This window comes from Toxorhynchites rutilus, chromosome 3 (genome assembly GCF_029784135.1).
Source record: "Toxorhynchites rutilus septentrionalis strain SRP chromosome 3, ASM2978413v1, whole genome shotgun sequence".
NCBI lineage: Eukaryota > Metazoa > Arthropoda > Insecta > Diptera > Culicidae > Toxorhynchites > Toxorhynchites rutilus.
This window is the reverse complement of record NC_073746.1, coordinates 123,389,605-123,461,693: the sequence shown is the minus strand read 5'-3', so window position 1 is coordinate 123,461,693 and position 72,089 is coordinate 123,389,605. Positions and strand designations below refer to the sequence as shown.

Sequence of the window (72,089 nt, the reverse complement as noted above, 5' to 3'; positions counted from 1 at the left end):
GTGTCCTACGCACATAGCAGTAATAAATTTTCTCTTTCTGTTGAATGTGTTGAGGTGAACACTATTAAAATGCTCAATAAAAGGCAATATTCTGAAGAAAGCTTAAATTATGAATGGATCAATATGATCAATATAATAACAGTAAACTCAAACAATAATAAATGCAACATTTACTTGGAAATTCGGATATTTTCATTCAAAAATAGTGATTTCTAAATCCGGACAAACCATGATCATAATTTCTCTTTGAGGAAAATCGTTAAAAAACATAAAAATTTGAATAATTTTAACGCCTTATGGTATTATTAGCAACGTGAGACTTAGAGCTTTTCAGCAAACCTCGTATCGATTATATGTGATTTTCATGGAGAAAAATCGATTTGCATTTACTAGTTGCGTAAAAACACCCTAAATTGGACAAACCAAGATCATTTACCCTACATCACTTTTTGCCATATGACACGGAAAGAAACGACGATTTGAAGTGCTCACAATGCAAGAAGATAAACGGAGTAACTCCATCCCAAATCAGCCAATTTTGTTCGAGACCATCTACGATTTCTTTCAATTATTGTAAATAAAGCCAAAATCACAATTTTCTGTATCAGATGACTAATTTTTTTTAATTTTTGCAAAAAACATGAATATCAATGAACTAGGAATCGTTAGAAAATCTTACTAAAAAAATGAATTTAATATTAAAAACGTTTAGAACTCAATACATGTCCCCTTCGATATTTTTAAAAATATTTGTATTGAAAACTCTTTCAATTTAACAAAGTTTGACGTATAGTGGAGCCATGTCGCATTCACAAAAAAGAGATATGAACTTTTTAAAATTTATGAAATTTAAATACTTTGCAAAATGCCAACCGTTTAAGAATTGAAATAGAAATTGCAAATGATTGCAAATTTGTTCGAAGGAGACAGTCGGCTGTGATGTCGTCAAACCTTTTCCATCGTACGACGAAGTGTTTGGTATTGCTAGTTATGGATGTTGTGTTAGACAACGATTTTGATTGCACTGAAGAAATGTACGATACGATTAGACGCGATATCTCTTCGGGAATATTTGCTGTAGAATATTGTTCTTTCTCTTGAACGGCACTGGAATTTTCCCTCTATACTCGTAAATAGAGCTCAACTTTCGAATGTGGATATTCTTGATAAATTTAGATCATCCAAGATAGAGGTTTTTATAGTAACTTCAGAAGAAACTGTGGAAAATACGATTTGGTTTTGATAGAAAAAACTTCATTTAACAAAAACTGAAGCTTCAGAAATTGCAGGAATACAAAAATACTATCTGTTCGAGCGACAATGCAAAAGCTGTATAGATACTATTATTCAGAGGCAATAGCAAACTTTTTTTTTATTATTCGTTTTTTTACAGGCTCAGTTACATAGCTTTTATGGAGTCAAACTCTTAAATATATGTTTATACCAATGCATATATAAACATTTTTCCTTAATTCTATGGTTCGTGAATTAGGAAACCGATTGCTCGCGGTCGGGTCGAGTTTAGAAGGGTGACATATTTTCTTTAGATAAATCGCAAACTTGAAAGCGAAATAAATTTTTGATTGTATCAAGGTTATGATTGCTCTTTCGAGTTATTCATTCCATCATTCCCTCGCACTTGATGTTCTACCTGGTAACTAATTCATATTCTGTGGGTGTGGTAAGAGTGCTCCACTCCCAAGCTGTTCCAGATTCTAGAAGCCCTCACCGCAAATAGTTTTTTTTTCGCGCAACGTGTTCATCTATCCCACCTCCAGAAACGCTTCTAAGTCATCGCAGATCGCTTTCGATTCGTTTCATACGCGTACGAAGAGCGAACAAAAATCCAGAATGGGCTCACGTTGGACATAAATTTCCTCCCTCCTTCCGGGACGGGGCTGTTCACTCGTCTCGTCGGATCACGCCGGCCGAGTTACAATAAGCGGACAGATGACAAAATCTCGTTGTCATTCTCCTCTGCTCCGCAAACTAAGGGCGTCTCAGCAACAGTCCAAGAGATCCAAGAGCAAAAAAAAAAAGCTGGAACAGCGGATGCAAAACAACATTTCTATAATCACCGGCTCTTCGCTCGAGAGCTTTGTGGCAAGATAATGGCGATGATGATTATGACACTTCTGATGATGGCTGTATGGGGACTGGTTCTTTTGATCAATTAACGAACAAACGCTAGCGTTTTCCACTTCTCCGTCTATCTCTCTCGCATCCAGAAGGCGCTCGATAGGTTGATTCCGCAGACCACTCGAACGTTGCCATTGGCTGGACGGGGGTTCAATCAAAAGTGCTCATATGCCGACCAGGCTGGCTGGCTGGCTAGTTCGCATACAGGAGGCGGATTTAAAATGGTCGATTTTGCTAGTTCGCTATTTCGATAGACGTACGCTTCGTGATTGTAAGATTAGATTGTTTTAAGTGACACAAAGCTAACCAGTTGTGTGTTGTACCAGCGCTTATCGTATTATCGTTGATATCCGATGAAAGTATCATTTTGTCCGGGTGAGCATGACACCCATGAGATCCGAAGTATGTATATAAACATATCAGGCCGGAGCCATTTTTGATTTCTTAAATTGAGTCGGATGTTGGGAGTGTAACCATGTATCGCATTCACAATGACGGATGTGTTATCTTGTTGTAATACACACTTAATTTGGGTTTGACGAATGATTACAGGCAAGACCAAACTAAAATGGACAAAATTAACGGTACGATTATAAAAAAGGTCGACCCTAGTGTGGCAAAAAGGTATTTGCCGCAAGGTTTGAATCCTTTGAATGGCGAATTAACCATTTTGTCTTTGAAGCCAGCAAAAGAGGGAGGAATGTTTCTAGATCACATTTTCCTGGTCAGATAATCAATAGAACAAGATGTTGATTGAATAGAAGATATCCGTATAAAACCCAGAGGTTCGTTTTTCATTCTTGATGAGAGACAGGCCAAGCAAGTCGGAAAATTATTAAATCTGTATACGTCTCTCGTTACCACTGAGATTTATGTGGAATTCCTTAGAACATTGAACAACTTTTCTCATTTTTTCCCACCGGAGCAACAACCGAATGATTCGCTTACCGTTGACCTATGCTATCATTAACAGTCACATTATCTACGTTCTCAAAGTAAGCCAGAAATAAGCTCCTAAAAATATTCTTGTCGACTTACAACCACGCACTGTTGATGATCGTTGTCCTACTACCATAAACGCATATAGTCTGTGTAGCGGAAAAGTAGGAGAAGCTTCGTTCGCTATTTTCATAGACTCGGCGATATGTAACTTCCAGAACCGAGGAAAACCCAGTTTACCACTTCGAATATTATTTTAAAATGCATCTAAATTATTGTAATAGATTATGTTCTTCGTTACAAATAATTTTGATGAACGTACTTTTACGTTTGATATGATGCCTTGGACTACCAAAATATGTGAACGGAAGAATTGTAAAAGGATCATTGTATTTTACATTTTTCTCTGAAATTATTGCACATCTCATGTTTACGTAGTTCTCGAACCGCGAAAGTTCATTCACCTCTAGTATCAGAAATGACAATTTTCCTAGGCTTCTCAGTTCAAAAGTACGTTTCAGGGAAACATATTCCGGTCTGCACAATGACAAGCGAGTACAAAAGTACTCAACACCAAAAGATACCCTCAACTTGCATGTATTTGCAAAGCGGATTCCCCCAGGCACATTAATTTTGAAGTCCGTGTTAGGGAAACACAGCTCAATGGAAAAAAATACCCCCGATTTGCATGTTTTGACAAAGCGGATTCCCCCAGGCACATTGATTTTGAAGTCCGTGTTAGGGAAAGACAGCTCGGTGAGAACAAAAATACCCCTGACTTGCATGTATATTTGCAAAGCGGATTTCCACAGGTACATCGATTTTGAAGTCTGTTTTGGGGAAACCGTAGATCGTGCCAATCAAAACTTGGCAGTTAGGGCGTTTGGATAACCGTTGACATTTTACTGTTATTCAATTGTTCATCTCATGAAAAATAAGAATTTATTAATTGTGATAGACGCGTAGAAATATTTCCTATCAATTGATGCAAACATCTTTCTGATCTGTTAAGAAACGTTCCAGTTATAAGCATTAGAAATACGGGTAGGGTTAGCACACAAATCGGCAGAACAAATGTATGGAAAAAAGGAAGTTCTTCCAGTTTTCATGAATTTAAACCATTTAGAGACTAGCGAATTGTAATGTACAGCATATCAAACAAATCTTAGAGAATTTGCGATTCGATTGGTATGCAAATCATGAGAATTCGTTCACAGTGAAAATAGTTATTAACGTTAACTTTATTTCATAAAAACGTGACCTGTTTTCTGATTTGGCACCCTTCCTGAAAGACGTAGTTCTACGTCAAAAGCAATCAAGAACAGTTTTCGATCTGGGCCGAGTTTCGCGAGTTGGCCTGCAGTGTCTCTCATAGAAGTCTTGATTCTTATTGGCGAAAAACTATAGTGATCGATTTTCACAATCTTCTATTGATCTCAATTTCTTATCAGTCATGAAGTTTTGCAACACGAGAAAAAGGTGGTAATCACTTGGTGCCAGGTCCGCTACCTTTACCGTTGAAATGACAACAGAATATACGACAAAACGGTGCATATTTGACCCAAATCGGACAATCCTAAATATCTCAAATAAAGTTTAGAATTTTATGCAAAGATAGTGGATTACTTTTTCCCCAACCTAATATATTTTACTAAAATATTAGTCATTCTTAGAACAAGTTGATTCACGTGATACAACTTTGACAGTATATCGGAAGTTTCAAATGATAACTTGTGTTACTTAATAGAGATCGATATCGACCACTTTGAGAAACCTTGCTCTAGCCAAAATCTGCCTTCAACAAAGTTGTTACATATGATAGAGCGCTTATTTTTATGTTATCGGAAAAGGGTGATCAAAATTGTCAATGAAATAAAAAATCTTTCTTATCTTTATAGATAGAGGTAGACATAATTCGACAATGTTGTAGCCAGTGTTGCCAAACGTACAGATTTGTCTGGAAAGGTACAGATTTTTTCGTTATTTTTGGTACAGATTCTGTACGGTACAAAGTACAGATTTTCGTCAAAAAGTACAGAGTGGTACAGATTTTTTCCGCGTGTGAAAGTTCTTACATTTTGAGCAAAGCAACATTAACCCTTTCACTACGGCAGTGTGCTCGGTCAGAGTGCTACCGCTGAACGGAGCACTGCGCCGAAAAGTATGCATATCGCGCTGGTGTGATCGATGTGCAGTATCTCCCTGATGTCTCGTACACACAGGTCGTCGCGCGAATGTCGCCTATAGACAACGCTCGTTGCCGAAGGGTTAAGGTAAATGACGAATTTTATGCCGCAGTATCGCTTGGTGCTGCTGATCATAAAAGCATCTACAATGTAATAATTGATCAGTTTCATACGGACGAAATTTGTTGTTTTAGATGCGTTTCTAGGGTTCTACGATGTGAATATACGTACCCTAAATAAAATTACTCCGTAAGGGGGTTGTATCCGAGACACGACCGCTTAGGACATAGGACTACGCAATCTTTAATTTTTTTTTATTTGTCGGTTTTTCATTTCGGACATTACTTGCGAATACGTCGAACACGTCGTCATAAAAAACACGTTAGTAAAAAGTTCCGGGAACCCTGCAAAAGGTTTAATGGCTTGCGTGGGTTTGTAGAATCATTTCGAGAAGCAACGATTCTTTCTTGCCTTTGCGAGAACAATACACTAATTGGTCATTTGTTGCAGTTTGTTTCTTTATATCAATGCACGCATTGCATTTAGTATTTAACGAGAGGTATCTTCTGTGCATCGCCATTTAGCAAGCATCAAACACGCGTCTTCTAACAGATGCACACAGTTGCAGCCAGCCGGGTGCTATGATTGAGACTAACATCTCTCAAGCAGAACTGTCAGTGCGGAACCCAATTCAGGGAGAAAACAAAGGGAAATGTCAGTGGGGGAACTAGACATGTTGGCTTCTGTCAGTTCAATAGGGGTTCAATTTGGACGTCACGTACGGTGTTGCAGCGATAAAAATGAATCATCGCGAGAATAACCGTTTATGAAAAATCGTTTCTCTGTCAAAACCGTCAACAAAGCTAGGAGCTTGTTGCATCAGAAAAGAGAGCAAATACGAATGGCAACTAAAAGTGTCGAAAGTATGCTATTCATATGTACAGGAAATGAACAAGATCTGAGTTTCGCGCAACGAAAACAAGCAACACACACAAAGCCAAACACTGATGGCTAAAAGCGACCTATAATCATTTGCACTTTTTTTCTTTTTTTTGCCTGCTTTGCCATGGCTCGGATCGTTGTTTTAATTGCAATGCCAGATGCACTTCAGATGAAATATTCGTTAGTTCACAGCTCGAGTGGAAACATAAAACACAAAACGAGCAGAATAAGCGACCTTTGTTGTTTCGGGCACAGAAATATTCTGAGAATTTTCCTCAGAGGAGATGCAATACTTATACGCTAGCGACAGCTTACTTACTATGCAAGGGTTTACTTCGCAAATATTCTGTTTTCGCTATCCCTCTTCGTTGTTTCTATTCTAGCGGCTGCATAAGTTGCCTTTTATTCACAGCTCTGTTCGGGAAGGCGCACAAATGGACAGAACAAATGTATGGGGAATTGGGAATGCGTACAATTTTCATCAATTTAAACCATATACAGACTATGAGATTGTAATGTATAGCATATAAAACAAATCTTAAATAAAATCAGATTCTATTGGTATGCAAATCGTTAAAATCCGTTTGCAGCAAATATAGTTATTAACGTTAGCTTTATTTCATAAAAACGTGACCTGTTTTCTGATTTGTAATGTAATGACGTAGTCCTACGTCAAAAGAATTGACGGTTCGCTCGCATTTTTGCCACTTCGATGCCTTGTTTGTAACTTTCTGCAATTTTTTTCTGATGATAATCAGAACAAAAATAAGCTTCAAAATCGGATCAGCAACGATACGATTAACGCTATTTTGAGATCAAAAGATTTGATCAAACATAGTAACTAAGCATCATCAAACACACTAATGACTTGCTAATGTAAATGTAGTATGGTACAGAAAAATTTTAGATGGTACAGATTTTTGGGAGAAAAAGTACAGATGAGAAATATTTTTAACCTCTATGGTATAGATTAATATGTGGCAACACTGCTTGAATCATTCCCAGATCTCTTCAAGTTTTCTTCTCTTCTTTACAATATTTTCTAAAAGTTTCCTTCTAAACTGAGAGTTGGCGCAGAATTGTTGTTAGGTTGTCGAATCTTCAATAATCGAATTTTCGTTTTTATTTTCATTAACAATTGTAGTTTTTGGGTGACCGGTGCAATTGTGATGAGCGATTTCGACAGTAGAGTGTCTCACTCACTCTCACTCTTCTTCGACTTTCCTCGAAATATCGATGAATGGTTTGTTTCGTTTTCTTTCATGAAATCAAATGTTATTATTTTTGTTCCATCCTTAGTAAGGTAAACAATACACGCATTCGGAAGTGCTCCTTTTCTTAATGATTTAAGCTTCAGATCAATCGACAAACAAAGACTAAACGGTGAAAATTAGAGAAACATTCATTTTCTTCCTGATCTGCCATACGAAAATAACAACATAACGGATGAGTCGGTTAAGGTAATCCTAGTAAAACCTCTCTGATTTCCTCAAAACACAACAACGCTACCACGGCTGGTAACTTCCCTTCGATTACTCGAAGTAATTCAATTTGCGCTAGTGTCATCACTAATTATTTCCTTCGTCTGCTACTTCTTGTCAATCGCGCTATCCGCTGAATCGCGCCGAAGGAAGAGAACAACTCCAATTCCCAGGGTGCGCGTGCAATCAACGCCTCACTGCAACTTCACAACCAAGGCAGCGCCGAAGCGCACCAATTTTAACACCTTCCAACTAGACTAGACCGCGCGTTTCTTTCTACTCGGGAGAACCACTTCTCCATTCCCAGTTTGCAGTTCCAACGGTGGACACCGACAGAACAGCATGACAAGTGCGAAAGTGCGCTGCTTCAAGTGCATTTCCATTCTTGCCCCACAAAGCGCAATTATTGTCCAATGGGAGTTCCGCGCGGCTCTCTTCTTCCCTTTCCGCCCACCCTGTTCTAGCTGTGAAAAATTCTAATTACCGGTGAATTTCCTATAATTTGACAACATAATTTGCAAATTTCTCTCTTTCGTTCTGCTCGCGCGGCGTCATCCTTTCTATTTTCTATAGTTCCGACCGCGGCAAGTTGATCATCTGCATCTGCGCCTACGAAATCCTACCCGCAAACGGTGCGGCGAAGGAACGAGCGAAACGGAAAGGCAGCATCTTTAAGATCGGCGCGTTGGTCGTTCCTCTGTGTTGTGATTGCTGGTCTCTATTTGACTCAATTACAATTCTCCTCCAGCGGTTCTCACTTTTCGCCCAACGGTCGGACACCAAAGAGTCGCTGTGAGGCCGCAGCCCGCAATCCGCAAAGGCGCAATTGTTTCATTAAATTAAAATATATACATATTTATAAACAAACGTAAACACTGCGCTACAAGATGTTGAAACACAGGAATTGAATAATTTAATGCCTAATAAAATAGCAAACAAATTGAATGAATTGTATTCGGTCCGGGGCAGTTGGAGCTGGCGTCCGCAGTCCGCTCGTCCAGGTTAGGGTCCAGAGGCGTTTAGCGTGCGAAGAGTCGACCGTGGCTTCTAAATTGCAATTCCCGACCGAACCCCGACTCGGTGTGGTGCAGCCCAGCGTGAGGAGCCCCTGCGGGAGAGAAAATTACCATTTCTAGGGCTAGTTGAAAATCTGTCCGGATCTCCCGTCCCACCGTCTCTTCCTCCACCCTTTCGGCTCGATCAGAACGGAAGAAATTGCACACGATCGCACTGTTGAATTGTTGCTGCTGCTGCTGCTGCCGCTCCTGCTGCTTCGAAGAAACCAAAGGGACCCACGAATGGCCCGGGTCGTGGGTGCGCAGGTTGCGGCAGGGAGCGCATTGCTGTTTGCCTTTGGTCGTGATTTAGCAGTCGATTTATTGGTGCTGGAACTATGCATCTTTTGTCGGTCGTTGTTTAAGGAATTGATCGGAACCATGTCGTGAGGGTGCTTGCATGCAGAACGGACATAATTGTGCAGCGAGCTGGCGAATCGGCGCGCCGCAGTCGACCAGGGCGAACGGAGTTATTCGAGGAATGACTCGAACGGCATGTGGTGGATATTTTGAAACTTGATTTGAATAATTTTGGCATGCTGCAGGTGAATGATTTCTGTCGAATTCAGTTTCACTGCAACACTTTGAACGGGTAGCGATGATGATCAATCAACAGCATGAAAACATGGCGCGACTACCGTCTGCTGTTCATATTGTTAGAAATTTGAATGCAGATCATATATTTAATGCGTACTGGGTCATTTGAATAATAGTCATAATTTTTTGCTTTATTTGCCTTTATGAATAAACTGTTTCAGATCAAATTTGATAATTATTTGTTTGTAAACTATCTACGAAATGTCTAAAGCAGAATTATTCTATCTATATATATATATATATATATATATATATATATATATATATATATATATATATATATATATATATATATATATATATATATATATGGATTTCTGTCTGTCTGTCTATCTGTCTGATTCTTATGGACTCGAAAACTACTGAACCGATCAACTTGAAAATTGGTATATAGGGGTTTTACGGGCCGGGGAAGGTTTTCGTGATAGTTTGGGACTCCTCCCCCTCTCTAAGGGCTGCCATACAAATGAAACACAAATTTCTACATTAATCGGGAATTAATTAAGCAAATGAAACAAAATTCGGCATATGGAGGTTTTAGGTTGCAATAAATGTTTCTTTGGTGGTTAGACTCTCCACCTTTCTCTCTAAGGGGGGGCTGTCATACAAATGAAACACAAATTTATACATTACTCGAGAATTAATCAAGCAAATGAAACCAAATTAGGCACATGGAGGTTTTAGGATGCAATACATGTTTCTATGATGGTTAGACTCTTCATCCCCCTCTCTAAGGGGGGAGAGGACTGCCATACAAATGAAACACAAATTTCTGCATTACTCGAGAATTAATCAAGCAAATGAAACCAAATTTGGCTCGTGAAGGTTTTAGGGTGCAATAAATGTTTCTATGGTGGTTAGACTCTCCACCCCCTCTCTAAGGATGGGCTGCCATATAAATGAAGCAAAATTTCTGCATTACTTAAAAATTAATCAAGCAAGTGAAACCGAATTAGACATATGGAGGTTTAAGGGTGCAATAAATGTTTCTATGGTGGTTAGACTCCCCACCCCCCTCTCTAAGGGGGGCTGCCATACAAATGAAACTCAAATTTTTGAATTACTCGAGAATTAATCAAGCAAATAGAACCAAATTTTGCATGTAATAAATGAATTCTACGGTGGTTAGATACTCTCCCTCTCTTAGGTGGGACTGCCATACAAATGAAACACAAACTTCTGCATAACTCGAGAATTAATCAAGAAAATGAAACCAAATTTGGCATGTGAAGGTTTTAGGGTGCAATGAATGTTTTTACGGTGGTTAAACACTCCACCTCCTTCTCTACGGGGGAGCTGCCATACAAATGAAACTCAAATTTCTGCATTACTCGAGAATTAATCAAGCAAACGGAACCAAATTTCGCATGTGGAGATTTTAGGGTGCAATAAATGATTCTATGGTGGTTAGATAATCCTCCCCCTCTCTTAGGTGGGGCTGCCACACAAGTGAAATACAAATTTCTGTATAACTCGAGAGCTAATCAAGAAAATGAAACCAAATTCGGCATGTGAAGGTTTTAGGGTGCAATAAATGTTTTGACGTAGGATTACGTCTTTCGGGAACATATTGTGGTACAAATTGAAAATCGAAAATCAAGCACATCGTAAAAATCGTCCAATTTCAAACGCTCATTGCTCAGTCATTTCATGATGGATTGTTGAGATTTTTTGTCAATCTATTTCGGCACTCCATAACAATTTTTTACATTGAATAAAATTATATATGTCATGAAACTAACCATCGAAAAATTGGAAAAACACAACCCATATCCTAACGGAAATATCCACTTCTGATTGGTCGAAATTGACGACACATGCGGCGGCTCATGTACTTACAATTATTTATGAAACATCTGCATCAATCGATCTGAGCACTCCATAACAATTCATCACAATTGATAATATATTAATATCATATGAAACTAACTAGCAAACAATCAAAGAATCTCCAAACGGATATACCTCGTTCTGATTGGTCGAAATTGAAAATACGGAGAAACATCAAAGTAGAGGGAACTTTTGTTCCCATCGAAGTGTATTCCTTAACAGAGACATCAAAACCAAGCTGCCTGGGGGAAATCGGCATTGCAATTACATGAAAGTAGGGGGAGCTTTTGTTTCTACCGACATGTATTCCCTAACAGAGGTTTCAACTCCAAGGTGTCTGGGGGAAATCAGCATGTAGATACCCTCGTGGTCGATAGTTTAACTAACGACGCGCACAAATGGATAGTGGTAATTATAACTAGCGTGGATATTGCTGATTGCATACGTGCTGGCGAATAAGTAGGGAGCGATGGATGAGTGTTTTTTTTTATTTTCGTTCCAATAAGAATCTTTCGATGGATTAATTGAAGAATGATATTTCAATGAACTGAATAGAACTTATGTTTGATAGAATATAAATAAAATTTAAATTTGGAACTTTTATGTTGGTTGTTTCGTGAAATTTCATATCAAAGTCCAATTGAATCGCATTGAGGCATGTAGCATCGTATTCCGTTGGGTTTGAAGCGAAAATGGAAATGGGTTGAGTAAACACTCAGAAAGTAAGTATTATGAATGAAATTACCTTTCCCATTTTTAATATATTTTCTCTATAAAAAAATAAAACTTTTTTTTCTGGTGAGAAAACTTGATAATCGTGTTCGATAATGATAATTATCTTATATTACATTGATGAGGTTTTTTTCATCCATACATAACACAGGAGCCACCTCGTCCAGGGCCACAGAGGGCGGCTTTCATCTCATTTCACTTAAGCATCTTCTATCGTGATACGCACTACCAAATTACTAATCAGCATCTTTTTATCATTATCACTCGGTTATGGACATTAGTGGAGTGAACAAACAATACCTAACAACCAGACAAAACGGCCCTTTTCAGGGCCACCAAATCTCGATAGTGAGAGTTTAACAATGTTATTTTTCAATCATAACCAAAATCAGCATGTAACAGATAGCCTAACGGAATCCTACGTCAACTATGCGGTCGTGTCTCGAACACAACCCTCCTGTGACTTTTTACGGTGGTTAAACACTCCACCTCCCTCTCTAAGGGAGAGCTGCTATACAAAAATTCAACGGGGTCGATTAGAAGATCAATCAATGAACAGTTCTGCGATTGGACCCATGAACTTGGTCGTAGTAAGAAAACGTGAATGTTTGAAGGTATTACGAGGGTCACTATTTATATTTCGGGAATAGGAACAAAAACACATAGTTAAGCTGCGAATATATTTTTATTGTTTTTCAAAGTACTCGCCACGATGATCGATACACTTTTGCATGCACTTAAACCAATTTTCAAAGCATTTATTCCAATCGACACGAGCCTTTTTTTTGAGCGATTGTCAAATTATGTGGGATCCAACGTGAACATAATTTTCGCACAACTTAGTGTTCATGTAAAATCGCATATATGCTGGTGGAACTAATGCTTAGGGATGCCTCAATCTCACAATAGGTTACATGACGATCTTGCTTAATCATTTCGTGCACAGCATCGATGTTTTCTGGCACTACAGTCGATTTTGGATGACCTTCACGAAACTCGTCGGACAGCGAACTACGACCACGATTGAATTCACTATACCAGCGATACACAGTGGTTTTTGATGGAGCTTCATCGCCAAAAGTCAAATTAAGTTGATTGACGCACTCTTGTTGTGATAATCCACGTCGAAAGTCGTAAAAAATCATCGCACGAAAATGTTCACGATTCAGTTCCATTTTTTTGCCGAGACCAAACTTTCAACTAAATATAAAATAAACAAATAGCGTCCGTATGACAAAATGTTCTGAGTACGTATATCGTCAAAAATGTCAAACTTTACGATGGAACCGTCAGATGGACTCACATGACATCAGTGTTGCCAATTCCCGAAATATAAATAGTGACCTTCGTAATAACTAAAAACATTTTTTTGGCGGGACGAAGTTTGCCGGGTCAGCTAGTCATTCTATGAATATTCAACTTCAATTCTGAATAAACCGGATCATGGAAAACGTACTTAGTTAAACATCTAAGCTGAACTTTACAGCATATTGTTGAGTCTCTTCCAAGCCTTAAAAAATCTGCAAAAAAACTCTGAATGTATTATAGAAACAAATACACTCTGTCCAACACCTATAAGACCAACTGAGCAATTCCACGCAAGATCAATCGACCGCTGTCTCAGCCATCTTCGATGTCTGGTAAGCTTTGTATATGAAACGGATTTTACCTAAAAATTATAATTTTGATTATCATATGGCTGTGGCAAAAGAGACCAAACAACCAAACAATTGAGAATCGGAAAACTCTGAAGGAGAAAGGGAAAATTCGGAAAATTAGATTCTCATCTGTTCTACAATTACATAGTGGCAAGTGCTGTTAGTCCATTTGATGTTTGCACTAGCGAAATTGATTTTTGTTCGAAATTGGAAATGGATTTTAATGTGATGAAACGCACTCCTATATCTTCTTCTATCTATGCAAAAAAAGATCGCCGGATGTGTTGATGAGAGCAGAACTTGATGAAGGAATTGTCCGATTTAGGGCTTTCTTTATTCTATCATATTTTCTGTATAAAACATTTATTCCATGTAACGGAGAAACATGGTTGAAAAATCTTTAACGAGAATTGTGGCTGAAAATAATCTGAATAATCTGAAGATCAATCAATGAACAGTTCTGCGATTGGACCTATGAACTTGCTCATAGTAAGAAAATGTGAATGATTGAAGGTATTGATAACGAAAAACAATTTTGGGTGGTACGAGAATTAATCAAGCAAATAAAACCAAATTTGGCTCGTGAAGGTTTTAGGGTGCAATAAATGTTTCTATGGTGGTTAGACTCCCCACCCCCCCCCCCTCTCTAAGGGGGGCTGCCATACAAATGAAACTCAAATTTTTGAATTACTCGAGAATTAATCAAGCAAATAGAACCAAATTTTGCATGTAATAAATGAATTCTACGGTGGTTAGATACTCTCCCTCTCTTAGGTGGGACTGCCATACAAATGAAACACAAACTTCTGCATAACTCGAGAATTAATCAAGAAAATGAAACCAAATTCGGCATGTGAAGGTTTTAGGGTGCAATAAATGTTTTGACGTAGGATTACGTCTTTCGGGAACATATTGTGGTACAAATTGAAAATCGAAAATCAAGCACATCGTAAAAATCGTCCAATTTCAAACGCTCATTGCTCAGTCATTTCATGATGGATTGTTGAGATTTTTTGTCAATCTATTTCGGCACTCCATAACAATTTTTTACATTGAATAAAATTATATATGTCATGAAACTAACCATCGAAAAATTGGAAAAACACAACCCATATCCTAACGGAAATATCCACTTCTGATTGGTCGAAATTGACGACACATGCGACGGCTCATGTACTTACAATTATTGGTCAGTTATTTCCTGATGGATTTATGAAACATCTGCATCAATCGATCTGAGCACTCCATAACAATTCATCACAATTGATAATATATTAATATCATATGAAACTAACTAGCAAACAATCAAAGAATCTCCAAACGGATATACCTCGTTCTGATTGGTCGAAATTGAAAATACGGAAAAATTGGCACATCAAAGTAGAGGGAACTTTTGTTCCCATCGAAGTGTATTCCCTAACAGAGACATCAAAACCAAGCTGCCTGGGGGAAATCGGCATTGCAATTACATGAAAGTAGGGGGAGCTTTTGTTTCTACCGACATGTATTCCCTAACAGAGGTTTCAACTCCAAGGTGTCTGGGGGAAATCAGCATGTAGATACCCTCGTGGTCGATAGTTTAACTAACGACGCGCACAAATGGATAGTGGTAATTATAACTAGTGTGGATATTGCTGATTGCATACGTGCTGGCGAATAAGTAGGGAGCGATGGATGAGTGTTTTTTTTTATTTTCGTTCCAATAAGAATCTTTCGATGGATTAATTGAAGAATGATATTTCAATGAACTGAATAGAACTTATGTTTGATAGAATATAAATAAAATTTAAATTTGGAACTTTTATGTTGGTTGTTTCGTGAAATTTCAAATCAAAGTCCAATTGAATCGCATTGAGGCATGTAGCATCGTATTCCGTTGGGTTTAAAGCGAAAATGGAAATGGGTTGAGTAAACACTCAGAAAGTAAGTATTATGAATGAAATTACCTTTCCCATTTTTAATACATTTTCTCTATAAAAAAATAAAACTTTTTTTTCTGGTGAGAAAACTTGATAATCGTGTTCGATAATGATAATTATCTTATATTACATTGATGAGGTTTTTTTCATCCATACATAACACAGGAGCCACCTCGTCCAGGGCCACAGAGGGCGGCTTTCATCTCATTTCACTTAAGCATCTTCTATCGTGATACGCACTACCAAATTACTAATCAGCATCTTTTTATCATTATCACTCGGTTATGGACATTAGTGGAGTGAACAAACAATACCTAACAACCAGACAAAACGGCCCTTTTCAGGGCCACCAAATCTCGATAGTGAGAGTTTAACAATGTTATTTTTCAATCATAACCAAAATCAGCATGTAACAGATAGCCTAACGGAATCCTACGTCAACTATGCGGTCGTGTCTCGAACACAACCCTCCTGTGACTTTTTACGGTGGTTGAACACTCCACCTCCCTCTCTAAGGGAGAGCTGCTATACAAAAATTCAACGGGGTCGATTAGAAGATCAATCAATGAACAGTTCTGCGATTGGACCCATGAACTTGGTCGTAGTAAGAAAACGTGAATGTTTGAAGGTATTACGAGGGTCACTATTTATATTTCGGGAATAGGAACAAAAACACATAGTTAAGCTGCGAATATATTTTTATTGTTTTTCAAAGTACTCGCCACGATGATCGATACACTTTTGCATGCACTTAAACCAATTTTCAAAGCATTTATTCCAATCGACACGAGCCTTTTTTTTGAGCGATTGTCAAATTATGTGGGATCCAACGTGAACATAATTTTCGCACAACTTAGTGTTCATGTAAAATCGCATATATGCTGGTGGAACTAATGCTTAGGGATGCCTCAATCTCACAATAGGTTACATGACGATCTTGCTTAATCATTTCGTGCACAGCATCGATGTTTTCTGGCACTACAGTCGATTTTGGATGACCTTCACGAAACTCGTCGGACAGCGAACTACGACCACGATTGAATTCACTATACCAGCGATACACAGTGGTTTTTGATGGAGCTTCATCGCCAAAAGTCAAATTAAGTTGATTGATGCACTCTTGTTGTGATAATCCACGTCGAAAGTCGTAAAAAATCATCGCACGAAAATGTTCAGGATTCAGTTCCATTTTTTTGCCGAGACCAAACTTTCAACTAAATATAAAATAAACAAATAGCGTCCTTATGACAAAATGTTCTGAGTACGTATATCGTCAAAAATGTCAAACTTTACGATGGAACCGTCAGATGGACTCACATGACATCAGTGTTGCCAATTCCCGAAATATAAATAGTGACCTTCGTAATAACTAAAAACATTTTTTTGGCGGGACGAAGTTTGCCGGGTCAGCTAGTCATTCTATGAATATTCAACTTCAATTCTGAATAAACCGGATCATGGAAAACGTACTTAGTTAAACATCTAAGCTGAACTTTACAGCATATTGTTGAGTCTCTTCCAAGCCTTAAAAAATCTGCAAAAAACTCTGAATGTATTATAGAAACAAATACACTCTGTCCAACACCTATAAGACCAACTGAGCAATTCCACGCAAGATCAATCGACCGCTGTCTCAGCCATCTTCGATGTCTGGTAAGCTTTGTATATGAAACGGATTTTACCTAAAAATTATAATTTTGATTATCATATGGCTGTGGCAAAAGAGACCAAACAACCAAACAATTGAGAATCGGAAAACTCTGAAGGAGAAAGGGAAAATTCGGAAAATTAGATTCTCATCTGTTCTACAATTACATAGTGGCAAGTGCTGTTAGTCCATTTGATGTTTGCACTAGCGAAATTGATTTTTGTTCGAAATTGGAAATGGATTTTAATGTGATGAAACGCACTCCTATATCTTCTTCTATCTATACAAAAAAAGATCGCCGGATGTGTTGATGAGAGCAGAACTTGATGAAGGAATTGTCCGATTTAGGGCTTTCTTTATTCTATCATATTTTCTGTATAAAACATTTATTCCATGTAACGGAGAAACATGGTTGAAAAATCTTTAACGAGAATTGTGTCTGAAAATAATCTGAATAATCTGAAGATCAATCAATGAACAGTTCTGCGATTGGACCTATGAACTTGCTCATAGTAAGAAAATGTGAATGATTGAAGGTATTGATAACGAAAAACAATTTTGGGTGGTACGAAGTTTGCCGGGTCAGCTAGTAAAATATAAAATCGAATCGTTAAAATTTTTAGTCAACAATATAAATTCTGACGTATTTGCTCTTTGTGAAACATGGCACCCCTGATGAGGATTTGAATTTTCATGATTTTAACATTACCCGTTTTGACCGAAGAGACTTACACGGTGGCGTTCTTTTGGGGATCAAAAAAAACCATTCCTTCTATAAAATCCCATTACCATTGCTTTTAGGAATCGAGGTAGCCGCTTGTCAAACAACAATAAGGGGAAAAGACCTATGCATTGCTTCTGTGTATATTTCTCCCAGAGTTGGAATTGCACGCAATCAACTCGATGGAATTATCGAGATTTTACCTGAACCCAAGTTAATCTTGGGTGATTTCAATTCACATGGTGTGTCCTGGGGGGCACTCTGATGATAACCGTTCCTCAATCATCTACGATCTGTGCGATAATGTCAATTTGTCAATTTTGCTTCCAAAAATTTACGCAAAAATGGCTCAATGGAGAAATTTTCTAAGTATGAACTTTTGGAGATCAAATTCAAAAATCTTATTGGAGCGAAAAAACGCAGTTACTGGCGACGATATGTCAATGGTTTGTCAAGGGAAACATCTATGAGTACCCTATGGAACACAGCCAGGTGATTGCGAAACAAAAACCATACAAACGAAAACAAAGAGTATTCCGACCGATTCTTGATTTTGCCAAAAAAGTATGTCCAGATTTTGTACCTGCAGAAGACATATCTCGTAATACATCGTCTTCCAATAGTAATAACGAGACATTGTTTTCTATGACTGAATTCTCACTTGCACTTCTTTCGTGCAGTAATTCAGCTCCTGGTTCCGATGGAATCAAATTTAATCTTTTGAAGAACCTTCCAAACGTCGCTAAGAAACGCTTATAAAGGCTATTCAATAAGTTTATTGAGCAAAATATTGCCCCTATCGTGTGGAGACAAGTGAGAGTAATAGCCATTCAAAAACCGAATAAGCCAGCTTCCCACCATAACTCATACGGACCAATAGCCATGTTATCTTGCATCCGTAAGTTATTGGAAAAAATGATACTCCGACGTTTAGACGAATGGGTCGAAACGAATAACTTTTTATCAGATACGCAGTTCGGTTTCTGCAAGGGCAAAGGGACAAATGATTGTCTCGGGTTATTTGCTTCCGAAATTCAAATGATATAGATGATCATCTTGCAGATGGATGTATTTGAGGCAACTCGCAGATGATAGTGTTGTATCCATATCAGGTACTAAAACTATTGATTTGCAAAGACCGCTGCAAATTTTCTTAAATAATTTATCTATATGGGCTGTGAAGCTAGGTATTGAATTCTCAACTGAGAAAATAGAAATGGTTGTACTTTCTAGAAAGCACCAACCTCCCGAACTTCAGCTTCAATTGTTCAACAAAACCATCGTTCAATTCACAAACTTCAAATATCTTGGAGTTTGGTTTGATTCTAAATGTACATGGGGAAACCATATTGCGTATCTGAGAACAAATTTTGACGTAGGACAACGTCTTCCATTTCTATACTGGGGTGTAAGTTCAAAGTTTCGAAAACGAAAGCGTTACGCCACACACCGAGATTTTGAGCGTTAATAGCTCCTAAAAAACTGAACGAAATGGTATGATAAACACTTCATTCGAAAGATAAAATGTCTACGCGTTATATACTTGTTAATTTTTGATCCAAAAACTTGTTTCAATAGTCTTAAAATTGCTTTCAAAACAGGCTATTGAAATCACAAATCGGTATAAAAGCGAGTGTCGCTCGGAAATCCACTCAGTTATGATTGCGCAACGATCGAGATACCATCGCTGGAATGATTGGATGTTTCCCTAACACGGACTTCAAAACCATGGAGCCTGGGGAAATTGGCATTGCAAATGAGATGCAATCAACGAGTACTTTTTTATTCGTTTCCGCTTTTACAAATCGGAATGTTTCCCTAACACAGAGCTCAAAACCATGGAGCCTGGGGAAATTGATCTTGCAAAATAGATACAATCAGCGGATACTTTTGTACTCGCTTGCATTTCTGCAAATCGGAATTTTTCCCTACACAGACTTCAAAACCATGGGGTCTGGGGAAACTGACATTGTAAATGAGATGCAATCAACGGGTAATTTTGAACTCGTTTGCGCTTCTTTAAATCGGAATGTATCCCTAACACGGATTTCAAAACCATGAAGCGTAGGGAAATTGGCATTGCAAATTAGATGTAAGCTGCGAGTACTTTTGTACTCTACTATACTTTGTTTGCAAACCGGAATGTGTTTTCCCAACACAGATTCCGAAACCAATAAGTTGGGAAAATCGGCATTGCAGATCTCGGCAGTACTTTTATACTCCCATGCATTTTTACACTTCGGAAATAGTTTTGCTAACGCAGTCTACAAAAGCGGGTACAAATGCAACGGTTATTCAAGCTGCATATCCCTTCATGTCACTGGCTCACTGAACTTTTGAACATATAGTTTGATGATTAGGCAAAATGTTGATAACTATTTGCTGCGATAACCACTACCATTATGCATGAATTGACCTAAATTGGAATTTGTTTGCAATCGAATTAGTATATTGTTTCATTCATTCACTAGTTTAATCAATAATTTAATCAATACATACGAAAGATAGCTCTGCGCAGCGGCGATATCGTACCCAATGAGGTACATCCGAGGTGCGATTATTGCTAATTGAAAAAACACAAATGATTACTAAGCCAACGACAGTCCTACGTCAAAGTTATATCATAGGTATAACCCATCCATAGTTTTTTCCCGGACAGTTACTGGAACATGGTGGGGTGCTCATCCAGAAGATCTAATACGGCTGTACTAAACTACAATACTGTCAGTCATGGAGTATGGTTCATTTTGTTCCCGTTCTGCTGCTAAAACCCACATCATTAAACTGGAGAGACTACAGTATCGTTGCTTGCGTTTAGTCTTAGGGTGCATGCAATCAACACACAACATGAGCCTTGAAGTCCTGACAGGTGTTTTACCATTGTAGGTTCGGTTTTGAGAACTGTCCTATCGCTTCTTAATTCGAAGCGAAATCATGAACCCATTAGTAATTGAGAATTGTAAGAAGCTTCTCGAATTGAACCAACGGTCCATGGATCTGTACTCTCATTACATTTCTCAAGAAATAAAACCTTCAGCAGACATCTTCAATAATGTTAGCTTTCCGAACTTTTGCAGATCTTCCGGTGATTTCGATCTTTCTATGAAGGACGAAACTCGAGACATTTCAGATCATCTTCGATCATCGTTAATTCCTAATATTTTCGCTTCAAAATATAACCAAATTAATTCTTCAAGAATATTTTTCACTGATGGTTTAAGAATCAACGGATCTACTGGTTTTGGTATCTTTAATGAACATTACACTAGCTTCCATAAACTTGAAGACCCTTGTTCAGTGTATGTTGCCGAACTGGCTGCGATATATCATGCAATTAAGACCATTGAGTCCTTAACACCTGACCACTGTTTTATTGTCTCTGATAGTCTTAGCAGTATACAAGCCATTCAATTCTTGAAACAACAGACGAAAGCATCATATTTTTTTTAGCAAAATTAGGGGATGCATTGAATTTTATTGTTGATAAAAGTATTCGAATCACTTTCATTTGGATTCCTTCCCATTGCTCTATTCCTGGTAATGAGAAAGCGGATACACTCGCACAGATGGGTAGTATGCAGGGCACAGTTTTTGAAAGACAAATAGCGTATCGGGAATTCTTCTCCATTTCCCGACAGCAGTCACTCACCAGTTGGCAAAACCAATGGAACAGAGATGAGCTTGGGAGATGGCTATACTCTATTATCCCCAAAGTTTCAACGAAGGCCTAGTTTAAAGAGTTAGATCTTGACAGAAATCTCATTAGAACTATGTCCAGATTGATGTCCAATCATTCCGCGCTAAACACGCATCTCTTCCGCATAGGTCTTGCTACTAACAATTTATGCAATTGTGGTGAAGGGTATCATGACATCGAGCACGTTGTTTGGTCATGTAATTAATTTTGCAATGAAAAAATCAAACTGGTTGCCGAGGGTCAAGGAGTACCACTAACGCATGCCAGTTCTCGATATCTTAGCTACTCGCGACCCTAATTTTATGTTCCCCATATATGTCTTCCTTAGTAGCACTAATATCATTATTTAGGTCGCATCTCCTACTTCCACTTGTCCATTCTCCCTTCCTTTCCTATTACATAACTGCCGTTTTACGCTTGTTACTTTTTGACGACTTTTACTATTCTTCATAAAACGTTGTTTTTGTGCATAATCTTACGGAAAAAACACAAAAAACATATAGTTTGTTCCTAGCTTTTAGAAAAACAACATCAAGCTCAATTGTCCCATGTTGATATTCTATTCATAACTGTCCCACCAAGTATTTTTTGTAGATCCATATCGAATAAATCGGTTCACGTGCAAGAATTTCATGTCACACTTTCAGCAGGGCTAATGCACTCATTTCCGGTTTGGAAGAACGAACTATTTCTCAAACAAATAAGAAAAACTTTAACATAACACGTGTACACATTATTCGCGAATGCCTAATAACAATGAGATTTATATTCTGCGGAGGTGTTGCAGATCACTCATTTCTTCATAAAACGATGTTTCTATGCATAATCTTTCGGAAAAACACAAAAAAATATTGTTTGTTCCCAGTATATCTAAAAACAAAATCAAGTTCAATTGTCCCATGTTGATATTCTAGGCATAACAGTCCCACCATGAATTTTTAAACCCGTAATCAAGCTTGATTGATTCTGTGAGGAGATCTCATCACATTTCATTAAACAATAGTATAGTGCTTCTTAAGGTGAAGGTGGAAGCTAGCCATTGTAGTAGTATAGGTAAACCCTCGTGTAAAAATGGGGTAATAGTGTTTGTGAGAGAAGAGCAAAGCACACGTAAATAGATCAATTCACTTATCAGACTGTGTGGCGCTTCATTGACACGAGTCTTTGAATACATTTGAAAAAAAAGCAAATAACAATTCAATACTAAAGTAAAATGTATGAACGATATGTTCCGATGAACAATTGCAAATATAAATATATATAGAAGGTGCATTTGCATATGATTCTGATTAAACGCGAGCGTAACATGAGCAAATTTATAACACATACGAATTGGGGCACTTTTGGTATTAACAAGTTCTTCCGCATAGTAACTCGATGTTGATAATTCCTTAATATTTTCCTTCGTTGATCGTATTGTTTTCACATATTCACGTTGGAAAGCCTTAACCCTTCTCTTCGTTGGCCGAGGCATTTAGATTGAATTTAATACTTTTCCGTTTACTGTTTTTGAAAGCATAGGCAGCCGTGGCAGTGTTCCGAGCTCTGTAATACAATTTTCTTACCCAATGTTAAAGTTGCTAAAACTTACATTATAGACCCATTAAACGTAAAAATAATAATTGTATTGATATCAACACAATTTATGACTCCGGAATAACATTTTATTGAGTGGTTTTTATAGCTGTTTCGATGATGTTGTTTGGCATCAGTGTCGAAAAAATAACGATGCTTCCACCAATATTTACAAACAAAACCATTGCAGAAGATTGAAAAACTAAATTTTAACTTTCAGAGCACTTGCTCGAGTTTTCCGACGTTCTTCACTATACTTTGCGAAAGCAGATGAACATTTAATATCTTGTGAGTAATCGATTAGAGTTTGTTTGATATTACTTGATGGGAAGTGTGCGAAAACGATCATTTTCTTCACACTGTTTCGCAAAATTATTGATTTTCGGGCGAGAGGTGAGGGAGGGAGATGAAAGAAATGATCGCCATTGTGGCAGCCATTTGTGGCTAGCTTCCACCTTCACATTAAAAACCCGGTGTATTGCTAAATTGGAATGCTTAAAGCTTTTGGTACACAAATATGCGAGAAAACTTTGATTGCGTTTTTCTCAGTTGCTGATTTTGGAACATGGGACAACTATGCGTAGAACAGCAGATAAGCAGAACTTATTTTTTTATCCCTTTTTGTTTATTTAAGGCTCATTAGTATTTTAGCTGTAACAGAGCCGAATTTTAATCGTGTACATGTCACATGTTTATCATATCTATAATTAGCACATTACACAGTTGCCATTTTTCGGCGTTAGAGTATTCCCTTCTATACCATTTGCCTATGGTACATATTTACACAGTAGCCATTTAGGCGTAAGAGTTTTCCTTGTTGAGTTATTTATAGAACAGCAGCCCGATGTGTCTTGCAGAGCAGAGCAGGTGTATGGATGAATCGATCTTATTTCGACCGTGGATCGATCGCCATCGCTGATGATTGTTGCGTGGACGTAGTTATTCTGTAACAACACAAAAATGGTCAATGAGGGCCTTGAGTTTTGAACTCACGATCGACCGCTTAATAAGAGAACGCGCAGAACTTAGTACCCGTTGAGATAAGATCATTACAGGAGCTATAAAAATAGCAAGGAGGCAGTCACTATCAAAGGATACCGTTGCTACATCAACTGGCGATGTAGTTGTTACGACCCACCACAGGCACTGTTCCAGACAAGGATAATACCAACGAGGCAACGAAGGAATAAATTATATTTTTTTATATTGTTATGTAGTTTTAGCTAATTAGACTTAAGTTAATGATTATGTAGTTATAATATATTGAAATAGTTTAAAAATGTACTGCTTGCCATCACCACTTGAGCCTAATTAAATAAATAAAGGGAAAAAAACCCTGTCATCGCAACGATCCTATGCCAAATAGAACAATCTTATTATATTCCAAGAAGGGATTGTTAACCGGTTTTACCGTTACCGGTTCTACCGGTAATACCGGGTCATTTCTCATTATCGAATTACCGGTAATTTTACAATCAATAACCGGTAATTTCGGTAATTTTCATTTTTACACCATAAATAATATTTGCCTTTATGCCGCTTTGAAATATTACTAGTGAATCAATATAGGATCGAAAAACCACAACTGGCAGTGTTGTTCCGATTCTACGACCTCCGAACTTCAGTTCAAAAATCGCTGCTCGATCTGAAAACAAAACACAAGATAAGCTTCAGCGATGAAGAACTGACAGCGATAAAATAATTGGTTGATGCCATCGAACCAGTTCTGGTAGCTGTTGAACTGCTACAGCGGAAGAAATGTACCCTAGAGCATTTAAGTGTGACAAGCGCGATTCAAATTCTATAATTTTCTTTCAATTATCGAATGGAATGCTTGAAAATTCCAATTCACTTTTCATCGATTTTAGTGTTAACGTATGCATTAAAAAATGGACTAATTTCGGATGGCAATGAAAAAAAAACTACAAAAGATAATTTAATGGAACAAATTTTCCTTAAATCTAACGTATATTAAGCCTACAACAAAAATGTTGATTCGCAGCAGCAGCAGCACTGTCAAGCAATTTGATGATTTTTTTCATACTGCCAGCTCCACCTCACAGCGAAGGAGTTGGACATCCTGAGGCACTTTGTATCCTCTCCCTGTCGCTCCTTAAGCCGGGAGATCGAAGCAACCGGCCAAATGGTGAAGGAGAATCTGGCCAAAATGGACATATTTATGCGAAAGCGTCAGACGAGACGCGCAGCAGGCAATCACCTAGAAGGAGTAGATTAAAGTACTGGGAATAACTTTTTTTTACCAATTCATTTATTTGTAAGGCTCAATCGCATAATCTTTGCGGAGCCGCTAATTCAAGGTTTGTTTATACAAAGTTTAAACTAATTGCTATGTTTAGTAGGATTCGACCGAATACTCGCTGTTTACTTGGTGAAGAACTTCTTTCCGGTGAAAGAAGTGACAAACTTCTTTTTCACTTCTTTTCGTACTTATAATGAAAGACAAGACGTACTTGATGCTTGAATTCAACGAATGGCAGGGGACCGGACCTTTACGTTCCCCAGGTAAGCATTGGCGACGAATATATCACCCACATCAAGGTCTCGAAGAAGGTCATTCTCTGACAAACGAGAAGAGAATCTCCAAGCCGCTCTTCTTTCGAGTCATATGGTGAACTGGGAGATATACAGTACGAAGTGCTTATCGGAAGTTGCGAAGGTGATGTGGTCTTCATACTGGGATCTGCCCATAATGCCAAAAGATCACTGGAGGATGGAGCGGCTGGAGATAAACATTGTCGCGAAGACCGCTAACCTTCCCATCATCCCTCAGCTGCGACCGATAGAAATCTTTTGGGCGAATGGCCAAAATGGAGAGACAGCCGACCACCAAAGGCACGAAAAGGTAAAAGAACACGCCAATATACATCTTTTCATCGGCCATGGCCAACTTCCGTAAGGCCGCCAAGCGCTTCATTTACGATACTTCATCAAACAACCCTGCCTCTTCCTGTCCCGTATACACTAGTTCTTCCGTTCTTCGTCTGACTCACATTGTTCCCTGCGGATCAATAAGGGACTTTTACAAAAATCATTTTCTAATTTTGTTGCTGTTGTTTCCATTTGACACTCTCTAAACAAAAAATCCACTGTCGGTGCGATGAAGCTCAAGCTCAACGTATCAATCTTTGGATTGGAAGCTCTCTTGAACAGTTTTTTTTTGAGGTTCATGCATTTAATAAAATCAACATGATCAAATTGTAATATTGAAATATATTGATATCGCGGGACATTTTTGTTTCTTTTGCCAAATGCGGGACGTTTCGCGGGACGTAATCTTACGCGGGATATTTTTTGTTGAAATGCGGAAATGTCCCGCGTAACGCGTAACGGACGTCTGGTCAGTTTACCTTAAGTATTACCTTTACCAACAAACTAATAAGCAAAAACTTGTAAAATGGTTTTTTGTTAACTAATCTTTATCAATGAAAGCCGTTTCTTCAAGAAAATACTTTATTTCTTTAAAGTATTTTTTACCAGTAATTTACCAGTTTTACCGGTAATGAAATGTTCATTACCGAATAACCGGTTATTGAAATTTTGTCACGGTAATCTTCTTCAATGGCACTAACGTTCCTAGAGGAACTTCGCCGTCTCAACGTAGTATTACTTGCGTCATTTTTATTTGTACTTAGTTGAGATTTCTATGCCAAATAACACGCCTTGAATGCATTCTGAGTGGCAAGCTGTAGAATACGCGTGATCACAGTGCAAGTCGGAGGAAATTTCTTTGACGAAAAATTCCCCCGACCAGAACGGGAATCGAACCCGAACACCCGGCATGTTAGTTATGACGCTAACCACTCGGCCAAGGGAGCACTGTCACGGTAATGCAATCCCTAATTTCAAGACACAAGTTCGAATATATTCGTTCGTCAGGGCTAGCCACTCGACCACAGACGCCACCTGGAGACGAAATATGATTTGTAAAACTAACGACACTAATCATCCCCGCGCTACCGGACAGGAAGCGCGCGGAGGCGGCATCGATCGATGGGAATCAGTCCGACTGAGCATGGTGCTCAATCGCGTTAATCAGATAAAAACCGATTTGTCAATTGCCCTGCACGATCTGTGCTCCTGACGTACGTCCCAATCGGATCACCCCACCGCCGTCATCCGCCTCCTCTTTCACTCTGTCTCTGACAGCCACCAGTGGATGCACGAGTATTTTCATCCTCGACATCCAATAGCTCAATTCGTCTCGCCTTTCACATTCCGTCGGAGAATCCTCGCAAAACACGTTCATCATGATTCATGTGTCCGATTTAAATAAAATCATTCTCTCGTTTGCTCAATCACATTCTCCATATGCCATACCGACGTCGTTTTGTGTTCCGTCTCCTGGACCCCCGGTTCGTGGGCAGCGGAGAAGGGAAAACGCATAACAAGTGTCCACCGCGTTTACTTGCTCCCGACCCGATCCGACCCGACCCGCGCTTGGGATCGAGCGGGAGAATGGGTGGGGCTATGTGCGCGGCAGGATGTAATTCAGGCAGGCCAGAATGCACAATTCGGTTCATGTTTCTCTCCCACAGTGCTACCCCTTTCCAGGTCTGGAATTGCTGGATGGTTGCTGATCTGAGGCGCGCGATTGGTATGCACAAGACGGTAGCAGCGAAGCAACAAGACGGAGAAGGAAACCGGAGGAAATCGCGCTCGGCGAAAACGCTTATAAGATTAAGAATAAAGATATTCAAATAAATTCTTGTATACAAAATCAATCTCGAATGATATATTAAGCGATGGTGATGGTGTTACATTAGCATTCTATTTGTCTCTTTTGTTTCACTTGTAACATTTAAATTAAAAATCTTTTCCGACATAATAATTTGTCAACGAGGAAGCAAGCCTCCAGGAAGGAACTCGGAGCGGGAGTGCAACACAGGCCTTACCCCGTCGGACTCTTGTAAATCGCTATCGATGTCAGGAGGTCCGGCTCCTTTTGTCAGCTCACTTTTTCTCCCTTATTGGAGAGTTTCGTGTTACGAAAATGGAGGACTTGAACCGGACTTGATCGGGGCTCGCGCGAGGGTTTTAAATGCGAAGGAGTTGTCCGATCCGAGGGGCTCACTTTCTCCCATTGCTGATGATGGTTCGGACCGGAGGAAGTTGGATGTTGGATTTATTTTTTTTCCTCTCCCGCCCGTATTCCTCGAGTCGAGTCTTTTGTCACTTGTCGCGGGTTTTGTTTTTTTCCGCTGGATTGTTTCTGTCGCCGGAGCCAATTGAAATGGAAGAGGTGAAATCAAGCCTTCGTGATGTAATTTAAGACAAACACGCGAGCGCGCGACAAAACCGACCGACCACTGTCACAGTAGTGAGCAAATTGAAGATTGATGGGGTTGATTTCGGCGCTGGTTGGATTTGGACCTGTCGTGTGGCGCTGGCGGTGCAGGGCCGAACGATGCACCGGTCGTGAGCTGCGCGGACAAGGTGATTAAAGTCGTGACTACGCGATGGTTGGTGTGTTAAGCGACAGCTGTCCTGGAGGGTCCAGCTTGTCACATGCAGTTGGAGGGGGTTGAGCGACAAATTGGTACTCAATGGAGTTGTTTAATTGACACTAATTATTGTGTGGTAGTAGTTTGAACTATCCTAGATGACGATATAATGTACATTTCAAACATAATTGTTAGATTGTTAATTTATTTCCATCACATGGATTGATTTCAATCACACTTCTCTTCAAATCTATTCACCAGCATCAATTTTGATGTGGATACCACATCTATGCCCCGATTCTCTCACTTTATTTTATAGGGGCTATATGATTAACCCATCGGTTCTCCGTTACTTCTTACTTTCATGGAGTAAGATGTCAATCGTCAAACTATACAAACTCGTTTTCGATGAGATGATGTGGCTATTCTGACATTGACACTGTAAAGATTTTCATTTACACGAGATACACGTGACTATGAAAAAATCTCTACTGTAATAAGAATGTTACTGTCCGTTCAATCTATGAAAACTATTCGCTGTCTATTCCTTCCAGAACCATTTCTCGTGGACTAACTTAACATGAGCAAGAGCAGTCTGTTCATTAGTTAAATAAATCAAATGAAGCACTTGGCATTTCCTCGGAAACACAACCAAGTCAATTCTGGAGACGTAGTTTACAGGTCAACGAGTTATAATTTGAGCTATCAACAAAAAAGTTGGAACAGGAGAGTTGTGTCCGAAACACGACCGCATAGTTGACGTACGACGTAGGATCTGTTGCATGCTGATTTTGGATATGTTTGAAGAATTATATCGTCAAACTCCTTGATAATGATTTGGTGACCCTGAAAAGGGCCGTTTTGTGTGGTTGTTGTGTTGCCACACGTACAGATTTATCTGGAAAGGTACAGATTTTTTCGTTATTTTTGGTACTGATTCTGTACGGTACAAAGTAAAGATTTTCGTCAAAAAGTTCAGATTGGTACAGATTTTTCCCGCGTGTGAAATTTCTTACAATTAATTGAACAATACAAGACAACTTTTTCGCCGCAGTATCGCAATCTAGCAATCTAGCTTCCGAAAAACTATTTATAAGCATCAACAACAACACGAATGACTTGCAAATGTAAATATAGTGTTTGTAGAAAATAAATGAGTATTTTTTCATGCTAATAAAATAGTTTTTTCTCTATAACTAATATCTTCGATGGTACAGATTTTTGGAAAAAAAGTCACAGGAGGGTTGTGTCCGAGCCACGACCGCATAGTTGACGTAGGATTCCGTTAGGCTATCTGTTGATTTTGGATATGTTTGAAGAATTATATCGTTCAACTCTTTGATAATGATTTGGTTTCAATGTCTCTGTTAGGGAACACATTTCAGTAGGAACAAAAGTCCCCACTACTTTCATGTATTTGCAATGTCGAATTCCCCCAGGCAGTTTGGTTTTGATGTCTCTGTTAGGGACCCGCCGCATGTGTCGTCAATTTCGACCAATCAGAAGTGGGTATTTCCGTTAGGATAGATATATTCGGTTCGAGAGTTCTCGATTGTTTGATTTTGTTGAGATCTTTCAATTGTTCGGTAGTTGGTTTCATGACATGTATTATTTTAATCAATGTCAAACATTGTTATAGAGTGCCGAAATCGATTGACGCAAAAATTTTATCTATCCATCATGAAATGACTGAATAATAAGCGTTTGGAATTGGACAATTAGCGTTATGCTTCTACTTCTACTTCTACTTCTACTTCTACTTCTACTTCTACTTCTACTTCTACTTCTACTTCTACTTCTACTTCTACTTCTACTTCTACTTCTACTTCTACTTCTACTTCTACTTCTACTTCTACTTCTACTTCTACTTCTACTTCTACTTCTACTTCTACTTCTACTTCTACTTCTACTTCTACTTCTACTTCTACTTCTACTTCTACTTCTACTTCTACTTCTACTTCTACTTCTACTTCTACTTCTACTTCTACTTCTACTTCTACTTCTACTTCTACTTCTACTTCTACTTCTACTTCTACTTCTACTTCTACTTCTACTTCTACTTCTACTTCTACTTCTACTTCTACTTCTACTTCTACTTCTACTTCTACTTCTACTTCTACTTCTACTTCTACTTCTACTTCTACTTCTACTTCTACTTCTACTTCTACTTCTACTTCTACTTCTACTTCTACTTCTACTTCTACTTCTACTTCTACTTCTACTTCTACTTCTACTTCTACTTCTACTTCTACTTCTACTTCTACTTCTACTTCTACTTCTACTTCTACTTCTACTTCTACTTCTACTTCTACTTCTACTTCTACTTCTACTTCTACTTCTACTTCTACTTCTACTTCTACTTCTACTTCTACTTCTACTTCTACTTCTACTTCTACTTCTACTTCTACTTCTACTTCTACTTCTACTTCTACTTCTACTTCTACTTCTACTTCTACTTCTACTTCTACTTCTACTTCTACTTCTACTTCTACTTCTACTTCTACTTCTACTTCTACTTCTACTTCTACTTCTACTTCTACTTCTACTTCTACTTCTACTTCTACTTCTACTTCTACTTCTACTTCTACTTCTACTTCTACTTCTACTTCTACTTCTACTTCTACTTCTACTTCTACTTCTACTTCTACTTCTACTTCTACTTCTACTTCTACTTCTACTTCTACTTCTACTTCTACTTCTACTTCTACTTCTACTTCTACTTCTACTTCTACTTCTACTTCTACTTCTACTTCTACTTCTACTTCTACTTCTACTTCTACTTCTACTTCTACTTCTACTTCTACTTCTACTTCTACTTCTACTTCTACTTCTACTTCTACTTCTACTTCTACTTCTACTTCTACTTCTACTTCTACTTCTACTTCTACTTCTACTTCTACTTCTACTTCTACTTCTACTTCTACTTCTACTTCTACTTCTACTTCTACTTCTACTTCTACTTCTACTTCTACTTCTACTTCTACTTCTACTTCTACTTCTACTTCTACTTCTACTTCTACTTCTACTTCTACTTCTACTTCTACTTCTACTTCTACTTCTACTTCTACTTCTACTTCTACTTCTACTTCTACTTCTACTTCTACTTCTACTTCTACTTCTACTTCTACTTCTACTTCTACTTCTACTTCTACTTCTACTTCTACTTCTACTTCTACTTCTACTTCTACTTCTACTTCTACTTCTACTTCTACTTCTACTTCTACTTCTACTTCTACTTCTACTTCTACTTCTACTTCTACTTCTACTTCTACTTCTACTTCTACTTCTACTTCTACTTCTACTTCTACTTCTACTTCTACTTCTACTTCTACTTCTACTTCTACTTCTACTTCTACTTCTACTTCTACTTCTACTTCTACTTCTACTTCTACTTCTACTTCTACTTCTACTTCTACTTCTACTTCTACTTCTACTTCTACTTCTACTTCTACTTCTACTTCTACTTCTACTTCTACTTCTACTTCTACTTCTACTTCTACTTCTACTTCTACTTCTACTTCTACTTCTACTTCTACTTCTACTTCTACTTCTACTTCTACTTCTACTTCTACTTCTACTTCTACTTCTACTTCTACTTCTACTTCTACTTCTACTTCTACTTCTACTTCTACTTCTACTTCTACTTCTACTTCTACTTCTACTTCTACTTCTACTTCTACTTCTACTTCTACTTCTACTTCTACTTCTACTTCTACTTCTACTTCTACTTCTACTTCTACTTCTACTTCTACTTCTACTTCTACTTCTACTTCTACTTCTACTTCTACTTCTACTTCTACTTCTACTTCTACTTCTACTTCTACTTCTACTTCTACTTCTACTTCTACTTCTACTTCTACTTCTACTTCTACTTCTACTTCTACTTCTACTTCTACTTCTACTTCTACTTCTACTTCTACTTCTACTTCTACTTCTACTTCTACTTCTACTTCTACTTCTACTTCTACTTCTACTTCTACTTCTACTTCTACTTCTACTTCTACTTCTACTTCTACTTCTACTTCTACTTCTACTTCTACTTCTACTTCTACTTCTACTTCTACTTCTACTTCTACTTCTACTTCTACTTCTACTTCTACTTCTACTTCTACTTCTACTTCTACTTCTACTTCTACTTCTACTTCTACTTCTACTTCTACTTCTACTTCTACTTCTACTTCTACTTCTACTTCTACTTCTACTTCTACTTCTACTTCTACTTCTACTTCTACTTCTACTTCTACTTCTACTTCTACTTCTACTTCTACTTCTACTTCTACTTCTACTTCTACTTCTACTTCTACTTCTACTTCTACTTCTACTTCTACTTCTACTTCTACTTCCTAATTTTGTTTCAAGTGAAGATAGCGATATAGTGTATTCGACAAAATTTTAAATCTTATTAGAACATGAACTTTTGTTGAAGAAGTCAGCTTTCTATCTTTTATAGTTTCTGGACTATAAGGTATTTTTGTATGAAGACTTCTGAAAAAAATATGTTTTACTCGTAACATTTTTGTGTGTAATTACTCGCGTTTGACATGTTATGGACATGTTTCTAAATAGAAAATAAGCTAGTAGAGTATGTAAACCGCGAAATTGTATTAATAAAAATGTTACAAATTAAACATTAATGGTAATTTTTAAAAGAAAACATGAATTAGTTGTTGTTCGAAAAACTTTTTCCCTGTTAAATTGCCCATCATCCGATGTACGGGTTACTTGTTGAAAATTTTTAGGCTATTCATGTCTATTTTTTTCAGAATTTCAGAAAAGCATGTTTTTGAGAAAAATGAATTTTAGTTTTTTTAAATTTTTATTCAGAAATTTGTTTGATATGTTTTAATGAAAACAGAAATATTTACCTACATTTCATTCTTTGACTAAAATTTTGTAGATCTGCTAGATTTTGTATGTGAAATTGCTTGAAATTTTGAGTTTTTTTTCAATTTTTTTTTCGAAAAATCCTATTTTAAAACTATAAGATCTACAAAATGTTGGTTAAAGATTGAAATTTAGGAAATTATTTTGGTTTGCTTTAAAAAATGTCAAACAAATTTTCGAAAAAAAAATCACTAAGAACAATTTTTTTTTGAGTTCATTTTTAAACATGTTTTTTTTAATTCTGAAGGAATGGTTATGAATAGTCCATACACTTTATAGCAAGGCTCTCCCATACATCGAATGATGGGCATTTTTACAGGGGAAAATTTTTCGAACAACAACCTTTTAATGTTTTTCTTTGAAAAAATACCATTAATGTTTAATTTGTAACATTTTTATGAATACACTTTCGCGGTTTACATACTCAACTAACTTTTCTTCTATTTAGAAACTTGTGTATAACATGTCAAACGCCAGAATTTACAAACAAAAATGTTACGAGTAAAGCTTTATTTCTTCAGAAGTCTTCATACAAAATGCCTTATATTCCAGAAACTATAAAAGATTGAAGTTGACGTCTTCAACAAAAGTTCATGTTTTAATAAGATCTTAAACTTTGTGGAATACACTATATATGTACTTTAAACAACATTAGGATTAGTTGTAAGTCTTTCAAAAAAAAAAAAAAAATAAATAACAGGGAAAAGTTCTTATTAGAAAAACTTTTTCTCTGTAAAAGTGCATCATTCGATGTACGGACAACTTGTTAGAAATTGTAAGGGCTATTCATATATTTTTATCGAGAATTTCAGAAAAATATGTTTTTGAAGAAAAATGAATTTTATTTTTTTTTGAAAAGAATTTTGGATTTTTTTTTATAAAAAATTCTTACATTTCATTCTTTGACAAGAATTTTGTAGGTTTTATAGTTCTTAAGTTATAACATAATATAAAAAATCAAGAACAATTTTTTGGTCCTTTTCGAAAAGTAGTCTAATTCTTGTTTGGAATATTTCAAGTATGCAAAGTTGCTTAAAGTGCGATTCACATACAACATCCACGTCACGTTCACGTTCCGTCCCGTCACGTTGCGTCAATTATTCTTCCAAGCAGTTCTTATGCAAACATTCACATACACCGGCAACGGGAACTTCGACTTGCCGGTGTATGTTAATAAGACGTTGACATGAAAATCGTCTATAGTATCCGTTATCACTATTTTGACGAACCAAATGACTGAATTTCTCGTCTGTTTTGACATGGAAGGGTAACCCGAACGAGTTCTTGGAAATGTCTGAATTGCACAGTTATTTTCATTAAAAATTATATTGTGCATTGGTTTTTTACGAGGTTGAATCAGATCTAGCATGTATCAAATCTATTATTACTGTAAACGAGATGTGGGTTTATGGGTACACCATGCATTGATCGAGTGAAGAATTGGCGATTAATATTAATATACTATTGTGAAGTTTTGGACCGATTAAAAGCCGCGATTAAGAACAAAAGGCCAGTTTTATTGACGAAAGGAGTATTCCTCATCCACGATAATGCGTAACTCAAGAGCAATTGAAAAAATTCAAATGGACTGTGTTCGAGCATCCTCCTTACTCCCCAGACCTCGCCCCTAGCGACTATCACTTATTCCCGGTGATGAAACAGGCATTCGGCGGTCAACGATTCGATAACAATGAAGAAATTCGTGACGCAGTTACATCGTACTTCAAGAAGTTGGACGATACGCATTTCGCGTTCGGAATAGAAAAACTCGTGCTAAGCTATGAAAAATGCCTCGAACGTTACGGCGATTAAAGGGTGTGTCACATCAAATTGCATCACGGAAAAAACGCTGTAGAAATTCGCCCCGGTCTACTATCCTTTTGAAAATTTTAGACAGTAAAATAAAAACTATTAAACAACTTTTGGCATTTTCGTTTTATTCATACTTCGAGCCCAAGCCCGTATGCTCGCACTTTCCTCTTTACCCCGTCCATAAGGTTCTGTACAACGTCAGGTTGTAGTTTGTTTTGAACAGAAATCCATTTTCTCTTGAAGTCCGCCTCCGATTTGACAACTTTTGGGTTCTGAATTTGTCCTTTGCGGAGAAGAACAACAGGCCCGGCAGCTGACAGAAGTCCGCTTTGACGTAGGTTTCGTCGTCCATTATCAGGCAATGCGGCTTCGTCAGCATTTCGGTGTACAGCTTCCGGGCTCGCGTCTTCCCCACCATGTTTTGCCTTTCGTCGTGGTTAGGAGCCTTCTGAACCTTGTATGTACGCAGGCCCTCCCGCTGCTTGGTCCGCTGGACGAATGAACTTGACAAATTCAGCTTATTAGCGACATCCCGGACCGAACTTCTCGGATCCCATCTAAACTGCTTAACTACGCGCTTGTGATCTTTTTCACTGACGGAGCATCCATTTTTGCCGTTCTTCACCTTCCGGTCGATGGTTAGGTTCTCGAAGTATCGTTTTAGTACTCTGCTGACCGTGGATTGGACGATTCCCAACATCTTACCGATGTCCCGATGTGACAACTCCGGATTCTCGAAATGAGTGCGCAGGATTAATTCACGACGCTCTTTTTCGTTCGACGACATTTTTCCAAATTTACGAAAAATTGACAGTGAAGCATGGCCAACGTGATCTATACACTCTTATCTGATTATAAGCGAAAGCTGAAGATATAATTCCTAAAAATTAAATTTCTACAGCGTTTTTTCCGTGATGCAATTTGTGATGTGACCCACCCTTTATGTAGAAAAATAGAAAATAAAACGTAGATTACGAAAATCACCTTGTTTTTTGTCCTAACTTTATTTTTCCGTGATTTCTGAGGCACTGAAACTTATTTTTTGAACGACCCTCGCTGGTTTTCCAATTAACGAGATTTTCTTACGTTTTTTACCTCTCCCTCATGCTCCCTCAGAACATATGACGGTAATTAGTGCTTGTGACGGAACTTATCACGGAAAGTAGTGCCACACCCTATCACTATTCTCACGAGCATTTTGGGTGACCTGGTTTTTTTACGTGGATTTTCCAAATAACGCCGATTCAGTTTGCTCACATAAAGTAAGACATTTCTCAGCATAGAAATAAGATTTTTTTTGACGAAAAATCCTGCGGCCTGAACGGGAATCAACCCGAAGCCCCCGGGATGTTATGTGTGACGCTAACCACTCGGCCACAGAGCAACAACAGAGGGACTTATAGTTCCTCTATTATTTATAGTCTGTGTTCCATTCAGGTTTTGTGTGATTTTAAAGTGGATGAATTGTTTCATGTTTTAAAGTTTAAAAAGGATTCTGTGGATTCTGCACTGCACCTCCCTTTATCAGTGATTTGCGTGTTATTTCGTAAACTGAACATCCTACCTTACCGATCCGGTGCGATTTTAAACTCATTTGCATTCAATATCCTTCTTCCACGGCGGCGATTACTCGTTGCTTACCAAAAGGATCACCTCTTAATATTCCACCGATGTCACCACTTTCGAACACTTAACCTGTCTCATTTGTTCAACAAATTATCTCATTTCCATCCGGCTGGGCGGCTACCGGCTTGGAATGATTTATCGCATTTGGGCACATCGTATTCGGGTCCTTCTTTTACCCTCAACTTAATCATATTTAAATGCTATCTCACACCATACGTGGCTGGATTTCGAAAGTGGGAACAAATCCTCCCGCAAAGTGTGCGTCGAAAGGCGGGGGTGGAGGCAGACACAGAAAGAGAGGGAGAATAAAAACACATACTGCAAAGATAACCATTTATCCCTTCCCGTAAGCAAGCTTTCGGTCTTTTTGCAGGGATTTTTTTTGTTGTTGTCTTAAATATTAATATTCACGAGAGCAAATGCATTTGCTCCTCGGTGTGACCTGGACAAGCGTTATATGACACGCCGGGGCCTACCATCAGTGACCGGGAGCGACAAAGGAAAAGGTTTTGGAAGAAAACCACTTCCAGTGTTCGTACATCTCACCTCCGCTAGACCTCTGCAAGACGCCGGTGTTGACAGGCCACACGAGGATTTGACCGTGTACCCCCCTGTGTCAGGAGGGAGGAAGCCGACCTGGCCGACCGTGATTGTGTGTGTGTGTGTAACGATGGTAGGGTGTGATAAAAGGTTCCCCGACTGCTGCCCAGCCAACACTCTCCCGGGGTCGGTTTTGTGTAATACGATATACATTCTCGTAAATATACATATATGCTATGTTTTTTTTTCTGTTGGTTGCTTTCGAAAGACTGCGCCGTACAGAATGGGGGAGCGGATTTGGAATGAAAAGAGACCGCCAACCTCCCAAAACGAGACCTCTGGGACGAATGTGTGATTTATGAGCGAGGGAATCATATGAATATTAATAACTCTCTTCCCTCCCGGGCTCACTTTTGTCCAGCCCACGGCGATGGGCTCAATCAGATCGTGTAGTTATGAGTTAAATATACGTTTAACGGGACGTACCGGCTTTGCCATCAATAAATTCACATTCACACGTAAATTAGGTAAGTAATCACAATAACAAATAAACAATAACTTATCGAACATTTTACTTCGTTAATGTTTTTATCTACCTCGAGTCGGAGGCTCGAGTTTTTATTTGTGCTGAGTGGTTATTGCTATCTCTTCTTCATTTCACGCTGTATTTATAAGACCGTGCACACCAGGCGCAGAAACAATATAAACTTCAATGAAACACAAAGTTACATGGTAGAGAACTTAAATATATATATTTTTAAAAAAAGTTAGAAACTAAAAAATAATTGTGCCAAAATACTAAAATACCAAAATGCCGATTTTCAGGATCACTTTCATGTAATAAATAAAAGCATGTGTTACGCAAATATCTTCTACAATAACTTCTCTCGATACGTTTGAATGGTACAGCTTGTTTCAGTTAGAATTTGGTCATCATCATTTCTCATCACAGAAATAACGTACAGAGAAGGGAAGAATTTAATGTTATAGGTTTGTAATTAAATATAAGGGAAAAAAAGGGTGGGTTATATCTATGATATAACCACAAGGTTGACGTGGGGCTACCTTAGCATAGCAATAATTTGTTTGTATTGATTAAATTCTTGATTGAATGAAACAATTTTTGAATTCAATTGAATTCAATATATTTGTAAGGTCAATTCATGCATTGTGATAGATTATGTTCTTCGTTACAAGTAAATTCAATGACAGTCCTTTTACGTTTGGTATAATGCATAGGACAAAATATGTGAACGGAAGAATTATCAAACGATTATTTTATTTTATCTCTGAAGTTTGCATCTCTCAAGTGTATGTAATGTAAGTTCGTGTAAGTTAATTCGCATCTAGTATCTGCACGATTTTCCCAGGTTCATAAGTTTAGAAGATCGTGTTAGAGAAACGTATTCTCATTTCAGTCGGAACAAAAATACCCCCGACTTGCATGTATCTGCAATGCCAATTTCCCCACGCTCCATGGATTTGAAGTCTGTGTTAAGGAAACACATTTCAGCCAGAACAAAAATATCCCCGAACTGCATGAATTTGCAATGCCAATTCCCCCAGACACCTTGGTTCTGAAGTCTACGTTGGGAAGCACATTTCAGTCGGAACAAAAATACCCTCGACTTGTATGAATTTGCAATGCCGATTTCCTCCAGGCACCTTGGTCTTGAAATTTCTGTTAGGGAACACATTTCGGAGTGAACAAAAGCTCCCCATACTTTCATGTGTTTGCAATGCCGATTTCTCCAACGCTGTTTGGTTTTGAAGTCTGTGTTAGGACACATTTTTCGTGAGAACAAAAGTCCTCCTACTTTCATGTATTTGGAATGCAGATGTCCCCAAGGCTACTTGGCTTAGATAGCTGTCTTGGGGAAACCGTATATCGGACCAATTAAAACGAGGCTGTTAGGGCATTTAGATAACGCTTAACATTTTACAGTTATTCAATTATTTATCTAATGAAAAATAACATTTAATTATTTGTGATAGATACGTAGAAATATCCCCTATCGATTGATGCAAACATCTTTCCGATCATGTTCGAGTTACAAGCATTCATTTTACCCAACAACCCCCCCCCTCCCATACATTCCGGTCAGACCTAGTCCCACGTCAAAACATGAACATTATTCGTCAGCAGTTCGGATGAATTTTCGAACTTTTCGTGTGATACACCCTTCATTTTCTGCGCAGTCTTTGTATCTACCTTTGTCTTCGCTCCATAGCTACATATCCCTTGCCAACTCATCAACTTCCGGGAATTTTATCTTTTTTAAATAAATTTGACCCAACCCAAAATACCCTCTTTATGCTTGGCAAGGTAAAATTTGCTATAGACTATTTGCCCGAAATACATTTTTAAGTATCACATCGTCCATCAAAATGGATCCTTTGTACTTGGTTAACACTTGCTTGATACGACCGCAAACCTTCTCGCATACAAATTCGCCAATTCCCGCGAGGAGAATCCAGGATTGCTGTGGACTGCTCGAATCACCTTTGCTCGTAGATTTCGGTCCTATGTTCCACCTCCACGCCCGGTTGGTTTTTCCCGATCCAACGTAAGGGTCTCCTGGTAACGTTTGAGTACGGTATTTAGTCGATTTAGTTGATTTTGGAAATTTCCGAAATTTTGCGATCTTTCCTCCTCGGGTTTTCAACGTGAGTGCAGAGTTTTATCCTGCTTTTCGCGTTCCATTGTCGATAACTTTCGAATGTATCCTTTTGTCTTGATAAAATTTTCACTACTGAATAAAATGATGAATAAAAATAAGCGACCAAATTCTAACTGAAACATACTACTACAGAGACTAGTTCCCAGCGTATGTTGCTGTTAGTATCTGTATATACATAAGTTTCAGTAACGATAAGTCTTACAACATCGTTGACAACTGTGATGTTTGTGTAGTTGGATTTTCTAATAAATGAATAGTCTATATTTTATTATATGAAAAACATTTTGAATCATTCACAGATCTGAAGCCTGAAGATTACGGTTGTGGCTCACTCACTGGTATATTCCGTTCTGTCCCACTGTCCTCAGTAGCACCTTTCGAACTGTCATTCCGATATGTGTATGATGAGTAATTTCGGGTCTGCTTCTAGATAATCCTCAAATTCATCGAGGTTACCTATGAATCCACAGATCAGCTCGAGTTTACTTCTTTTCGAAACAGAATTTTGACTTCAACATGTCTGGCATTGTTTTAACTTTTAGTTAGTTTTCAAAAGCATCCAACACTATTTTTTTATCCCATTTGTTTATTTTAGGCTCTTTAGCATTTTAGCTGCAACAGAGCCGAATTTTAATCGTGCACATGTCACATGTTTATCATATCTATAAATAGTACATTACACAGTTGCCATTTTTCGGCGTAAGAGTATTCCCTTCTATGCCATTAAATATGGTACATTACACAGTAGCCATTTAAGCGTCAGAGTATTCCTTCTGTTCTTCCATTGTTCAGTTAGACCACCGGACAGCGGACACAGTTTTTTTCCAATTCATTTATTTGTAAGGCTCAATCGCATGAGCTTTGCGGAGCCACTAATTCATGTTTTTTTACAGAATTTCAACCTAAATCTATGTTTAGTAGGTTTCGACCGATTACTCGCGGTTTACTCGAGGTTAGAGGGGCAACAATTTTTGTGGGTCAGGTTAGGTATATGGATATGAGGTATCGTAGTCTCAACCGAGAGTTGCCACACGCACTGTAGCATTGTGCGTAATGACCAGGGATAGCATTTGGTGTTCGACTAGCTGTCGAGGATGGGCGACGGTGAGATGAGGGTACAAGACAAACAAACTAATAACGAAAAAGAAAAAAAAACACAAAAGCATTAAATTCTTATACTAGACCGTTTCACAAACATATAGATCAACTGCATATAGCAGATGTCGCGAGTTCCCAACACGTCTCTAACAGGAACATAGGGTTGTCTTCCTTGGGCCCTAAGGGCATTCAAAAGGTACTCTCTGGCTGCGTAGTTATCCGTACATTGCCAAACTGCGTGATCGATGTCATCGTAACCGTTTCCACACCGACAGACATTGCTTTGAACAAGATTTATTCTGTGGAGATGCACATCTAGCGAGTAGTGGTTGGACATAAGTCTACTCATTACACGAATGAAGTCACGACTTACGTCCAAACCTTTGAACCACGCTCTCGAAGAAACATTTGGAATAATTGAATATAACCACCGCCCAAGACTTTCAGTGTCCCAATCGGTTTGCCAACTCAAGAGGGAACTCTGACGCAGTAATTGGAAAAATTCATCGTATGAAATCTGCCAATCAAACAATTCGCTTTCCTGGGCACCCACCTTTGCGAGAGTGTCCTCTTTCTCATTGCCAGGAATTGAGCAATGAGAGGTTACCCATACAAAGGTTAAATTATAAGATCTTTCGATCAGTGTACTCATCTGTTGCCTCACTTTTGTGAGGAAATAAGATGGGTGCCTACTAGTTTGCATCGACTGGAGAGCCTGAAGCGAACTGAGACTAAATATCCGAGAAAATGAAGTAATGGTCTGCATGCTTGTTGGAGATCATTCCCAATGCGAAGTCGATTGCTGCCAGCTCAGCAACATAAACGGAACAAGGTTCCCGCAGTTTACGGAAGGCGCTCGAATTTTCATTGAAAGGATCCATTGAGGCGAGACCCATCAGTGAAGTATCTTTTCATGCAATTGACTTTTTGGTACTTTCGGTTAAAAATACGGGGAATGAAAGTTGGTCGAAGCTGATCTGAAATCCCAAGTATTGCTTGTTTCATCGACAGATCGTATTCAATTGAGGAATTGCTGATGGTGAAGTGAGCACGGTCTGGAGTAAACGATGGAAGACAAATATCTAACGAAATAAAGTGGTAATAAATTCTCATAAACCGAGATTGTATATTTAGATGAAGAATTTTTTCAAGGTTTTCAATCACAAGTGTGTTCGTGACTCCGCATTTCACCAGTATTCTGAGAGAAAGTTCCCAGAATCGATTCTGTAGAGGAGTTACTCCTGCCAGAACCTCGAGACTCATGTTATGCGTTGAGTGCATACAGCCAAGGGCTATACGCAGACAATGATATTGAATTCGTTCCAATTTTAGAAGGTGACTTTTAGCTGCTGAGAGAAAGCAGAAAGAGCCATACTTCAGAATAGATAGAATAGTTGTTTTATAAAGCGTTATGAGATCTCCCGGATGAGCTCCCCACCACGTGCCGCAAATCGAGCGGAGAAAGTTGACTCTTTTTTGACATTTTTGCTTCAAATACGTAATGTGGGTATTCCAAGTGCATTTTGAATCAAACCAGACACCAAGGTACTTGAAGGTCAATGATTGGATAATGCTTCTGCCCAAAAGCTTGAGTTGCAATTGGGCTGGGAACCGCTTTCGAGTAACCACTACCAGTTCTGTTTTCTGCGGCGAGAATTCGATCCCTAAGTTCCTCGCCCAAGAAGACAAGTTATCTAGGGAATTTTGCAATGGTCTTTGCAAGTTTTCGGCATGTGGACCTCTGACGGAAACCACACCATCATCTGCAAGTTGTCTTAGCGTGCTTTGTTCTGCCAAACAACTGTCAATATCTTTCACATAAAAATTATAAAGAAGGGGGCTGAGTTATATGGGCCTTGGGGAAGACCCATATAACTATTTCTGGAAGTTGTCAGTTGTCCAAGGGTAAGGTTCATTCGCTTTTCTGACAACAAATTGAACAAGAAGTTATTCAAAATTCCAGGAAGTCCACATCCGTCCAGATTGTCTGACAGAATTTCTATGGAAACCGAATCAAAGGCTCCCTTAATATTCAAGAATACTGAAGCCAGTTGCTCCTTGTGCGCAAAGGCCAGTTGAAAATCTGTAGAAAGCAACGCTAGAAAATCGTTTGTTCCTTTGCTCTTACGAAACCCAAACTTGTGTACTTGATAGCAAATTATTTTTCTCGATCCATTGATCGAGTCTTCGAAGGATAATTTTTTCCAACAATTTTCTAATGCACGAGAGCATAGCAATCGGACGGTATGAGTTATGGTCAGACGCTGGTTTGCCAGGCTTTTGAATTGCTATCACTTTGACCTGTCTCCATTCGGGTGGCACAATATTGTTTTCTAGTAGAATATTGAATAAGTCTAGCAAGCGTCTTTTCGCGATATCGGGAAGATTTTTTAGAATAACGAATTTAATCATATCGCTTCCGGGTGAAGAGTTGTTCGATGAAAGAAGAGCCATAGAAAATTCCAGCATTGAGAATGGTCTGTCCAGAGGTCCACCGTTTGGAGACGTTTCTCGAAGAATATGTTGGGCTGGAACTGAGTCTGGACAGACCTAAAAAGGTCGAAATCGAATATCCATCGGTTGGAGTATTCTTCACTCTCGTTGGTAGATGAGCGGTTACGCATGTTGCGAGCTACCATCCACAAGGTACGTATTGAGGTTTCACGAGAAAGACCTTCAATGAAATTGCCCCAGTAACCGCGTTTTTTTGCTTTAATTAATTGTTTCAGCTGTATTTCAAGTTTCGAATATTCCTCGAAGTGTGTGGATGTTCCATGTCTACGAAAAGCTTTGAAAGCAACAGATTTTTTCAAATACGATTTTTTGCATTCGTCGTCAGGAGTGGCTGGTTTTCTTTTAACCCTCCTGTACTCGCGTGCAAAATCATAACACGTATACTCGCGCACGGTGTCACAGACCGAAAATTGAACTTCTTTGTAATGTTGCCATTGTGTATTTTTCAGGCTTTATTGGCATTTATTTGAAGAAGAGGGTATTATTAAATGAAAAAACTCCAAAACTATGTTTTCTTCGTCTTTATTATGTTTTAATAGTCATCTAATTCAGCCTCCTCAAAACAGAGTAATTTTTGATATTCCAACACAAATAACGAAATTCGAATTTTTTTCTGTTATTTACCAAAAGTAAGCAACTGAATATAATTCATAGAAGTATAAAGAGCTATAAAATAACATAAAAACGTATTAATCAATTGTGGTTTCATTGGAGTTAGAATCAGAACATAGCATAACTGCATGCTTGAAACAAACATATTTTTTACATTTCATGCAGTTGTTGCGTGTTTTTCGGGTCTTTAATCGAAGAGAAGAATGTATAACCATCTTCTATATAATCACCAGATGATAAAGGTTCTGGAATATAAAGTTTGCATATTTCTAATATTCTTTGTATCTGTATTCTTGGTAAACTAAGAATTAATGCCTTTTTTAGATGGGGCATAAAAAGATGATATAAAAGAATTTCTAGGAACTTCCTTTTCTTTTTCTTGTTTTCTTGTCGATATTGTTCATTATAAAAAAATATCACCGAAACTGTAACTGTTAAAAATTACCATAAGCCATACCAAGTGAAATTATTTCACAAGTGTGTACATGTATGATCATTATATATAGCGAAAAACTATACGAAAGTCAAATATTTGTATTTTGCTTTTGAACGTAAGAATCTAACGAATAATTAATATATGGATCCGTTCAATCCAGTTACAAAAGGGACTGACATCAAATAAAAATAGTCCGGTAATGATCTTATGCATTATATTTCCTAAATATTCCACGCCACTAACATTAATTTATACATTTCATTGAACAATATTCCAAAATAGGAAAAAAGGTTCTTGTCCTAAAAAGTTACACCTATACTCGCGTCGGTGTGTCAGACCGAAAGTGTTAAAAAAGTGGTACGCGTCCCTTTTGTACCAACACATGCGATACGCTAAACGATGACGAACGACGAAAAGCGAAGCTAGAGAGAATCGCAAAGTGGTAGCGTTGATATTTTCTGAGAAATGAACGAATTATTAATTTCTCGGTCTGACATACCAATGCGCGAGTATAGGAGTGTTAAACGGAGCACTAGGAACTTTTCTTTTTTGTGCTTCCAATGATCTTTTATACATCAAATCTACGAAGAATCGATATTCTTCCAAATGTGGAAGTATATCTATTGATTCGACACCAATTGCTACCGCCGTTGCAAATTTTTGTCAGTCGATGTTCCTTGTTAGATCAAACGAGATGGTTCAGTGGATTGCGGGCTACACTTGATTGATGTATTGATTGGCAAGTGATCGCTACCATGGGGATCATTGATGACCTTCCACTGACAATCTAATGATCTTTTTGATCCCCAGAAGTACTCCTCCATAAGAATCATTTCTATCCAGGCGAATAATGTTAAAATCGTGGAAGTTGAGTTCTGTGTCAGAAGAAAGCCATGTTTCAGAAAGGGCGAATATATCACAGTCATAATCATGAAATTTGAACAAGTCTAGTTTAGGCACTAGACTACGGCAGTTCCATTGTAGCAAATTGATCATATCTTCTATTACGTTAGGTGAATTATCCATCGAAAGATATGAACGATGCAAGGAGGGGCCATGAAACAGTCAATTGCTTAAGATAAGACTTCAGAGATGGAAGCAAGGCAGAAAGAAGGCTTCTAAGGGGGTCTTGAATATTGAGGATGCTTAATATAAAGTCCACAATGTCCGAAAAAGCTATCAATCCTCGATTAGACGCGAATTTTCTATGAGAAGATCGAGGGGCAGCGTTTTTATTTCTCTCTCTTCTGGGTAACGGCGTATAATCCTTACTGCAACCAGGAACAGACTGCAAAGGATTCTTCGGATTGGTTTTTTTTACTTTTTTTCTTTTTTGAGAATCATCCTTTGTCGAAAATTCTGGTGCAGCCGTAGTGTGATCCTCATCAGAATCAGAGTCCAATTCTTGAGTTAACAAAACCGAAAATTGGTTTTCACCATGAGCGGCTGATGCGGCCTTGAGCATTTCTGCATAAGTACGCTTGGAGCGTCCTGTGATAGAACGCTTCACTTCATCGGAGTGCTGTTTGTACCTTGGGCACTCCTGTAGTGCGTGAGGATTCTCGCCACAGTGGATACATTTTTCCACTGTTTGTGTACAAGAATCCTCACTGTGTTTTTCACCACATTTACCGCAGCGGAACTTGTTGCCGCAATGGCTGGAAGAATGTCCCAAATTTTTACAAATGGTGCAAGCGGACACAGTTGATATGATCGTTGTTGTGTTATTGATAGAACAGCAGCCAGATGTTTCTTACAGAGCAGAGCAGTTGTATGGATGAATCGATCTTCATTCGACCGTGGATCGATCTCCATCGCTGATGATTGTTGCGTGGATGCAGTTATTCTGTAACAACACAAAGATGGTTAATGAGGGCCCTGAGTTTTGAACTCACGATCGATCGCTTACTACGCGCAACCAATGTGGCTACGAAGACCCCCTCAAACACTATTGAAAACAATAATGTTATGACAAAACAGCGTAAACTAACACAGCACATCAAAAATAAACTAAAAAATCTACTGGGTTGATGATCTGAAAACGAATTCGCACTGAGTTTAATTTTACGATACAAAAATGGAGATTGTTTTACCAAAAAAAACTTTTTTAAAAACTTTTGAAAAAATATGAGTGTTGTTAGATACTTCCGAGCACTCAGAGAATAAACTATGAATATTCGAACTTTAGTTACTGAAGCAAGAAAAATATTAATTATTGATTGATCACTGCTCGATAAGTTAAAAATTGTTGGTGATGATATATTTGCCTCCTGTTAAATCAAAAAACATTGGTGTCAACATTTTCACGAATATTCGTACCAATTCCAAGGATGAATTTACGATGGATTATCGAAAAAAGAGCCCAAATATAATATTTCCAATGAAGAACTTACCAATTTGATCGCTTCTCTACGAATTTAAATCAAATTTGCTTTTGGTGTTCAAATGTCGTGATTTATTTACATGTGGCTCTCAATTTACAATTCAAAAATTCTTCGGCTGCAAAAATAGTAATATTGCAGTCATTGGCACAACCCAATGAATACGCGATATTGTTAGAGAAGCGAAGCAATATTTTTTTGGGCATCGTGAGGTACTTTGTGTTCGCCGGATTTAGCCGATCCGTTATTTAGCATTTCCTTTTCTTTTGAAATAAAAAGGAGAGCGAGGGGCGGAAGCCTGATTCCGGGCGCCTGTTGGTACTGCGCGACCGTGAAGTGCAGAAAAGACTGAAGAGGAAGGCCGAGATCAAGGCCCCATTGTTCCGCACCTTTGGACGGGAGGTCAGAGCAAACAGCCAAACCGTGATGAAGTACCTTGTCAATATGAGCATTTTTACGCTGCGTCTAAGCAGGAGTCAATTATCCTGAAGATAAACTGAACTGATACCCTGCAGGTGCTGGAGATAAATTGAATGTTGAAGCCGCTGTTCTTTCCTTTGGGGTTTGTGGTGAAAGGGGAGATATACAGCATGATGTACCTGCAGGGAATTTCCGCCTTCATCAAGAAGGCAAATTTCTAACTCAAAAATATTGCCTTAAGATGGAAATGTAAGAAATAATATAAATTTTCATAAAAATTATATAAAAAAAATAAATTTACTCTAAAAATATAAAATGTCAACCCTTGCATAATGCAAGGTTGACCTTTGTGAATCTTTTCTATTATGCAAAGTTAATCTTTGCAATCAAATCAATGATTAAAACAAATTTGGACAAGAAAACACACATAAATCTATCCCTTCTAGCATGATAAGTCCGAGTGACCACTTTGCCTCCCCCCCCACAGGTGACCGTTTTACCTCCTCATCAAAAAATGTTCGATTTTTCAGCTTTTTCTCTTTTTCATAATAAAAACCGCTTGTTATCTTGAACAACAATAAGTTGAGCTACAATATTCTTCGAAAAACGGAATTTGTAGTGGTACGTGGACAAAGGAGGCATTCATTACCCAAAAAAAACCCGATCATTGTTCATTTGGATGGCGGAGAACAAAAAAAAACTGTAAAACGAATGTACAATATTTTATTAAATTAGTGAATTGTGGTCAGTATTGTTAAAAAAAAATAATTCGTGTAATTAGACGCTTGAAGTGAACGAAGGGTTTTTCAATTCAATTTAACATTCGAGTGATTGTTGAGAGGAACCAATCCGCAGAACAAGGGCCCAATACCTAGGTAAACAGCCTTAATGACTAAAAAAATATTTGAAAATTAGAATTCCAGATTAAATTTTTTCGAGCCTGCTGAGGTCGATCATGTTCAAATAAAATGATAATCAATAATCTTCCGAATAGAACAAAATTCGTGGAAATTACACCACCTTCGTCGAACAGTTCTATGCAATATTCTTGTTGCATGTTATCAGAAGATGATGATGATCATGCAATTGCAGTAGCCAACAGTATATCCTCCATATCGTGTACTGATGTAGTTGGTATAGGCTCCGTGATGGGATTGTTTTGTTAATCATCGAGGTTTTCATCGCTTGACCAGTCTGAATACCATTCTCAACTAACTTTCGTTCACTCAAAAACGAAGTTTATGCTGACAACCTCTGAGAACTACATTTCACACCATTTGCGACAAGAAGTCAAGGTACTTTTAGGTACATTATTGGGCATGGATAACGTACACTGATTGTCATTCTGTCTTGATAATTGATCATGTACTATCCTAATTACTTTATCTTTAGCTCATATATAAAAGAAATGTCGTATTTCTGATCGAAATTTGACGCTTCATTTAACATACTTAAAATTATCCAATTTAAGTCAAGTATGCGCCGTTTTGTTCGTAAACTTGTTGTCATTTAGAAGGCAATTTCATTATCCCCCCCTTATAAAACCCCTCCTTCTTATTTGCAAAAAACTTAGACAGCCAGTTTTCGCAAGCCTCTTTTGAGGCCAACTTAGTATCACCAAGAGCGTTTTGCATGGACCGGAAGAGATGATAATCACTTGGAGCCAGGTCCGGACTATACGGTGAGTGCAATAGGACATCTCATCCGAGCTCCCGTAGCTTATGGCGGGTCATCAAAGATGTGTGAGGCCGAGCGTTGTCCTGGTGGAAAACAACACCATTCCTATTGATCATTTCTGGCCGTTTCTGGTCAATCGCCTGCTTCAAACGGTCAAGCTGCTCACAGTAGAGAGCCGAGTTGAGGGTCTGGCCATAGTTGAGCAGCTCATAGTGGATGATTACCTTCCAATCCCACCAAAAACACAGCAAAACCTTCCTGGCCGTCAATCCGGGCTTGGCAATGGTTTGGGCCGGCTCACCGCGCTTCGACCACGACTTTTTTCGCTTTTCACCAGTCACCATCTTCTTCAGAAATGGGTCGAGTTCGTTCCGTTTCAGCAGTGCATCGCAGACGTTGATTCGGTCTAAAAGATTTTTTTGAGTCAACTCGTGTGGCACCCATACATCCAGCTTTTTTTGGAATCCAATCTTCTGCAAATGGTTCCAAACGGTTTGTATCTAAAAGATTTTTTCGAGTCAACTCGTGTGGCACCCATACATCCAGCTTTTTTTGGAATCCAATCTTCTGCAAATGGTTCCAAACGGTTTTATGGTCTATACCAAGTTCCTGGCCAATCGAACGAGTGCTCACATGCCGGTCTACTTGGATGATTTCAACGTTTTATCGGTTTCCACGTCGATTGGCCTACCAGTACGGGGTGTATCTTCGACAGCCACTACACCAGAACGAAATCGATCAAACCAACGCTGTGCTGTGCGAATCGTTACAGTATCGGGTCCATAAACTACACGAATTATTTCAGTCGCCTCCGTTGCAGTTTTACCTCGCAGGTAGTAAAAACGTAAAATATGGCGAATTTCTTGCTTGGTGGACTCCATCTTTGACGCGCTATAACTTGAGACTAAAAAGTACAATCACAACACTGTCAAAATGACACTTGTAGCACAGATTGTCGTCTTTAAATAGCCGTATAGTACGACCCAATGCGATAAGTACAACACAAGATATGTTTAAGTGTTGCCATATATTGACATTATACGACCTTTTTTTTTTCCTCAACCCAATATATATCTGTGCTCCTTCGTGTAGAAAACAAAAAAAAAATCAAAATTGTCATTTGTTAAAAAAAATTGAAACCTTGTTCAGCGCACGTTTCGTAAATGTAAATGTAAATTACATGAATCCTGTCCTTATTTTTTATGATGGATGAAATCGTATTGTATGGCACCTTTCCAACAGAGATGAGTCAGATAACGGCCGAGAGTTTCACAAGATATAGAAAACCATGAACTCTTTGGATGTTTTTTTTCACATACTTTTCAAATCTTTTGATGATGCCTAATGTTATAGTGTTTTCTTGTCATTGAACCCATTTTTGACAGTGAATTCGAAGTAAAAGCAATGTACTTGTACTAGATAATAACTTCAAAGCTGGTGATTACAGACTATTCTAGTGATATACAGATCCTTACAGAGTGTTATTTTGATATTACTTTTACACGAACACAATCCTCAATTGTCTGGGTTCCGAAATTTTGGGTACTGTTCATATCCGATCGAAAGAGGTACGAGACGGCTGTATAATTGTACAGGGTTTTCCAACTTTAAATTCCGAAAGTAAATTGAAATAAAACACACTTAGAATTCGAATTTCGATGAAACTCTTATTTCGAATTAAAGTTTGGTTTATGCCATTATGTGTGAAATACAACATCATTCAAATATCCACCTAGGGCTTCCTCGCACACCTTGATCCGGAACAGGTAATTTTCGATGACTTTTCGGCACATATGGGGCGCTATCTCGGTCATAACTTCACGAATGTTGCCTTTCAAATGTTCAAGAGTTTGCGGAGAGTTGGCATAGACACGGTCTTTCGCATAACCCCACAAAAAAAAATCTAGCGGGTTCAATCGCATGATCTGGACGGCCAATTGGCATCACCAAAACGCGAAATTATGCGTCCCTCAAATTTCGTTCGTAATATGGCCATGTTCGGTCGTGTTGTGTGGCACGTGGCGCCGTCCTGCTGAAAAAACATGTCATCCTTATCCATATCTTCAATTTGTGGCAAAAAAAATTGATTAACATGCGGCCATAGCGCTCACCATTCACAGTTACCGTCTCGCCGTCCTCATTTTCAAAGAAATACGGCCCGATGACTCCACCAGACCATAATGCGCACCAAACAGTGACTTTTGGCGAATGCAATGGCCTCTCAACAATCACGTGTGGATTTTCTGAGCCCCATATACGGAAATTTTGGGTGTTCACATAGCCACCGAGCTCGAAATGTGCCTCATCGATGAAGAAAATTTGATGCGAAAATTTAGCATTTTGCTGCTGATGTTCGTAAACCCAATCGACGTATGCCCGACGCATTCCATGGTCACCACGCTCTAATTTTTGAACCAGTTGGACTTTATATGGATGTAGGTGCAAGTCCAAATGCAAAATTCGCCACAATGATGTGTTTGACAAGCCCAATTGCTGAACACGCCGTGGAATCGAAACATTCGGGTCATCCTTCACACTGGCAACAACAGCAGCAATATTTTCGGCCGAACGCACATTACGAAGATGCACAGGTTTCACAATATCCGCTACGGATCCAGTTTGTTCGAATTTATGCACTACATTAGCGATTGTGTACTCTGTAGGCCGTCCATGACGACCAAAATCCGTCCGTAATGCTCGAAAAACATTTGCCGGTTTTTCATCATTTTTATAGTACAATTTAACAAAATTAACACGTTGTGCGATGCTAAAACGATCCATATTGTAAAATGGCAGACATTCAACTAACGATATGACGCTTTGGTTGACAGCTATGTCAAACGGTTGTCAGCGCAGGGCTGTATACTTTCGGAAGCCCGAAATGGAAAACCCTGTATATTTGAATCGATTGATTCCAAGAGACAAAACGCGGTTTTTGAGTTATTCAATTCAATATTTTATCGTTAATTTTATTTTTTTCTCAGTGCACATTTGTTTCATAAAGCCTTATTAGTTAATTCTTTTACGCCCTACCGGCGATGAGCAGAAAAAAATCAAGAGGATAATTAGGATTCATTTACGATACAATAACACCTCTGACGTAAGGTTCTGCCAAGATGTCTCTCTTTCGTGTAGCTTCGCTGGGATAACATCAATAGCAAGAAGTTTGTTGTAGTTCGAATCAATACCGAACACTGCAATGATCAACTCAAAAATGAATATCTTCATCGGCGCACGGCAAAGCAGAGGCAGTGGTGTCGTGGAATCCCACCGAGGAGAGCCAGATCGAGAATTATCCACCACAAAAAAAGTTTCCTTTAAACACGTCGTAAGTATCGATAATAAACCCAAGCAAACATAAACGCTCTAATCACTATATTTTTTCATGCTTTCGGTTTTTTTGCCCACTCGCGAGTCGCTCTCTCGCTTGCATGGGGTAAACCAGAAGTCTGGGTGGATATTGCTGAAAGGAGGAAAAAATTCAATTATAACATCATCTTCTCAGTTATTGGTGTTTGGTTGGAGTTCTTTTTTCTTCTGGGAATGGGGATGCAGCCGTGGCTTCGGCTGTTCGAGCCAGCGATCCATCGGGAGATTTCGGGTCGGCAGCTAAATACGTAAAATAAATAAATTATATGGCAATCAGGCCGGCTCTAATGAGTATATTAGTGTTTTTCAGGATGGAGCAAATTATAAGGCCCGATTAAATGGTGGGTTTTGGCTGGCTCTACGCTGGTCTGTTGTGACACTGGGAATCGAGTAGTCGAAACGGAGAACGTTTGAACGTTGTTATGATGTGGCAATATGATGTCTTTTTTTCTCTCAGTTATAAGATTTGATTGTTCGGGAAGTCGTTCAGTGGTCACACGTGTTAGTTTGAAGCTTTGTTATTACTCATTGAAATATTATACAATTATATGAGTTCTGAGAGCTCATTTTCCATCATCAGTCATTGAATTTTCGTAACATTGTACATCTTCGCTATCGATGATGAACGCATGTAGTTTTTTCTCTCTACATATACAGCCATTCCATGCCAAACCGATATAGAGGTTCTTAGATTTTCGTCAAAAGTGGTAGTTTTGTTCTTTATCGCAAATATTTTTTATTTTTTTGTTAGGGTGATCATTTTTATTTTACCACATAACCATTTCAGATGTTCGACATATTGAATTAAAGCCAATTAGCTGATCTTTTTTGGAAAAATACTAAAGCTGCAAAGATTTCGAATTATCTGTTCGTTATCATTGATTGTATTTGTTTTTTATATTTTTCATGGTCTCGGGACCAAAGGCGCTATATTTTTTATATTTTTTTCTGGAAAGCTGAGGATTCTTCACATAACATATCTCAAAACCAGGGCGGCTTTTTTTCGTTTTTGAATTATGATTTTTCAAAATTAACCGATGGTCCGAAAAAATATTTTTTTCCATTTTTTTCCACTACAAAAAATCATAACTTTTGATCTACTGGATCGATTCAGATGATCGACATATCAAATTAAAGCCAATGAGCAAGACTTGTTTGAAAAATTATTACACTCTGAATAAAAATGGTTTTCTTTTTTGAAATTATTGATAATATTTGTTTTTTCTAGCTTACATTGTTTCGGGACCAAGGACTCCATATTTTTTAATATTTTGACGTAGGGTTACGTCTTTCGGGAACATATTGGGGTACAAATTGAAAATCGAAAATGGAGCACATCGTGAAAATTGTCCAATTTCACACGCTTATTACTCAGTCATTTCATGATGGATTGATGACATTTTTGCGTCAATCGATTTCGGCACTCCATAACAATTTTTCATATTGAAGAAAATAATATATGTCATGAAACTAGCTATCGAAAAATTGAAAAATCTCAACCCTTATCCCAACGGAAATACCCACTTCTGATTGGTCAAAATTGACGACACATGCGGCGGGTCCCTAACAGAGACATCAAAACCAAGCTGCCTGAGGGAAATCGGCATTGTAAATACATGAAAGTAGGGGGACTTTTGTTCCTACCGAAATGTGTTCCCCTACAGAGACATCAAAACCAAGCTGCCTGGGGAAAAACGGCATTGCAAATATATGCAAGTCGGCGGTTGCTTCGTGAAATTTCATATCAGTCACCGATCGTTTATTGTAAAAAATTTAGCACAAGTGTAAGTGTAAAATGGTATATGGTAGCAGTTGTGTTAAAGATGATATATGGAACGATTTATTTTATTTTCCTAATTTCCCGCTCGAGAACGGGTCGTTTGGTTTAAGCTGTCTGTTTTGATGTGTTCATTTTCACCCAAGAAAAGTTTATACGGCGAGACAAATTGGAAAAGTGAAGAAATATTAGAATAAGTGATTGCTCTACATATAGTATTAGGTGTTGTTAGTCCAATTTAAATTCGCATTGGGTTGAATAAGTAAAAATTATAAAAAAATTACCTTTTCCATTTCAAATAAGTTTTCTCTATATTATAGTAACATGTTTTACTGATGACAAAAATTGATAATTGTGTTCGGTATTGGTAATTATCTAATATTACATTGCTGAGTTTTTTTTTCTTTATTTCATTCATACATATCACAGTAGGCATCGTCTAGAATCACAGAAGGCGGTTTTCGTCATATCTCGTTCCACTTCGGTATCTTTTATCTGATACGCATCATCCAACGACTGTTTACCATACTTCTATCATCTTCACTCGGTAAACACTGGTTAACAAACAATACCCAACAACAAACAAAACGGCTCTTTCCAGAGTCACCAAATCATTATCAAAGAGTTTAACGATGTAATGCTTCAAACATATCCAAAATCAACAGATAGTCTAACGGAATCCTACGTCAACTATGCGGTCGTGTCTCGGACACAACCCTCCTGTGACTTTTTTCTCGAAAACTGAGGTTTCTTCACATAATATATTCCAATACCAGAGAGGTGTTATTTTTCTTTTTTAAGTTATGATTTTTCAAAGTTAACATGTTTTCAGTTTTTGTTCAATATTTCTATACGACTAGACTGGATGTATGTGACTATAATCCAATTAATGGCAAGTGTGTTATTTTTTCAAAAAAAGGCTAGCTAGTAGGCTTTAATTTGATATGTCGATCATCTGAATCGGTCCAGTAGTTCAAAGTAATAAATTTTTGAAAAAAGTCATTTTTGGGAAGAAAGCAAAAAAATTTTTTTCGGACCATCGGTTAACTTTGAAAAATCAAAACTCAAAAACGAAAAAACAACGCCTCCCTGGTTTCAAGATATGTTATGTGAAAAATCCTCAGCTTTCTAGAAAAAATATAAAATAAAACAAGTAAAAAAAAAACTTTTTAAGTTAAACGGTTTAATTGTGATTAAACATAATAATGTACCAAAAGCTAGAAAATAATTAGACAAGTAGCAGTTAGCAGCTATCACACCTCTCCTTCATTAGTCGAGGGCATTGATAAGACTAAAATAAAATCGTGGGACATATGATGAGGTCGTTAATTGTGGATAATGGAAATCCAACGTGCCCCACGATTTTATTTTAGTGATGCCCTAGACTAATGAAGGAGAGGTGAGATAACTGCTAACTGCTACTTGCCTAATTATTTTCTAGCTTTTAGTACATTATTATGTTTAATCACAATTAAACCGTTTAACTTAAAAAAAATCTTTTAGTTGTTTTATTTTCTAGTTTTTAGTACATTATCTGTTTCATTAGAATATTTCTCTACATTAAAACCATTGTACTGTATTCTATCAGTCAAAAAAATTCATTTGATACCGATATTGAGTGGATTGCAGAAAATACATAGTGTGTTCTCCAGGTTAAGTTCGTTCGTTTGATACACATATCTCAATCAACCATTTTTTTAAGATGATATGGAATCAGTTATTTCGTAGCGGCGGCCAAATTGGATTTTTCAAGATAAGCAGTTTTAAAATGACAGCAGAGATAAAGGTATTTTATAAATTCGGTCAGTTCCTATTGGTCAAATTTCTATTAATGTGGGACAACCCTACAGACATACAAACATACGTACGAACAGTTCAAGCTGAATAATACCGATTAATAAAGTAATTTGCTATTTTGTGATTGCGGCCATCTTGGATTTGGATTTTTCATGATCCACTGTGATCTACTATTCAAGCCCTTTCATTTGATACTCATATTGATGGGGTTTTGGAGAACCCATACTGATGAGGTTTTGAGAAAATATGTGATCCGCCATTTTGTAGCGGCCGCCATCTTGGATTTCCAAGATCATGAAATACGCAGTTTTATAATGGCTATAGAGATAAAGGTGTATTCCAAATTTCAGATCAATCGGATGAACAGGAAGGGGGTCAAATTTCTATTAATGTGGGTCAGCGCTACAGACAACCATGTTACAAACATACAAACATACAAACAGATTACAGGGCAAGCTAAATAAAACCGTTTAGTGAAAATATAGCGCCTTTGGTCCTGAGACCATGAAAACTATAAAAAAACAAATACAATCAATGATAACGAAAACATAATTCGAATTTTCTGCAACTGTAGTATTTCTTTTAAGATATTAAGATCAGCTAATTGGCTTTAATTTAATATGTCAAACATCTGAATTGGTCCAGTGGTTCGAAAGTTATGAATTTTTGAAAAAAGTCATTTTTGGCAACATCCTAAAATGGAAATGGTCACCCGAACAAAAAAATAAATAAATACGACTCTAATAATATGCGATAAAGAACAAAACTAGCACTTTTGACGATAATCTGAGAACCTCTATGTTGGTTTGACATGGAATGGCTGAACTGATATTGATTATTTAAAAAAATCTGTAATCTGTATCTACTGATTCTTGGTTTCAAAACGTCTAAAAAATCTGTATAGATACGGATTATTCTGTAGATATGGTAACACTGGTCAGCAGGGGGAGATGCCGAATTTCACATCTATTCTTCCGATCAAAACATCTTATGAAGCACTTTGTTTTTAATAGAGATTAAGGAATATTTTTCTTGATACATTTTCCGCAAATTATTCGTTTGTTCCGATTATAAGTTGCGTAGTGATCGATTTTTGAGAAATCGCTAACACAATGTTCTGACGAATCTCCGTGGAAAAAAACTCGAATGTTCCTCACAAAAAAAAGTTATCTAACATAAAATTCAATAGAGGAGGCAAGTCTCCAGAGTGTAATTTGTCGGATAGAACTACCATTTATACTCATTGTGCGTTTGAAATTTCAAAAATCTGGTTATTCCCGTGGAATTCGAATTATCGAGCTTCAACCGTTTTATGTTTTGAATTGTAAATAATTATTTGTGACATGAGTATGTTCTATCTTAGCCACAATGAAAGCATCATAATGTCGTATCGAAGTAACTCCGATTACAAACACCTTGGCAACAATTTCAATTATCCGCAGTGAATGTTCAATTGAAGACCCATTTCGAAACGCATGACTCTGTTCCCTCTGGAGCCAATGTAGATCTTTTGTAGCTCCTTTTTAATGGCAGCAATAAAAAAAGGGACCCACAGGATTCAGAGGCGCAACACACAAACCATTTTCACCGAGCACAGTGCTGTCTATGAGCTGTGAGTCATTTGGTCATTTGTAAAACTTCATAGCATCCCGTTGGCGTCACTCAGGACACATGTGCGCTAACCATCGAAAGCATAATTTATGCACTCACTCTGGGAATCGAATCTACCTTGGTGGCCGTTTTGTGGCCGGTTCCATCGCCATGGCAACGCGGACAGGTCGTCGTCATCTTGTAGCCATAATTTCGAGCAATAAATGTTCCTTCAAATATCCAATCATTGACACTGCTGGCGGCAATTTGATTCCATCGGGGTGAGCGAAAGGAAAGGAAAAAAAAAGAAACATTTCATTTAAACGCTTAATCGAGTTAACGAAAAATCAACCACCGTCGATCACAACTATACGACACCACACACACCGCGATCACCGGTGACGGAAAGCAGACATTTCAAAACATCAACAAAAATAAAGCCCCGTCTCATATGCTCTTACAAACGGGACGGGAGGAAAGTCTATGCTCAAATCCTACGAGTTGGAGGTGCGCGAAGCCAAATTTGAACATGACACGCTCGGCTCAAGTTGTCCAAGCTTGGTGTGACGATTCCGAACGCTGTGTCCATGGCGTCCCAGAGTCAGGTGAGACCCGGAGCTGATATGCTAGATGAGTATAAATATTGATTTTAAGATTTGGAAAATTTATGATCCAACGTCAATATAATGTCTTGTTAAGCATCGGTAACATATTTTCTCCTTTCCCTGTTTTATCCCGCCACGTCTCGCCGAGAGTGGTGCTTTTGTTGTTTTGACCTTCCATTCCGCCCCGACTGGCGACCAAAACCACTTCGATTTGATTTTCTCAAGAGATCACACTTTCCTCGAATTTGATGGATTCTCAAGTTTCAACGGACAGATACTGTTCGCACACGAGAGCTTCTCTGGCCACTTGTAGGCACTCGATTTTATTCAAAATATTCGGTGGACTCCAGATCGAAAGTTTTGTTATGCTTCGCTCGATTTGTACAAATCTAATTAAATTTTATGCCTCCCTTGCCGTCGTCAATCGTCGCCAATAACGACGGAGTGAGAAGACTTTTGATCGAAGCAAATCGCGGCACTCATACTTGAGCCGCGGATCGGATCGTTCGTTCGTTGTGGGTGGGAGAGTGCGAACGTGAACGTGAGCTGAGCCGAAAGAAAAGTGTTTAATGATCATACCTTTACGCTACACTCGGCAACCATCAAAGCGGTGCGTTGGGTCCTATACGGCACACAATTAAAGTATACAAATTTGTTGATTTTACGACAAGCATTAAACTAGAAAATTTGAATCCACTGCTAACTCGAAGGCAGGACGGGAAAACATAACCCGGGAGTATGGCATGGCATCGGAGAACCCCGAGGGGGTACGAAGGTTCAATGTGTGTGGTTTTTATTGTCCTACGTTTATGGTGGCCCAAATTGGAAGGAAGTGAGTCCTCCGACCTTTGATACACGTGAGCTATTTGGATGGCTGTTACATTTATTATTTGCTTGTGACTTCTGGGAACAGAACACAAGACAACCTGTCGTTCTGATTGTTCCGTCCGATCCATTTGAGTATTTGATGCCGACGAAAATTTCAAACCCATCTCTTTGTGAAACGCTGCTCAAGGGCACTCTACTTTATCATAAACGATTCCAAATAAAGGAAACAAGTTCGATGAATTACGAAACGATTTTGAATAACGATTTCGCAGCAGCGGCATTGAATGCCTGAAGTGAGTGTGAAATTGCTGTTTCCAGAATCCCAGCTGTTCAATTAAGAGCCCGTTTAGTAACGCTTGGTCCTTTTTTCTTCCTCTCTCTCTCTCTCTCTCTCTCTCTCTCTCTCTCTCTCTCTCTCTCTCTCTCTCTCGGCGCTCTAAACCCTAATGTGAATCTATTCCATTTCCTTTTTAATGGCAGCAATAAAACGAAAACTCGCACCACAAAGGTGTAACCGAAATGAACACATTCAATTCAAAAACACGAACTCGTTGGCTCGTTCCTTTGGTTTCGCATTTGCGGCTACGATCGTCGGGGATTCAGAGCTGGCACTAGGTATCACTCAGTATCGACACCCATCGAACATCGGCTTGTTTGGCTTAATTGAGTTCATTAGAACCGGTGGTCGGTGGGCTTTCAAAAGGATTCTCCGCTCGGTGTGCTTTTGAATTACAACCGTAGTAGCGCGGAGGCAGAGTGTAGCCATTTTCTCATCGGGAGGAATGTGGTTCCCGTGCTGCGTTCACTTTCGTGCTAGGATGACCCCAGCTATATGTAGTTGATTAGACAGACCGTAAATGTCGGTCGTTTATTAGTACATTGTTTCATCATTTGCACTGATGTAATATTATAATTTGAGAATTTTCTCGCATAACTATGTGAACAACAAAATTTAGAAATGAACTGAATTGCAGATTCTCTTTGAGACAAGGAGAATAATTTTGTGTAGTGAAAAAAGTTACTTATGGAGACAGCGATTCAAAAACATTTATTTGTATTACGTGAATAATTTAAAAACCTTCCGATCGCGCCACGTTGTGTGTCAACAGAGTCATTTCTTGAAGTTTTAAAAAAAAATCAATTTTTTTGACACAATAAAGCCCATATTGTCTTCAACAACTGGTAGAAATTTGATCCGGGCAAATAAAAAATCAGTTTTTTATGACGTTTTGAAATTTGCATATTTTTTTAGGTTTCTACCAAAACCATTTTTTTTAACGGTGCATATGTTAATTTAAGTCATAACACTATTCCAAACATTGTTGCTGAATTATGCTCATTGATTAAACATACCATTTTGGCAATTCAACTTTTTTTGGAATACTACAGCAATTTCCCCATAGGTCCTTTTGAAAAAGTAGTCTTAATTCAAGACGAAGGTAAGGGGGTCTTCGTAGTCACTTGGTTACGCGTTCGCTTACTAAGCGATCGATCATGAGTTCAAACTCAGGAGCCTCAATTGACCATCTTTGTGTTGTTATAGAATAACTACGTCCACGCAACCATCATCAGCGATGGAGATCGATCCACGGTGGAACTGCAAGAAACATCGGGCTGCTGTTCTATAAATAACCCAACAATGATCAATATCAACTGTCTCCGCTGTTCGGTCTGCTGAACAATGGAAGAACAGAAAAAATACTCTTACGCCTAAATGGCTACTACTGTGTAATTTACCATAATGTAATAGAACAAGAAAACCTAACGCCTAAATGGCTACTACTACTGTGAAATTTACAATTTATAGAAACATAAACATATGTACACGTACACGATTAAAACCCGGCTCTGTTACAGCTAAAATGCTGATGTTTTATATAAATAAATAAATGGGATAAAAAAAAAAGATGACGGTAATCGCTTTTAATAGAACGTGCCATGTTGATCAAATAAGCCGTGCTCGTAGAGAAACTGGTACAAGTTCGGTACCACATTTTGTTTTTTTGGACTTTGCTCTTGGCCAATGCTCGGAATTTCAGCTTAAGAAGGGATCTATTGCGGACATTTCCCCGCAAACCGATTTCAAAAATCTTGATTTGGCTCGGAGCTTTGAGCATAGAAGTGAAACAACTCAAAATCGAGTACCCGAGATGCCAGGGTATAAATTTGGCACCCCATTTTTAATTTTTTTTCAAAACAAAAGAATCGTCCTGCAATCACTGAAAAATGTTTTTTTTTGACATTTTCATGCAAAATCGAAGTGAAGTACACTATCTTACGTAAATTAACTCAACTTTGACGAAGAAGCATGCAATTTTACAAAACAAAGAAGAACGAAAAAGCGATTTTTTCAATAAAAAGTGAACAAATTTCATCTCGATTTATATCTAACTAAAGAAGTAAAACGAATCAAAAACCTTTACAAAAGTCGCAAGCGTAGTAATCAGTCTCGCAATCGGTGCAGGCGGAATGGGCCCAATTTTTACAAATGCAACATTAGGGTGCCAAATTACCAGCATACCGAATTTTCACTTTGAAATGAAATCTATGAAATTTGTTATTAAAATCTCGATACACTTACTCGAATTCGTTAAAGAACATCAATTTCTTGATCCAAGTCAGCTTCAATATTTAAAATCGGCTCACTATTCAATTTTTAATGATTTTTAGAAAGACGCACATGAACAATGTTCGAGATTTCAAAAACAACAAAACTTGAATTTTCTTTTTAAAACACATATATTTTGGGTTTTTTGGCATCTGACGTTTGTTACTACATTACTAGAACACTTTTTCTATTCACCACCAGAATGCGCTCATTACCGCCGGGGGGGTACCAAATTACCCACGGGGTACCGAATTTGTACCAGTTCCTCTAATATTTTGATATTATAGTCATTAGGGTCGTTTCTTTACAGGTATTTGACAAACTATAAATTTATGAATATTTGTATTTTTATTTTATTTTGAAAGATCTCTAATACTAAATTATGAAAGGTGTACATATTCATTACTCCTATTTTTGTTTACGTTTTTTACATTATTAAATATTTTTGCATATTTTTCATTGCATCTCGGGTAAAGATTTGATTCAATTATGCTCTCTGACAAAGAAATAAACAAGTGGAACTTATGGGTTCTTTAAATATTGTTTTGCTTTTTCATATTGCTCGATGAGCTCTACCGCCATGATTCCGTTATTCATCAGTTGTGGTAAAATCGAAAAATTGTTTTGTTAATTATTTTTCTTCTCAATTATTTGTCCAATCGAACAGCTCTTTTGCAGTTTTGGTTGGATGTTCGCGCTCTTTGGTTAAACTTGCTCTAGTAATCATGCGCTTAAGCGTTCCTCGTATAGCTTCACAAGCACTTTTTCCACTGGATGTTGTAAAAATGTGTCATTCGGCTTCAATTCCATACCAAGATTTGAATTTACAAAAGCTAGAATTTTTTTTTCGTTTCTTATACTGTGACGCAGCTCCCGCAGGCATAGAATACATTTTGATATTTTTTCATGTTGATCCACAGGTGGACAATGAATGATTTTGAAATTAAACAAGTTTACAGCCACAGAGTCGTGCCTTAACTCCTAGATGGCAGCTTGTTGCCTACTACAATGATGATATTGAACTTCATCCTGTAATACAAAGCTGTAATTTTCAGAAAAATGCAGTGTCACCAAAAATTCACCTTCTCGCAATTTACCTTTTATGTTTCTCAAGAACACAGATTGCTGAATTTTCACGAAATCATGTTATATCCAACTTTAGAGTTGAAAACAGTAAAGTGGAAGAAGTTTATCTGCTGGCATTGTTCAAATTATAGCTGTTCGATATATTTTTCCTCTAAATGTTGACCTAAATTGTTTCCTAGTGACGAGGAGTTTGGACAATCTTTACAATGCCGTAAATAGCAATTTGTGATATTTTTCACACCCAGTAGACTATCTGTGTGCATTCTCATATCATTGGAAATGTTGAATTTCTGCGAACTATGTAGAGTTAGTTTTATGTTTTCATGTGATGTGCACTCGCATACATTGTGTGTTCTTGGTTAATGAAGAGTAGGGATATCATCTGGTTGGAGTTAAAATCAGGACATTTATCACAACCAGGACCCGAAATCTTCGAAGGTGAAAAGTTAAGGTAGAGTCGGTCTCAGTAGCTTCGCTACGATTAGAACTGCTTCGGCAGTCGCCCACAACAAAATGTGACTTGACTAGAAAATGAATTGACTAGCATTGAATAGCGAGGATGACTGGTGAACTAGTCCAGTCAGTGGTTATTTTAACCGACTCGACTAATGAATACAAATCTGCCTCTTCATTCAATTGACTTCAATCCATATTTCTACTCCCCTATACCCGCGTACGCAATCTAAATTTTACGTTCATATAAAGAGGAACGAACACATGATTTCTGATGCAAAAAAGAAGTTACCCCACCAATGGACGGTTTTTTGTCTACCCATCGTGAACTTAAACCAACGAACTTAGACATTTATCAATTATGCTATAAACGTCATCGCGTTAGTATTAGTAAATGGCGTGCAAAATATCGCACACACACTGCACGCTATTACAATATACAAAAGAATCTAGCTCACCTGTAGCGTATGTCAAACCACGTTGAACTCAAACATCGATGCATGCACACGTACATGGGAGAGAGAAAGAGAGGAACGAATTCGTTGTGGGGGAAGTCACTTCATAATGCAATGAGTACAATTGGATTGGAAAGAATGAAATATAGTCGAGTCGGTAGAGGGAGATAGCGACTAAACGCCCGACTGACTGTTTAGTCGTTTTGGTGGAGAAACCGCGTGAAGAAGCCAAAAGTCATTATTTACTGAATACGGATATAGTCAGTCAGATAGTCGGCTGACTATCCTCAGTTGACTATGACTATGCATAGCCCTGATCACAATTACCACCATTATTGACCAAACCATTGTCATTCTGTTAAATATAAATAAATGAAAACACGTTGTATGTAATGTTCACATCAAGATACCAAAATACTCGAATTTGATTATTTCACATATTTTTCGGACCATGCCATGTTATTATGGCATGGTATTTGTCCAATTTCGTTCAGAATGCAATTTTTAATTTTAATTAATAAAAATTAATTTTCGTTCAAAATTGAGAGGCTTAGAATGCAAGGTATGTAAGTGACTTGATCGATTTCTCTTCGTCAACTTTTTCTTTAGTTAATAACTCAATTGCAAAAACGTTCCAATTTAAGTTTGCTATAGAATCTGATAGGTGAGGTTCTGACCTATCTTCCACATTGTCAAATACAGCTGGGAATGTATTTGAGACTTAGCTATGACCAAAAGAGAGAGTCGATGTAGGGAAATCGGTCAAATCACTTACACCCCTTTCATTCTAAGCCCCTCAATTAAAATAAATTAAAATAATTAAAATAAAACAAAATTTTAGAAAAATTAATTTCAATTTTTATAACATTTTTTTTTCAGTGTAATTTTCATTATTATAATAATTAATAAATAAATTATTTTCTATATTTCATTCTTTGATTACAATTTTGTAGGTCTTAGTGTTTTCGAGAAAAACTAAAAAAGGCTAAGAATTCCAAAAAAACTAACTTCAAACTATAAGAACTACAAAATTTTGATCAGACAATGAAATATAGGAAATTCTACAAGCTTTCATGAAAAAATGAGAAACAAATTAAAAAAAATACATTCAAAAAAATATTTTCAACATTAATATTCGTTTTTCTCATAAACATATTTTTTTTAAATTTTGAACGAAAATTATATGAATAGTCCACACCAGTATTGTCAAACGTGAGATTTATCTGGGAAGGTACAAATTTTTTTAGTGTTAGAGGCGATTCCAGGGTTCTACAATGGGAATATACAAGATCTGGAAAATTAATTCCGTATTGGTGGATTGGTGGACAATAATTTGATGTCTAAAAAGAATTTCAGATTTACTCGTATTTTCGGCGCTTCGATGCCTTGTTTATAACGTTCTCACTACGTTCCCACTTCTATGACGTGGAGTGATTTTTTGTCATTTTTTCAGAACAAAAATAAGCTTCGAAATCGGCTCAGCAACGATACGATGAATGCTATTTTGAGATCAAAAGATTTGATTATACATAGTGGCTATGCATAAGCAACATCAAATACACGAATACCTTGCATATGTAAATGTAGTATTTGTAGTAAATAAATGAGTATTTTTTTCTTTCTAATAAAATATATTTTCTCTACAACGAATATGTTCGATGGTACAGATTTTTGGTACGTATTTTTTGAAGAAAATTTACAGATGAGAAAATTTTTTAACCCCTCTGGAACAGATAGAAATGTGGCATCACTTGTCCATACAACTACCAACAAGTCTCCCATACATTGGAAGAAAAACACTCTTACTTTTGGCCCATTTTTTGGATTTTTTTTTGAATTTTTTCTCAGTGTAATTTATAAAAAAAATGTATTTTTCTTGAAAATTTAAACAATTTCCTACATTTCATTTTTTAACAAAAAATTTTAAGGTATAATAGCTGTTGAATTAGAATTTTTTGTAAAAAATTAGGAAAAAAATTTGGCCCTTTCCAAAAAGTGGTCTAATTTTTTTTCAGATTTCAAGTATGCAATGGCCAACACCTACAACGTTTCGCTGCCAACTCCTAGGACAAGTTGGCATGAAATTCGTCCATTGAAAATGTACGTTCTATCTCAGTTCCCTGTATTAGATTAATCATAGTAATTTATTATCTCGTTGAAAAAAAAAAAATCGCGAAAAACACATACTTTTTATGGTGTTCATAGTGTACTACCCCCTTAATAGCAATTTTGTTCATATTAAATCCATACTACTTTGTTAACACTTTGGCGGCCATGGTTAAATGATGCCAGGAACCCATCTAGCATAAAATTTCGCCCTCATCTGCCATTTAAGGGTAAAAACTACCCGTGAACCTTGAGAACCGTGCAAATTTTACAATGCCATAAAAAACATTTTGTATTTTTTTTGACGTGGGACTACGTCCAACCGGAGTATATGGGGGGTAAAATGAAAACCTAAACGCAGAACATGCAGGAAAAAATGCAAGATTCCAAATGCTTATAACTCGAACATTTCTTACTGTATCGGAATGATGTTTGCATCAATTGATAGGGAATATTTCTACGCAGCTATCGCAATTAATAAAATGTTATTTATCATTAGGTAAACAATTGAATAACTATAAAATGTTAAGCGATATCTAAACGCCCTAACTACTTTGTTTTGATTGGCCCGTTTTACAGTTTCCCCAACACAGCCATCATAACCAAGCAGCCTTGGCGAAATCGGCATTGCAAATACATGAAACTATGGGGATTTTTGTTCTCACCGAAATGTGTTCCCTAACACAGACTTCAAAACCAAGTAGTGTTGGAGAAATCGGCATTGCAAATACATGGAAGTTGGGGGTATTTTTGTTCCGACTGAAATGTGTTTCCCCAACACAGATTTCAAATCCATGGAGCGTGGGGAAATTGGCATTGCAAATGCATGTAAGTCGGGGGTATATTCGTTCCGACTGAAATGTGTTTGCCTAACACAGACTTCAAAACCAAGATGTCTGGGGAAACTCGGTTTTTCAAATAAATGCAAACTGCGAGTACTTTTGTACTCGCTTGCCTTTGTGCAGACTAGAATATGTTTCCTGAACATGGTATAAGTTGAAGTTGTTGATTCATGCAAGCCGGGTGTACTTCTGCACCCGCATGTTTTTTTTCAACTTTGAAAAGTGTTTTCCTAACACGGATTACAAAAACGGGTACGACCACAACGCTTTGGCTCGGTTATTCAAGATTGCATTGAAGGATATGAAGTACCTGAAGTTCATCAAATCAAACAAATTCGCGGTTCGAGAAGTACGTGCACTTGAGAGATGCAAACTTCAGAGGGAAATGTAAAATAAAATAATCGTTTGATAATTCTTCCGTTCACATATTTTTTTCCTAGGTATCGTACCAAACGAAAAAGGACTGTCATTACATTTACTGGCAACGAAGAACATAATCTATCACAATGCATGAATTGATCTTACATGGCATTTATTCAATCTGTTTACTCACAAAGCAAATATATTGAATTCGATTGAATTCGGAAATTGTTTCATTCAAACAAAAATTAAATCAATACAAACAAATGATTGCTAAGCTAACCTAGTCCCACGTCAACTTTGCGGTTATATCATTGATATAACCCACCCATTTTTTTATCCCTTTTGTTTAATTTAGGCTCATTAGCATTTGAATCGTGTACATGTCACATATTTATCATATCTATAATTAGCACATTACACAGTTGCCATTTTTCGGCGTTAGAGTATTCCCTTCTATACCATTGCAAATGGTACAAATTTACACAGTAGCCATTTAGGCGTAAGAGTTTTCTATCTGTTCTTCCATTATCCAGTTAAGACTGGACAGCGGAGACAGTCGTTGATCCATTGTTGAGTTATTTATAGAACAGCAGCCCGATGTGTCTTGCAGAGCAGAGCAGTTGTATGGATGAATCGATCTTATTTCGACCGTGGATCGATCTCCATCGCTGATGATTGTTGCGTGGACGTAGTTATTCTATAACAACACAAAGATGGTCAATGAGGGCCCTGAGTTTTGAACTCACGATCGATCGCTTACTAAGCGAACGCGCAACCAATGTGGCTACGGAGAACCCCCTTTTGTATTTGTCCAGGGTTAAATTTCTACCAGTTGTTGAGACAATGTTGGGTTTATCGCGTCAAAAATTTAAAAAATAATTTCCGAGATTCCATTTTGAAACTTAATTTTAAATTTTTTTCGGCAAAAAAAATTTTTTTTTAGTGTGTACGCTTTCCAGAACCAAAAAATATAATATATGTCTTTGCCTAAGACACTATTGCGATCAAATAATCCGTTTTGACGTTAAGGTTTATTTTCTGAAATAATACCATTATTGCATAGGCCCTTTTCAAAAATTAGTCGCCATCGTATTTAAAAAATTAATACAGTAGAATGGCATCGTACCTAATGCCAAAAAAGTTGGCAGAGTTTCAGATATTTATTTTTTTTATAAATCGTATATTTTTACAGGCTCAGTTACATTAGTTTAGAGGAACCGAATTCTTAAATATATTTTTTAAAACATCTAAAATTTTCCTAGCACTATGGTTAGTAAGGTGGAAAACCGATTACTCGCGGTTTACTCGAGTTTAGAAGGGTGACATATTCTTTCAGGAAAGGGATGGGATATAAGGGAATCGTTACAATGTTGATGATCACACTCAATTCTTAAATCTATTCGTATATCTATTGTATATTTACATTTCAACTTATTTTACTGTTTATACCAAGGGTGCCAATCGCTCGCAATGGATGAAAAGGAGGGTATAAGGACATAGGGACAATTGCATCGAAATTTTTGTAATAGATTATGTTCTTCGTTACAAATACATTTGATGAACGTCCTTTTACGTTTGATATGATGCCTAGGACTACCAAAATAGAACGGAAGAATTGTCAAACGATCATTGTATTTTACATTTTCCTCTGAAATTATAGCACATCTCATGTTTTCGTAGTTCTCGAACCGCGAAAGTTCATTCACCTCTAGTATCTGAAATGACGATTTTCCCAGGCTTCTCAGTTTAAAAGTACGTTCTAGGGAAACATATTCCGGTCTGCACAACGACAAGCGAGTACGAAAGTACCAAAAAATACCCCCGACTTGCATGTATTTGCAAAGCGGATTCCACCATGCACATTGATTCAGAAGTCCGTGTTTGGGAAATACAGCTCAGTGGTAGCAAAAATACTCCCGACTTGCATGTATATGTGCAAAGCGAATTTCTACAGATACATCGAAATCGGGCTAATCAAAATTTGGCAGTTAAGGCGTCATTCGAAATACAGGTAGGGTTAGCACACTAATCGGAAGAACAAATGTATGGGAAAGAAGGATGTTCTTCCAGTTTTCATGAATTCAAACCGTTTAGAGATTAGTGAATTGCAATGTATAGCATATCAAACAAATCTTAGAGAATTTACGATTCGATTGGTATGCAAGTCATGAGAATTCGTTCACAGTGAAAATAGTTATTAACGTTAACTTTATTTCATAAAAACGTGACCTGTTTTCTGATTTGGCGCCCTTCCTGAAAGACGTAGTTCTACGTCAAAAACCTTCAAAAATTCGTGTTGATTGGTAGAATGCCTCAACAACATGTTAGGTAATCCGATTTTTTTTTCGATTTTTCTTTCCATTACATTGATCTATGGACTTGTGTGTTTTTTTTCTTTTTCGTTATTAGTTTGTTTGTCTTGTCCCCTCATCTCACCGTAGCCCACCCTCGACAGATAGTCGAACACCAGATGCTATCCCTGGTCATTACGCACAATGCTACAGTGCGTGTGGCAACTCTCGGTTGAGACAACGATACCTCATATCCATATCCCTAACCTGACCCGTCCCAAAAAAATTGTTGCCCCTCTAACCTCGAGTAAACCGCGAGTAATCGGTCGAAACCTACTAAACATAGATTTAAGTTGAAATTCTGTAAAAACAAATCATGAATTAGTGGCTCCGCAAAGCTCATGCGATTGAGCCTTACAAATAAATGAATTGTAAAAAAAAAAATTTATCTATGGACAGAGACGAATATAACAAAATAAAGACGGCTCAAATCGGACGATTCCTGTCTCGGGTTTTGCATTTACCAACACATTTGGCGATCCATTTTTATTTGTATAGAGAGAAGAAATAGGAAGGGCGCAGAGTGGGGAATCGCTGGCCATCAGGCAAAAAATGAAAATTGCCTCAGCTGTTTCGTAATATTTTTCCTTTCTTGCTATAATATTCAAGAGCTTAAATTTAAATTTTGGGCGCAATAGCATGAAATCTGATTTTCTTTTCAAAGACTTGCATACTGACGTTTTTTGACGTTTGAAAGAAAATTCATTACTTTGAAACGCTCTGGAGCTTCAATGATAGCTTGGATTTTTTGGCGTCAGCGGAAAAGTTGTTCGAAAAACTATACATGACCTTCAAAGATTTCCTGAAAATAACTTTCCGCTAACGCGAGTAGAATATTTTTCTTTAGATGCTGTAAAACGTCAGTATGCAAGTCTTTGAAATCATCTTTGAATCATCCAAAATCATAAAGGACGGTGTCCAAAGCATTCATTGAGTTTCTATTCGACTCCAAAAAAAGGAAAAAAAAATCTTATCTTGATACAACATTCCACATAAAAACTCGCAAGTAAACTGCATAAAACAAAAAAAAACAAATTTGCGAATTCCTGATAGTGACCTTTTAACCTAAGCTAGAATCCCTTTAAGGGACCAGGTACATGTTTTCTGGAATTTATGTGATTAAAGCAAAAAAAAGCAGCAACAATGGCATGCACCCGATCAGTCCAAAAGTCTAGTTTTGCTCCAAATCAAACGAAACGCAACAATTCATGGATAGAAACATTCCACGAGCGCTCTGCTCGTCTAACGACTGGTAAACATTTGCTCGAGGGCTCTTTGTGGTAATATTTACTTTCCACATCAACGGAAAAAACAACATGGAACACGGATAGCATCCGCAGCCGTGAGTTTCCCCTCCCCACCGAGCCCACCACGCAGGTGCTTCAGGTGGAAGGTGGAGAGAAGGCGTAAAATATGTTTTGCTGTTACAATTAAAATGTTTATTGAAAGCTCGTTTATACAGCGGGGCTTTGAGCGAGAGCCCGCGTCGATAATGATGCCATTGATGATGGACTGATGACGTTGGCTGGATGGGAGGCAAAACAGTGCGTGTAAACATAGCCACGTCATCGTGTACGCGTTGCTTGCGATGAATGCGGTTCCCGGTAAGAAACCCCTTCCGAGACGCACCCAATCCCAACGATAGCGATTTAGTAGGAACACAACGATCAGCCGGGGTTGTCGAGGGGTTCCGCGGCCCACAATACGAATCATTGTTTATTTTAACTGTCATCTCCGCGCTTCTAGAAATCCTCCTTCGTTCGATTCCCGGTGGAAGTATTCAAGGAATGATAGAACGAATTGAAGAGTCATTTCTACAAGTGTTTCGTGGGATTTACTTCGACAAACCATCATCCTCAGGCCTCATTATGAAGCAAAAGGTGGAAAATATGATACCGAAAGATAATTGGAGCTGCGCTCCGGCGTGATTACGAATTATTCAACCTGAATTTCCGTGTCTGAGCATTCAAACAAAGAAACTGTTTGATACCCAATCAAAATCAAAGAAACGGAAAGATGATCTGCGTCCGCCGGACAATCAAATGTTAGCATTCAAGGTTCTATTATGTTTCCAGCCCACTACTCATAAACGTCGTCCAAATCTGGCAATTATACGAAAAACGATATGTTTTCGGCGAAAAATATTCCACCCCGCACTGTCGGGCACGGGCGAATCGAATTATCGCTCACGACTTAATCATTTTTCCACCTTCCCGTGGAGCAATAAAAAAATCCCGTCGAATCCCCCATTTGTAGTTAAACACGTCTCCCTTCCTCTTTGTTCCTACCAAAAAGAAGAAAAAAGCTGCATTTTATGAATATTAGAAATCGCGGCCGCTCTTGTCAAAGTTCGGCTATTAACGATCGAAATAGAAACCCATAAAACGAGTACCGAAATTTAAAAAAAAACACACACACATAAAAATGGCAGAAAATTTTTAATGGTTCGTCGTTAATATTCATCCTGGGAAACTAGGCGGACTGTCCGGTGATTCATTGTTAGGCTCCGGTGATAGATCGATTTACGACCGTGGTCACGCGGATGTTGAACTCCGCGAGTCAACCCCGGGACGTGGGCTACGAAAAATAAAATTCGA

At 37.9% G+C, this 72,089-nt stretch overlaps 1 pseudogene; it reads left to right on the top strand.

Annotated features, from left to right (window-relative positions):
• The first annotated feature begins 20,353 nt into the window (after positions 1 to 20,353).
• On the top strand, positions 20,354 to 20,430 carry LOC129780869 (U4 spliceosomal RNA; annotated as a pseudogene).
• Positions 20,431 to 72,089: the final 51,659 nt, after the last annotated feature.